This window comes from Capra hircus, chromosome 5 (assembly GCF_001704415.2).
Source record: "Capra hircus breed San Clemente chromosome 5, ASM170441v1, whole genome shotgun sequence".
Classification (NCBI taxonomy): domain Eukaryota; kingdom Metazoa; phylum Chordata; class Mammalia; order Artiodactyla; family Bovidae; genus Capra; species Capra hircus.
The window spans coordinates 74,148,634-74,217,440 of record NC_030812.1 but is presented as its reverse complement, the minus strand read 5'-3'; the positions used below and the strand labels follow the sequence as shown (position 1 = coordinate 74,217,440).

Below are 68,807 nucleotides of genomic sequence, written 5' to 3'. Positions count from 1 at the left end.
GAGGGGAGTCTGTCTAACCTTGAAGCTCTCTTCTGACTCAACCAGTCTGTTCTGAATGGAGTCCCCACTCACTCGGCTAAAAATGACCCAGAAAATTTGCCTTGGCAATTTTCCTCCCCAACCCCCAACTCAATGTTAAGTACCCAGGGAAGATACTAATTAGATAAACCTCACGTGGCATGACTGGTAGCCCAGTCTGCTTCAGGCAACCCATTCCCCATTCATTCTGATGCATTTATTGAGCTTCTACTGTGTGCATGGCACTGTTCAAAGTAGACATTGGATTGCAGGAAACTGGGATTGCTTGGGTCAGGGCTTGGTGTTGGTCAACCCCAGTGTTTGAGAGGGTGTCCCTGGCCAAGGGTCCAGTGACTCTAGTAAAAACGGTGCAGGAGAGCTCCAGCTGCAGTGGTCAAAGCAACCATCCGGGAGCTGAGTAAGTCAGAGAAGTCTGTTGCTTGTGATTTATGCAAATAGGAGACTAACAACGAAACCTTTACTGCTGGGATCCCAACTCAGATGCAGATGCTGCTGGGGAAAGCTGTGGGGGGCAGATCACAGCAACAGTGCTGAAAATGATGACAGCAACATGCAGTGAGTACTTAGTAGGTGCAGGACTGTTCTGAGTTCCACTCATCAGTTCTTTCTTTCAGTTTTCACATCACTTATAGTTATTGTCTCATTTTCTATATGACGGAGCGAAGGCATAACTAGACCAAATAACTTGTAACTCAGGTCTTATGCTAACAAGAGTCAGAGTCAGGACTTGAACCCAGGCTTCAGGCTTCAGTACTTGTGTTTTTAACCCAGACAGTGGAAGACAATTAGGAGTGGTGGGGGTCTGTGTCATATTGAAATTGCTCGGAGGAGCCACCACTGACAGTTGCTGTGTTGGGAGGCAGACCCAGATCTTTGAAACATTTAAGGGAAGCTGGAGAGTATAGTATCCTGAGTTTTAAATATTGGCAACTAACTTAAAAAAAAATTAAAACACAAACAAGCCAAGCAAAATGTGTCTTCTTGGGAGGAATAAAGAAAAGCCATCTTCTGGGATTTACTGTAAAAGGTCACTTCCTCCAGACCTTGGCTGGGCTGGGCGCTCCATCCTCCCCACCCTGTGCTCTGAGTCCCACTGTGAGCCTTTGTGGGCCCTGATCCTGAATGCCCTGTTCATCACTGGATTCCAGCACCTGCCACAGGATGTTCATTGAGTGAATGTGTAGACTGAAGGGGTGAGGGGAGGGAGAGAGGAAGAAGCAAAGGGAGGGAGAGGCAGTTTCATAGCAGTTCCAAGAACGTGGACTTGCATAGAAATCAGAAACCAATGAGGACGGCCGACGGGACAGAGCCCCAGGCATTAGGACCTCATGCAGCCCCACCAGCATGAGCAGCTGCCCTGATGACATGGAGCTTCAGGGAGAAGAGAGGCACCATTCAAGGCCAGAGCCAGTGCTGGGGTTGCCTCTAAGGGCAGCAGGAAAGAGGCTCCTTGGAGAACCTTCTGTTCCTTCAACCTTGAACAGGGCTCCCCTGGAGGAGCAAGAGTCAGACTCTCAAACTCAGCTGCCTGTAGCGAGGAGCTCTGGCTGCAACAATATTTGAGGCTATACACACACGTGTGTGTGTGCCTTGGAAAATTATTTTAACTTTCTACTTAAGAACTTGCATGCTCAGTAATGATATTGCCCTTTGATTTTATTTTTAAACATTTAATTTGGGTCAGAGTGCTGGCAAGAGCACAGGCCTGGGAACCTGGGTAATTTGCTTTTCAGCCCCAACCCTGTTTCAGCCATGCCACGTGACTTTGGGTAGTCTATTCACCCCAACCCCCTGCCTGGAACCCCTCCTGCTGGGACCCCACGGTGGAGAAGGCCAGGTTGAATGACGCATCAAGAGTTTCCATTCTGTGTCCCCAGCGGCCTGGCCTGAGGCAGCGCCTCTCAAACCTCAAACCCCTGATCAGAAGCCACTCCCCTGACCACCCGGCTGGGAAAGAGCAGGCTGGAGACCTGTGAATTCTCACCTGGCAGACAGAGGCCAAAGGCCAGGGTCCAGGAGGGCTGAGGGGGCCAGGAGATGGGTGGCAAGGGGGGAGGGACACACACCCAGAGGGGATGAAGTCAGAGGGCTCTGAAGTCAGAGGTTCCTGGGTCTGAACCCCAGCGCTTCCTGCCATGTGACCAAGAGCAAATGACACCTGCTTTCTCAGCTCTACTTTCTCACCTGCAAAAGGGGGTCAAGCGGCCATTGTTAAATTAGGGGATGAGGCCAGCCTTGTGTTTGGTTAGTAGTAGCATAAAATCACAGAGTCTCAGGGCCTCTATGGGGATCCTGGAGGAACTTAGGAACTTGAACCCCTCTGCAGGTGAGGGAACTCAGGCCACCACAATGACGACTCCTGCGAGGGATCCTGTTTGGCTCCACAGCAACCCCTTCCAATGGATTTCCCTTCCTGGAAGCACTAAGGAGCGCCTCTAAGTCTACCAAGGGCCCTGTCCTCCATTTGCTGTTGTGAGGACAGAGGTCTTCACCTGTTCCGCTGTCTCCCGGGGTGGGCTGCATCTCTCAGGGGCAGACACTGAGCCTTGCTTGTTTCTGTGGCCTGGGGGTCAGCATAAACAAGCACCATGTAGGTGCTTGACACCCGTTTAAAGAAGTGAGCTAGTGACTATAGGTGTGCGGTGCGTTGGACGAAGGTAAGAGAGGGACCCCTGCCTGGGCAGCCCCTGAAGGTTTGGTTGAGGCGATGGGAAAGACGGGTACAGCGCAGGGAGTTTCCTCCCCACTGCTCGCCTCCATGGAGCTCCAGAGCCTGCAGGAAGGAGAAGGGGTCAGGTTGGACCTGTGTCTGTGTGGGAAGAGGGTGAGGAGGTTAGGAGTTCAGAGAGAAAACAGGCTTTGGAAGTGACGTGAGGACCCAGGGAAACATGCATCTTTGGAACAGCAGTCCATGGTGTTGTCAGTAACCAGACTGTTCCCAGCCTCTCACCTTGTCTGTAACAGGCTGAACTGTGTCCCCAGAAGATATGAGGAAATCCCAAACTCTAGTAGCTCTGGATGTGACCTTATTCGGATCTAGGAATTTTTGCAGCTGTGAATAGATGAGGTCGCTACGTGTGCCTGGATCCAACATGATGGGTGTCCTTAAAGGAAGAGAAGAGACACTGAGAAAGACACACAGGGAGAAGGCCAGGCAGCAAGGGAGGCAGAGGTTGAAGTCACGCTGCTGAGACCCAAGCAAGGGTACCAGTAGCCACCGAAGCTGGGAGAGGCAGGAAGGAGCCTCCCTGAGAGCTTGCGAGAGAGTGCGCACCTGTGGGTACCTTGATCTGGACTTGAGACCTCCAGATCTATGAGAGAAAGAGTTTCTATTGTTTTAAGCCACCCCACTGGTAGTTCCATGTTAGGACAGTCCCGGGAAACAATTACACACTGCCTTGGCTAGAAGAGCCTCCTTTTTCCAGACACTGTCTAGACAGCATCTGTCGGGGGCACCTGGAGCCCGCCCTTCACCCCTCACCGCAGCCCTTAACTGTGAGCCCTGTGCTTCCTCAGAGGGTGTCAGAGCTGGCTCAGCCAGTCAGGAACCTTCCCCAGGGATATTCCAGCTCTACCATCACTAGCCTTCTTGAGCTCTGAGGCTTGCTGACCCGCAGGACAGGCTGACCAGGAGGGTTAGCGCTCTCATGTCTCCCAGCCTCATCCCCCTGAGACAGTCATTCCCTGTGCTGGACTGAACAGTGTCCACAGAACCCATGTCCACCAGGAATCTGGGACACACGGTCTTTGCAGACGTAAGCTGGCAACCATGAGGTCATCCTGGGTTAGAGGGGATGGGGGAGCCTGGTGGGCTGCCATCTCTGGGGTTGCACAGAGTCGGACACGACTGAAGCGACTTACCAGCAGTAGCAGCAGCAGATCCTCTCTAACTGGTGTCCTTATACCAAGAGGGAATTTGGATCCATAGACACAGACATACAAGGAAGAGAACACGTGACCATAAAGATAGAGATCAGAGTGATGCTTCTCCAAGCCGAGAAATGACAAGGATTGCTGGTGAAAACAAGAAGTTAGGAAGAAGCAAGGGAGGGTTCTTTCTTCCTTCAGAGAGAGAATGGACTGACGTGGGATTGTGGACTCCCCTCCAGAATTATGAGACAATATATCCCCGTCATTTTAAGTCATCCAGTTTAAGCCAATTTGTTACGGCCACCTAGGAAACTGATATACCTCCCATCAAAGAGATCCGTTCCACCTGCCCTAGGCTGTGCATCCTGGGGCGGGCCACCCTCTTCTCTCAGGACCTCGGTCTCTTCTGCTGAGTGGAGACATACAGTCCCACTCCCAAGCCTGAACCTGAGGCATCACTGGGGCTCCAGCTGGGGCCCCGAAACTCAAAATACGAGGTTACCATCCATGGAGTAGACAGGAACTGTTACTTGTTCACTCAACAAATGTTGGCTTGTCCTGTTTGCCAGGCACTGTTCTAGGCTGGGATCCTAGATGCGACAAGACAGACAAACCCTTTGTTTTCATGGGGTTCACAGCCTAGGGGTGGAGAGAGTAGGGCAGGGATGATTTCAGAGGCGTGTTGTGACTTAATTTGCCTCTGGGCTGTTGGAGTCCTCGCTGTGGGGCTTTCCTAAGTTCAGATAGGTTCAGCTTCCTCAGTCTCCTCCAACGTGACTGAGCTCAAGACATAATTAAAAATGCAGATATTTGGCTCTTCAGCCTCTTTGGTGGCCAGTCGTGAGCACCTGCTGTGTTCACACAGCACAGACATGGTTGCTGTGGCATTTGTCCAGCGCCTTCTGTTAGTTTGCTTGGGCTGTGTAACAAAGGACCCCAAACTGAGCAGTGATTTCTTGGCCGTGCCCCATGGCATGTGGGATCTTAGTTCCCCAACCTAGGATCAAATTCGTGACCCTGCAGTGGAAGCTCAGTGGAACCACTGGACCACCAGGAAGTCCTAAAACTGAGCAACTTAAACAATGGCAATGTAATGTCTCACTGTTCTGGAGGTGAGAGGTCCAAGCCGGCTGTCAGCAGGCTTGGTTCTTTCTGCAGCTGTGAGGGAGAATCCATTCCGTGCCTCTTCCCTGCTCTCCGGTAGTTTCCTAGTGATCTTTCGGCTTACCTCAGCCAGTAGAAACATCACCCGGATCTCCGCCTTCATGTTCTCATGGAATTCTCCCTGTGTATCCGTCTCCAAATTTCCCCCTTTCATAAAGCCGTTAGTCATATTTGATTAGGGACCCACCCTTCTCCAGTGCGATTGTCATCTTAACTAATTACATTTGTGACTACTCTATTTGTAAATAAGGTCACGCCTAGAGCTACTGGGGGTCCCATATATGAACTGGGGGTTCACAGTTCAACACATCACAGGCACCTTCTCTGTGCTTCCAGAAAGTCAAGCACCTGTCCTGCTGACAGCCCTCACCGAGGGCTGAGGTCAGGGTTGTGACTCACTGCCCCCGGCCTCCGCCTCAGAGCGTCAGCTCATCTTCAAAATGTCTTGTGAAAAGGAATGCTAACGTCCACCTCTTTTCCTTTCCACCCAAGGACTTTTGCATAATGTCCTGCTCTGTTGAAAAGATGTCACACGTGTCTCTTTCACCTCCCTTTCCCAGCACCCAGGACAGCCTGACCCTTCGTAGGCTCTTAATGTATGTCTGTGTGATTAAATAAACTATGAGTTGTGAGTTCAGATTTCACCAGGGCCTCAGTTTCTGCAAATTGGGGCTAAAACTGGTATCAACTAACGGGTGGTTGTGAGAAGTAAGTCAAGTAATCTGAGAAGTGCTAGGGGCAGGGTCTGGCCCACAGTGAGTATTCCCCACAGCACTGATCAGGACCTGGAGGGCCCTTATCACAAGGCTGTGATGCAGGGTGAGGGAGCTTGCGGCTGCCTGACCCTGCCCCTGACTCCTCCCTAACCTTGGATTAAGAGAAAGGCAGCCAGGGATGTCCCTGGTGGTCCAGTGATTAAGACTGTGCTCCCAATGCAGAGACCACAGATTCGATCCCTGACTGGGGAACTAAGATTCCGTATGCTACATGGCATGGCCAAAAGAATAATAATAATAAAACAAAAGGCAGCTGTGCACCAGGCACAGAATCTGCCATTCACATCCAGTTTCTTCTTTCTGCCTTCAACAACCCAGCTTTGTTGTCCCCATTCCACAGGTGACAAGGTGGCAGCGCGGGGAGGTGGTATGTCTTGCCAGGTCACAGCAGGTGGAGGCTATGAGATTCAGGCCAGGTCGTCTGTTCTCCAGCTGGATCTTTGTCGCCTGAGTGTGGTGCACATGCTGAAGTCTGTCTCTCCTTGTCCTGCTGGGTCCAGCCTGCTGTGCCCCGTAGCCTCCAAGCCTCACGGGCCAGGCCTCCGGGTAGCTTCTCTGCCCCTGGAGACCAAGGGGACCCAGTGTTAGTGTGAAATGCAGATTCTCAGGGAACAGCAAGGCCTTTGTCCCTTGGTGGGTGTGTCTCGCTGGCTCAGAGACGAGGGGCATACTGTTACCCCATTGACAGAGGTTTAATCAAAGTTTCTCCCTTTCTTTGGACTGCACTATAAGCTTAAAGCTCAACATTCAGAAAACGAAGATCATGGCATCTGGTCCCATCACTTCATGGGAAGTAGATGGGGAAACAGTGTCAAACTTTATTTTGGGGGCTCCAAAATCACTGCAGATGGTGACTGCAGCCATGAAATTAAAAGACGCTTACTCCTTGGAAGAAAAGTTATGACCAACCTAGATAGCATATTCAAAAGCAGAGGCATTACTTTGCCTACTAAGGTCCATCTAGTCAAGGCTATGGTTTTTCCTGTGGTCATGTATGGATGTGACAGTTGGACTGTGAAGAAGGCTGAGCACCGAAGAATTGATGCTTTTGAACTGTGGTGTTGGAGAAGACTCTTGAGAGTCCCTTGGACTGCAAGGAGATCCAACCAGTCCATTCTGAAGGAGATCAACCCTGGGATTTCTTTGGAAGGAATGATGCTAAAGCTGAAACTCCAGTACTTTGGCCACCTCATGTGAAGAGTTGACTCATTGGAAAAGACTCGGATGCTGGGAGGGATTGGGGGCAGGAGGAGAAGGGGCCGACAGAGGATGAGATGGCTGGATGGCATCAGTGACTTGATGGACATGAGTTTGGGTGAATTCTGGGAGTTGGCGATGGACAGGGAGGCCTGGCGTGCTGTGATTCATGGGGTCGCAAAGAGCCAGACACGACTGAGCGACTGAACTGAACTGACGAGGCATGAGGGACCTTCCCTGACAAGGGATCGAACCTGCACCTCCTACACTAAGAGTATGGAGTCGTAACCACTGGACCACCAGGGAGTCCATCAGTTGACAGAGGGAAGCCTGTCTCAGTGGTGGGCAGCCCCGGCTCACAGTTCTCTGAGCTCTTGGGGAGTTGGCACGCAGCCCCTGCTTTCAAATGCCTTCCTTGGCACTCTGCTGTCCCCCCAGTCAGCCCCTCCCCCCAGGCTGTGATCAGTCGATGGCTCAGTGCTGACAGGTACAGAGGACTGATTGCGCAAGATCTGCTTTTCAAAGACTGTCCAGCTCCCAGGGAGAAGGGGGTGGTGGTGGGATGAACGGAGAGATTGGGATTGACATATGCACAGTATTCATACTACGTATAGAAGAGATAGGGATTCCCTGGTAGCTCAGCTGGTAAAGAATCTGCTTGCAATGCAGGAGACCCCAGTTCAATTCCCGGGTTGGGAAGATCTGCTGGTGAAGGGATAGGCAACCGACTCCAGTACTCTTGGGCTTCCCTGGTGGCTCAGCTGGTAAAGAATCTGCCTGCAATGTGGGAAAACTAGGTTCAATCCCCAGGTTGGGAAGATACCTTGGAGAAGGGAACAGCTGCCCACTTCAGTATTCTGGCCTGGAGAATTCCATGCATGGACCGTATAGTCAATGGGGTCGCAAAGAGTTGGACACAACTGAGTGACTTTCACTTTCACTTTTCATAGACGCAATAATGAGAACCGACTATATAGCACGGGAAACTCTCCTCAGTGCTCTGCAGTGACTTAAATGGGAAGGAAATCCAAAAAAGAAAAGATATACGTCTATGTATAGCTGACTCACTTTGCTGAACAGTGGAAACACAACATTGTAAAGCAACTATACTCCAATTAGAAAAAAAGACTCCCATTACCAGCCTGCCTTGTCCAGGGACACGGGCTACTTTGGAGAAGGACAGCAGCAGGGCTTGGGGTGTCTACACCCCAATGCTCCTTGCTCCCATCCTAAGTGCCTCTCTCTTGGAATGTTTTTGGGGAGGGGGGTACCAGGGTCTAGCAGGAGGGGAGACTGGAGGGAGGAAGGAAAATTGCCCTGGGGCTGGGGGCGATGGAGGGGAGTCAAGGCTGAGGTCAGGGTTAGGACTCGGGCAGGGTTAAAGAATAGGAGAAGTGAGGGAATGTATTCCCAACCCAGAATCCCTAACCAGCCCCTCCATGTGCCCTCTGCTGGAGCCCAAGCCAGTCCTTCTCCTGCCTGGAGGTAGCCAGCAGCCTGTACACACCCAGAAAACCCTGGTTCCCAACAAGTGCTTTGGAGCACGGCCACATCCAACCACAATCTCTGCTGCATTCCATTCACTACCACCCTTGTGAGTCCAATGTTCTTATAGTCGTATTAAAAAATGTAAAATTAATCAGGTGAGATGAATTTTAATAACATACTTTATTAACTGCATATTGCTAAGTTATCAACATGTGATGAACCTAAAAAATTCTTCTTCAGCTATTTTACTTTCCTCACACTCAGTCTTCAGTACCTGGTGTGTATCTTACCCATGCGGCACATCTCACTTCAGACTGGCCATGTCCCAGGGGGGACCAAGAGTCACATGTGCCCAGAGGCCACCAAAGTGGATAGCACAGCTCTCCAGAATCAGGCTGCAATTCAAATAATTTCCAGCTAAACAGAAAATAGCATCCTACCCCACCCCGACTCCACCTTCTCCCCTCCCGCCCCGGAGCACATGGGCCCTGCCTCCTTTGCTCTCTTGGAGCCACTGACTCCCCTGGTCTCACCTGTCCAGGTAAGGAGCCCCTCATGAGCCCCTGCCCGCACTGCCCGGGCCCCTGCCCAGCCCCCAGTCCTCAGCCACCCCCACCTCATGCTCCAGGGGACCAGGGGCTGTAGCCAGGCAGGAACATCACCAGGCAACGGGCCTCGAGGGAGAGCTCGGATCTCCTGCACCTGCCTGCCAGCCTTCCCGGGTGCCCACGGGCGGGGTGAGGCGGGGTGGGGCGCTGCCTGCCTCCTGCCTCCTGGGCTGCCTCCGGTCTGTTTACCTGGGCTCAGTCACAGTGCTGTCCCCCACCCAGCAGGAAGCCCATGGAGCCTGGGGCCACGGGCCACAGAGGACAAGGGCCAGACACCCTGGCCATGGCTGAGGGTCATTGATCCCAGGCTGGCTGGGTGGGGGTGGGGAGACGTTGGCCTGGACAAACAGAGGCTCTGAGGCCTGTGTGCAGGCCTAACACCCACCCGCCACTCCCAAAGGTAAGCGGGGACCTCCAAGACAGGAGATCAGGACCTAGGAATGACCCGGTGACAGAGTCCACCTGGAGAGTCGGGCCTGGTTCCCTGGGGCAGCAGCCAACTGCCCTGCTCTGAGACCTGGTCTGCTGGGCCTCATGGGCCAGGGAGTGACCGGGTGAGCTGAAGGTGAGGAGACCGTAGACCTGGGGAGAGGCACAGGGCAGTGGAGGGGCTACAGGTTCTGGGGTCTGGGAGGCCCAAGGCTCAGCTGTGGTTGGTGGACTCTGGGGCAGGCACGGGGCAGGGGAGAGGCCTGGTTTGTCAGGCTGAAGACCCCACTCTCATTCTGGGCTGGACAAACTGCCCCTTCCATATTCAGATACTCCACCTGGGGTTTCTGGTAGGGGAGACAGGCCCAGAGCTCTGCACTGCAAAAACAGGCGGCAGGCTCAGAGCTGAATGTAGCTGTGTGTGTGTGCGGGTGTGTGTACACAAGCATGTACCTAGCCGTTTGTATAGCACAGATAGCTACGCATGTACTTCAGCCTGTTTCTGTTGGTGTACATCTGTGTGTGAGTTTGGGAGTATGTGGAAGGGACTTTCACCCCTTCCCCTACACTTGGGGACTCAGTCAGCCCAGCTTGGGGTGGGGGTGAACCCTAGGCCCGAATGGCCTCCCCAGTAGGTCCTAAATCAGAATCCCTGCCCCGCTCTGCTCTGTCTACCCTGATGGAGTGACCTGAGTAAGTCCTTTTCTCTCTATATGTACTTTGGTTTCCCCAACCATTAAGTAGAGAAAACAAGGCTGCTGGAGGTGGAAACAGAACTTGATTGTGTCAGCATCCAGCTCGGGCTGACACACAGGAGTCGCAATCATCCGTCCCCAGCGAGCTCAGCCTCCCGTGGGCAGACTGAGGAGCTGCAATGACCAGAAGGGACGGAGGGAGTGAGGAGCAGGTTCCGGACTGGTGTCTAGGCTCAGGGGAGAAGCCCCAGACCCCGCGGCAGTTGGAGTGCCTCCAGTCCCTCCCTCCAGGGGCTCACCGTCAAGGGGGACACAGAGAATGCCCCAAGATGAACTGTGCATTGATGGGAGAAGCCCAGGACGCTTCAGAGGAGCAGCCACCCGTCCAGGGCACTCTGGGAGAGCTGCCAGGAGCGTGTAAGAGCTGAGCAGAGGTGTGAAGGGGCCAGGTCAGGAGGTGGGCAGCCCAGACAGAAGGAAGAAAGCCAGGTGGTGAGCAAGAACTTTCAGGGTTTAAGACACAATCCTGTGACACTCTTCACCCAGAGCTAGCTAGGAATCCTAAATCTGGAAAAGCTTTTTACTATCTTCATTTTCAGAATCAATCACAGGGAAGCCCAATGTGACTAGGATGCAACAAGGTAAAGTGGGAGAGGGGCGGAAGGAGGCAGAAAGAGTTGGCCAGGCCACACGTGCACCCAGCACTCTGCTGCACGGGCAGGAACCATGTTCTGCTCTCTGAGCAGGGTATGCAGAGCAAATAGAATAAAGCCCCTGCTCCAGTACTGCCAGGGACAGAGAAGCGTATCAGGCAATTTCAGTCCTGAAAAAAGCTATAAAGGAAGATGCAGCCAAGAGCGGGGAGCAGTCAGGGAAGGTCTCAGTGAAGAGGTAACATTGGAGCAAGGACTTGAGGGAGGTAAAGGGGCAGGTCATGAGGCAAGACTGAAGGAAAAGCATTTCTGGCAGAGCGACAGCAAGTGCAAAGGCCCTGAGGTAGCCTGTACTCCATCTGGTGGAGATCTGGCCAGGCGCTGTGTTTAGCTGCAGCAGAGAGGACACAATGGTACACAAGGGCCATGTCACGGAGGCCCTGGTGGGCTGTGACAAGGGCTTTGGGCTCTGTTCCAGGCGGGGCTTGTGAGCAGGATGCATGGTGAAGACCACTCTGGTGGTTGTGTGGGAATTGGCTGGTGAAGGTGGCCAGATGACTGGCCGGTGTAGGAGTCAAGGTGATAGATGACATTGACCTGGATGGTGGTGGGAGCCACAGAGGTGCCAAGAAGGGGCTGGGTCCTGGGAGCAGTTGGGAGATAGAGTCACAGACTTTTCTGGTGACTGGATCCTAAAAGCAATGGAAGAGTCACCATATAATAGTAGTAAAAGACAGGAGGCTGGGAATGAGGTCTCTTATATTCACCAGTGTGACCCCCGTGCCCGCACAGAGCCTGACACCGAGCAGGTGCTCAATAAGCAGAGAGGGCCTGATAACTGAATCCTGGACCCCAGAAACCGGCACCTCCTCCGTGACCCAGCTCCAAGCCTCACACGTCCTGCTCCCCAGAGGCAGCAAGATGTGAACGAGAGCCCCGCAGTGGGAATCTAGATAACTGGGGCTCTACTCATACAGCCTTTTTTCTTTAAATTTAATTCAGTTTTTGCTCACCCATTCTTTTATGAACTATTCATTCGAGTGGCAGGCCCTGCGCTGGGCTCTATGGGGATCCAGAAGTGGACAAGGCACAGACTTGTCTTTCTTGTAGAGAAGAGGAAACGAAGCTGAAAGCCAGGCAGATTGCTGATCTTGACCAAGGGCTGCCTAGGGGAGAGAGTGGCTCACTCTCCAAGGCCTTGGGCCCCGTCACTGGGCAGGTGACCTTGGCGCTGGCATTTAGGGGCCCATCGTCCTTTAGGCAGAGGGTGTGACAGTACAAAGGCACACCTTGCGGTCCTGCAGGGTGGTGTGTGTGACGAAAGGAGGGCTGTGGGGGCGAAGGCAGCCTGGCCATGGAGGGCCTTGGGGGCCTCAGCTAGGGGTTTGGAGGTGGCTGAGGGCCTTGAGAGGACTCTGAGCAGGTGAATGGTTGGAGGCGGGCAGGGAGAGCTCTCTGCTGACAACACGGAAGATGTGCTAGAGGCCGAGATGGGAGACAGAGAGGCATTAGGAGGCTGCCCTGGGAGTCCGGGTGGGAGGCGATGGGGAACCCAGGTGTATTCCTCACCTCCCCAATTTGGGCTGTGTCAGATCATGGGTCTCACACAGGGTATTTTCTGTGATACTCAGAGTTCCCCCAGATGAATGTGAGCGTCATTTATAAGGGGGGCAAAACCCAGGGAGTGAAGGCAGTGCTTGGGGTGTGGGGGGAGGAAGGGGGTGCCTACTGAGCATCCTGCCTGGGACTACTCCCCTCTGTGCCTCCTCTGTCAGATCAATGACCTTCTCTGAGCCTCAGTTTCCCCTTGTACCCTGATGATGTGCGAGGCAGTAAAGCATGGTGGGGAGGGCATTATCCTGGAGACAAACCGCATGTGTTTGCAGCCTGATTCTGCCATTGACCAACTGCAGGATCTCAGTCAAGTTCCTCAGTCTCTCTGTGCCTCAACTTTCTCATCTGTAAAATGGGGATGGATAATAACAGACCCTGTCTCCGAGAGTCTGCAGAAGGCTTACACGAGACAGTGTTTATAAAACATTGGAAAGTGAAAGCGTTAGTCACTCAGTCATGTCTGACTCTTTGCAACCCCATGGACTGTAGCCCACCAAGCTCTTCTATCCATGGAATTTTCCAGGCAAGAAGTGGGTTGCCATTTCCTTCTCCAGGGCATATTCCCAATCCAGGGATCGAACCTGCCTCTCCTGCACCGGCAGATGGATTCTTTATTGTCTGAGCCACCAGAGAAATCACTAAAACACCGGAAAAAACAATTCAAATAAATGTCAGTTGTTGTCACCTCTGTGCTCTCTGAGTCCCCAGTAGGTCCTTGCTGATCCAGACTCAGTAAAATAGGGATGTGGCTCTCTGGCAGAGAGAGTGGACTCGGGGCCAAGAGAGGGAAGGAACTGGGCCATCACAGGGCTCTCCTGGCTCTAGCCACCCCACTCAGCTCATGGGGGCAGCCACTTCCACCTGGGGTGGCCTTGGACACTCTGAGCAGTGGGCAGGGCTGTCCACTCATTGCAGGATCTTTACCATCCATGGTCCTGGTCCCATGAAGGCCAGCAGGGCCTGCCCCGTGTGTAAGAAGTCCTCTGGTGGAGGGAGGTCCTATTCCCAGTTGAGAATGACCAGCAGTCGCCTCCTTTCCTTGCATCCGTGGAGCCCAGTTAGATCCACGTGCCTGGAGCCAGACATTCTTGGCTGAGAAACTTCAAGCATCACAAACGAGCTCTGTTTTCAGAAACCCTTTGTGTGAAAACCCAAGACACAACCCAAAGGACCCCTCCGCCACACACACACACACACACACACACACACACACACACACACACACACACACGTGGGGATGTATCTTAAAGGTACAATGGCCTTTGGGTTGTGGGAAGAAGAGGCTAATTTCTCAGAGGTGTGGAATCCTTGCTCTGCTGGTGGGCGGGCAAGTGAAGGGCCCTCTCTGGACTGTGGAAAACCTGCCCAAGAAGCCAAATAGCTCTTAGCAGTTTCCCAGAGGGTCTAGAAGGAGAGACAGCTGCAGGCCTGGGGCACAGAGGGGTGACATTCAGGTATTATTTCATCATGATTTGTTATTTAACACCTCATTTCCAGGAAGTGGCCCAGAGTAGCGGAAAGATCAGGGAGTCAGACACCAGGGCTTGGAGTCAGACACCCCACTTATCTGTTACGTAACGTTTTGTGAGTGGCTTAGCCACTCTGGGCTTCAGTTTTTCCATCTGCAAAATGGGGCTGGTTGCCAGCACCAGACATTCATATTGCATTGATAAAAATGAGGCCAGGAAATCCCTGGACTGAGTTGTTGCTAAAACATTCTAGGTCTCAGTCTCCTCCTCTGTTCAATGGGTGCAGAACCTTGAAAGGCATTTGGAGGTTAAGCAAGAAAATACAAGTAGAGTGTCTACACAGAGAGGACCTGAGGAAGCGGAATGCATGGGGACAATGGTCCTCACATTCCAGAGACCAGAGGATTAAAGGGAGTGATATCTATGAACTGTCTCATGCAAACACTACATGAATATTAGTTTTTATCTCCTTCCTCTGCCCCTAAGATACTTTGGATAGTGAGGACACAAGAAGGGTGGTGCTCCTTGGAGGGCAGAACCTGGCTCAACACAGAGCTGACTCAGGGCTTCTAGGCAGGGAGGGCCAAGCAAATGAATTGCATTAATGTTGTGGAAAGCTTTGCTGTTGAGAACGAGGAGCAAGGAAAAAGCATCCCCTGAATGGAAGAGAAGCCAAGTCTAGGAAATCCTGAGGGCAGGAGGAATCGTTTTATAGAAACATTTATGCCGTGTATGTACCCCAGTTTCATCTGAGGTTACAGCCTTGGGGGTGGGGTTTAGGGAGTGAAACTTCCTTCTCTCCTCTGATGCCAGATGCAAAGGTAGCGGTTCCAGTTGGCCACCCGGGGTGTGCCATTCTGAGGCATGCTTCCCGCCTTTGGGAGCTGGCTCAGGGCCCACTTTCAGTTACTGGTACCTGGCATTATGATCCTGCTCTTCCAAAAGGCAGAGGTGCTGTCTTACTTCTATGCAAGGCTGGCATTCAGCAAAAGCTCCCTTGCAAAAGCCAGGCTGTGTCCAACCCTGATCTGTTTCCTTGCCAGGATGCCCATGGCCAAGGCCCCCCAAGCGGCTGGCGGGCAGGGTGATGGAGGTGATGGCGAAGAGGCAGAGCCGGAAGGGATGTTCACGGCGCCCAAGGACACGAAGAGAAAAGCCCGAGACTGCCTCCGCCTGGCTCCCCTGTGGCTGGCTCTGGTCATGTTGGCTTCAGTGGGGCTCCTGCTCTGGTATTTCCTAGGTAACCGCATGGGCCCCTGGGAGAGGCACCTGGGGAGGACTTAGGGTGGTCGAAGGGGCACAGCAGGACAGACCAGGATTCCAGGCTCAGCAACACCTGGAAACTCACTGTGTGACCTTGGATATGCACTTCTCTTGGAGTCTCCCTTCCTGTCTTGTAAGATGGTAGTGCAAAATCCTTTCTGGGGCCAAGTGCCCCTAACTCCCAGCAGCTGAGGAAGAAGCGCTTTTCCAGTTCTTGTAAGCTGACAAGCTGAAGGAGTGTAACCACTGCCTCCCTTGCCCGCAGCCCTCCTGGGTTGCCCCTGGGCTTGGAGCCAGCTGGCTCAGTTGGAGGAGGCCCAGTGGTGCTGGTGGTGCCTGACACCAATTAGTGTTTCTGCTCACTTGAGTCCAACCTGGGAGCTCTTCTGGGCAGGGGGGACCTTGGCTCTATCATCTCTGAGTCTCCAGGACCCAACATGAGTTGGGATGAAGGGGAGGGGCACCCAGGAGTCAGGTGTCCAGGGCGGTGTCCATGCATGCCAATGGCTTTATACCCCAGCCTGAGCGCACCTGGAATTCAACCCAGAGGGAAATGGGGGCAAGAATGTCCGGAGCAGGTGTGTCTCCCCATGTCCTGAATTTAGGCCCTCCATCTCTGGTATTACAGCTCTCAGTCAGTCTGTTGGGGCCCCAGGAGCAACTAGCCTATATTCTGGGTCCATTCGTCCATCCATCATTCATTTATTCATTCAGTACTGACCACCTCCTATACACCAGCCTTGTGCAGGTTCTGGAGACAACCCTGCCCTCACCATAAAGTCTGCCAAGTGTTAGGACAGAGCAAGCTGAGGGGACCCAACAGAACCCTAGCAGGGATAACCCACCTTGCACAAGAGATCAGAGATCTCCCATTATGCACTCTGCAAAAGTTAGACCATCTTCTTACTGACTGCATCTCCTGGTGGAATTTCAGGTCCATTGAAAGGAATGGGGACCCACTTTGGAGCAGCCACTGGGGAGAGCAGCCTACGCCCGACTCCAAAGGGAGTTGAGGTAGGGGGTGTTCTAGAACCAGCCCCTGGGTTGAAGCTGTTAGGAAGCCTGGGTCTGACACTCACCCACTTGCCATGATTCTAGGTGGATTGTGATTCTGCTCAAAACCGAGCAACGCGGGCTAAGAGTGGAAGCTGTGTGCATTTTACAACCGGCAGGAAGCCAGGGTCCCAAATAGCACAGGGCTGCTGAGGCCTCCTTGAGCTGCAGGATAGTTAGTCTTCAGGGAAAACTGCAGAGCACCAAGCTGCGGCAGTGGGGCTGGTTGCGGGGGTGGGGGGGCGGGCAGTGGGGCGGGAACTCACCTGCTGATTGTCTTCACAGCGTCTGATTTCTCCTGGTTAGAATTCTGGAGTGAATCACCCCACTGGGGGCACAGGATGCTCCATGGGGGCTGAGGACCCAGAGAGTGAGAGCTCCTTCCAGCTGGGGGAAGGCAACCCTCTCCCCAGAGGGATGCAGGTAGAAGAGCACTTTAAGAGATGTTTGAATAGTTTCTCCCATCCTGGGCCAGGCAGTGCTCCGGATATTGGGCACTGGGGAGAGGATGGACCACAGACACGCCCTGTCTGGTCTGGAAGGGGAGATGGACAAGAGGCCTATTACACTGGAGCAGGATAAGCCTGAAGTGAGGACCAAATGTCTGGATAAGTGGCAGCCTGACCCAGTGGTCCAGGAGAGCATAGGGTGAGGGCCGGCTTCCCAAGCCCAGTGGGTCCTGGGCTGGTCCACTCAGATCTGGGTAGTGGGGCCCTTCATGCTGCCCAGCTGTATTGCCCTGGTCCTTTCTGTCTCCTGCTCTCCTGGGCCACGGTTTTATGCTTTCTTCTCAAACTCTCCCATATCCCCCACCCACTCTGCCTCCCACTTCAACAAGAAAATGGAACCACTCAGAAGAGAAGCCCCATAGATGTCCTCCCAGCTCTACCCATGTACTCTGCCCTCCACCATCCGCATGGGTGAACCAGCCCTGCCTTATCTAAAGCCAGTTGTGGGATGTCCCTGATAGTTCTGTGGTTAAACTCTGGGCTCCCAATGCAGAGGGCGCAGGTTCGATTCCTGGTCAGAGAACCAGATCCCACATGCTGCGTGGTGTGTCAGGGGGTGGGGAGCAAACCAACCAACCAACCAACCAAACAAACAAAAAGCCTTGTAAAGCCTGCTGTCCTCCCAGCCTGGATCCCACCCCTCTGCCATGCAGTGGCCCGGCTCCAGCCATGCCCTCTCCCCTCTGGGGCACCATCCACCAGGGTACAGTGCTTCTCTTTGGCCCTGTACTCAGTCCCTCTGGTCTCCCCACCCCCTGCCAGCCACTTCTCAGATTCCTTTTGTAGCAAACTCCTGGTGTTTCAAAATGCTGTGCCCTCCAGTTCCACACCTCTGTCTGGTACCCTTTCCAATCTGACTCCCTGTCTCCCACCCCCATAACCCCGAGAGTACTTGTCACGGTCACTGCTGAATCCAGTGGCCAGTCCTCATGGCATTTGACCTGCAGGCAGCACTTGACTCGTACCTCATCCCCTCCTCCTCGAAACACTTTCCTCACTTGGCTTCCGGGGCACCCACACTTTCTTTGTCCTCAGTGATGGCTTCTTCTCTGTGTCTTTGCTGTTGGAGGGACTCTCCTCCCCTCTGCCTCCATTTATGCCCTTATCCCCTGATGATTCCCAAATTTGCATTTCCAGCATTCCAGCATTTCCAGCTCTTGAGCTCCACTGTGCACTGGGAGGGTGGGTGGGGGTGGGGTGGTGGTGGTGAGGGGATGGGGGCTGGAGGCGCTGCTCCTCCTCCAGGATGTCTAAGGGTATTTCAGACCTCACTGAGAGTTAACTCTTTTAAAAATTGTCAGTCTACCTTTGGAGTATATTTTGAAGGGGGCTTTAACTTTTTAATCGATTTGTACCAGTTGTTAACATAAAATGATATTGAACTGTTGATTTTCCATCTCTGAGGCAATGTGTCTTTATAGACAAGTTTTTCAGAAGTTTGAGATTTTGAGAAATGATTGTAACTTTATCGTATCATCATTAGCGACCTGGACTTCGCTGGTGGTCCTGTGGTTAAGACTATTTCCACTGCAGGAGGTTTTGGTTCAATGCCTGGTCAGGGAAGTTCTGGATATCTTGAAGTGTGCCAAAAAATAAAATAAGATAGAAAATCATGACCTAAGAAAATCCTTTAAAATTGAAAAAAATGGAGAGAACATCCCAGGTGGTGGTCATTTTATCCTTCCTACGTTCCCCCTTACTCCTTTCTTTTACTGCCCAGCCCCCATTTGCCAGCCAGCAAACCCAAAATATACCCCGACCCCAATCACTTCTCTCTTCCCTTCGCAGCCTGCTCAGGCTCCCCTGGACCACTCACACTGGGACGGCTGCAGGAGCCTCCTGTAGGTCCCCATGCTTCTGCCCTGGCCTGCTCACAGCCTGTTCTCAGCACAAAGGCAGAGGGATTGTTTTATAAAGTGAATCAAATCATCAGACTTCTTTGCTTAAAGCCTGCCATGGCTCCCATCTCACTCAGAGCAAAAATCAAAGTGCTCCCCGGGTTGCAAGGCCCTATGTGACCCTTCCTCCACCATCCTATCTCCTCCTGCTTTCCCCTTGTTCAAATCTTTGCTGTTGCTCAAGCATGGCAGACAAGCTCCTGCCTCAGGGCCTTGGCACTTGGCAGTCTGCTGCCTAGAATGCTCTCCCCGTAGGTTAACATGCATTTGGCTGACACCACTTCCCTCCTCTCTGGCCTCCACGTTGCAGCCACAGCAACCCTTGATTTCCACACCACTTAACACCTCTAATATGTTATGTCCTGTGTTCACTGTCTATTGTCTGTCTTTCTTATTAGACTAGAAGCTGTTAAGGACAGCTCTGGTTTTTTTGTTTTTATTATCTGTTCACTGTCCTACTGGTATATTCCCATGTACTCTAGGCCAGTCCCTAAACATAGCAGGTTCTCAATAAATATGCATTGAATGAATGAATAAATGACTGAATAAGGCTAGAAAGTCCGGTCTGTGAATCTGTTGTCTTCACATCAGTCAAAACGATCTTTGCAAAACGGAAATCTGATGACATCACCCTGATTTTAAACCTTTCATGGTTTCCCTTGTTCATCAGGGAAAGACCAAAATCCCGCCCTGTTGATGTCTCAGCCTCTTATTACCCCTGTCTGATTGCCTCAGCCAAACAGGCTCTTGGCCCTGGTCCTTACCGTGACCCCCATTGTGGAGATTTTGCATATGCTATTCCTTCTGCCCTGAAGATACTCCGCTGCTTCTCCTCTTCTTAATTTATTCTCCATTCCTCCTGTCTCAGACGGAGCGCCACCCTGGCCTAGGGTTTGTCATGAACCCTCAAGAGCACCTCGTGCTTCTCCTTTAAGACATCCTGGCAGATGAATCCCACAGGCTGCATGGCTGCAAGGGGAAAGCCTGTCTTACCCGTCTCTGTCAGGTCCACGTGGGGAGGCCTGCCTGTCTTGGTTTACTAGTGCACCTCTCATAGAAGGCGCAGCCTGGACAACTCAGTGGACAACACAGAGGTGCTAAATCAAGAACTTGACCTTCTGGGTCCAAGATGGGTTTCTTGGTATCCATGTCCTAGACTGATCACTGGGTCAACTTCTGCCTGGGAGCCCCGGAACACCACCCACCCGTAGGCCTCTGTCCTCCCTGGCTCTGTGCGGCCAATTTGTCACTACACAAACTCTGAATGACAACGACAAAAATGATGGCAGTGATGATGGTGCCTTGGAGGCCCAAGATGCTGGAGGCTGTGTTGAGGGTTCAGGGTGGCAGGAGAAGGAGTAGGGGACGCAGGAACCATCCCCATCTACTCCCTTGGTTAACCTTTGCTGGTTTCTTCCTGGGCAGGGTACAAGGCAGAGGTGACAGTCAGCCAGGTGTACTCAGGCAGCCTCCGCGTGCTCAATCGCCACTTCTCCCAGGACCTTGCCCGCCGGGAGTCCAGTGCCTTCCGCAGTGAAACTGCCAAAGCTCAGAAGATGGTAGGAAGGATGGTGGGGATGAAAAGGGAGAGGGGAGGGGCCTGATCATGTCCAGGCAGTGGGTGAATCCATCCAGAACACTCATTAGGATCAGAGCCCTGTTCTAGGCACCATGGAAGGGAGACGGTGTAGACTGGTGGGAAAGCTAGTGGACTCTGGAGTCAACTTGCACTTGGATTAAATCCTGATTTTGCCACTTAGTAGAAGCATGACCTTTGAAAATTAGGGCAGCGTTAAGGATGCTGCCAGGACACACCCACGCCCCTAACAATGGCTTATGCACTGGGGATGGTCTCCCTCACAGCCAGCACCTGTCCAGCAGGGTGGGCTGGAAGTGCTGAGGAGTAATTCCCAGCAGCAACCCTCAGGCACAAGAGACAGAGAAGGCGGACCCCTCAGCTCTTGGGGAGAGCAGTTCTGAAGATGCCCCCACAGTCTCTCAGGCTTCCTTCATAGCTCAGTTGGTAAAGAATCTGCCTGCAATGCAGGAGACCCGCGTTCAATCCCTGGGTCGGGAAGAGCCCCTGAAGAAGGAAATGGCAACCCACTCCAGTATTCCTGCCTGGAGAATCCCATGGACAGGGGAGCCTGGTAGGTTCCTAGTCCATGGGGTCGTAAGAGTCAGACATGACCTAATGACCAACCCACCACCTCCACCACAGTCTCTCAGAGATCCCTGCTGGATCTGCTCCTCAGCCACCCACAGCTCTGCCCGGAACCTTCGCAGCCATGTTGGCTGCCTTCCTGCCTATCTCCTTCCCCACTGATGTGCCTTGGAATCACCTGCAAATAAACCACTTGCCTCAGGACCTGCTTCGGGGAGACCCACCCAAGACTCTCTTTCCTTTTCTGCAGAGTGGAGTGATAACAACAGTGCCTGTCTGCAGGGTTGTCGTGGGGTTAAAATGAGAGCGTATGGATGTTAGCTCTGTGCCACTCAGAGCTCTTTAAGAACCCACGATCCTGCATTCCATCCCACAGCAGCACTGCCATTGAACATGTGCAAAGACCAACTGTCTGAGCCCCCGTGGCTGGTGGGGGCTCCTTAGGCCTAAGGAGGGGACTCAGAAGCCCAGGGGGAGCTTCTCAGAGTCAAGGAGTGATCTGATGGAGGGGGAGAAGCCACTGGTAATCTGGTCAAGTTCAGAGCTAGTGGAAGGGGCAGGCAGATTCTTCACCACTGAGCCACCAGGGAAGCCCGCCTGTGTGCAAGGGGAGGGAAATATAGACTGAATGAGGTTTGTTCCCTGTTGTTGTCATCACCCACCGTGTGACCATGGGCAAGCCTCTCTATCCTATAGATTCCTCAGTCAAGGAGGGCTGTGGGAGGGTCAAAGGGTGTCCCAGGGTAGGAGAGGGTTTCTGCAGAGGGGACTCTGATTGTTTTCCCTCCTTTTAGCTCAAGGAGCTCATTGCCAGCACCCCCCTAGGTACTTACTACAACTCCAGTGCCGTCTACTCCTTTGGGTGAGTCTTCTTGAGCACCTCCCACCCTCATCAGCCTTTGCTAAAGCCTGTGACTTGGAGAATGGGAGGGGATGCTGTAGGCTTCTGATGCAACGCCTTCATGTATTAAAATGGGGAAACTGAGACACAGAAGAAACTTGGATTCCTGCATGTGACCTCCCTTCACTGAACTCGGGTTTCTCATCTGTAGAATGAAAACAATGGTGTGGCAGGGATTATACTAGACAGTGACTGCGGTGTCTTTATCAAGGGCCTGACAGGTATCAGATGAGACCACGGAGAAGTAGTAGGGGTGGGGAGTGCAGTGGTCCCATTCACTTAGAGTCTGTGATATGTAACCTAACCTCTCACGCCTCAATTTTCTTATCTGTGAAATGGGTGGGCCTCTCCAGAGCTCCTCCCTCAGAGGGTGTTAGGTTTCCACGTGAAGATGAAAAGGGATGCCTGGCTCCATGCCCATCACATGAGCCACAGTTGCGGGCCCCCTCTAACTCTCATCAGGAGCCGGGGGCTGGGTGGGGCCCACACTCCAGGCTCCTCCCCCAGCCCCTCACACTTCCGCCTGCCCCAGGGAGGGACCATTCACCTGCTTCTTCTGGTTCATCCTCCAAATCCCGGAGCACCGCCGGCCAATGCTGAGTCCCGACGTGGTGCGGGCCCTGCTGGCGGAGGAGCTGCTGTCTGCTGCCAACAGCTCGGTCCCCGCTCCCTATCGGACCGAGTACGAGGTGGACCCCGAGGGCCTGGTGATCCTGGGTCAGTACTGGAGACGAGGAACATGGGACGGTCTGGCGAGGCCCGGCAAGCCTGCCTCCAGGAATGGGATGCTCTCGGGATGGCCCCTCCCACCCCCAACCCCAGTGGCCAGGAGCCAGGACGCAGGGGTGGGTCATGGGGGACGGTGGGCAGTCAGGGTCAGTCTCAGACAGGCTCTGATAGTCTCTTCTATTTTTATTTTCATTTCATTATTTATTCTCTCTGTTCATTTGTTTGTTCGTTTCCTTTTAACAGAAGCCAGCGTGAAAGACATAGTTGCACTGAATTCCACGCTGGGTACGCCACTTGGTTTTCCCTCTCCACTTGCCTTTTGAGTTGGTATTTTTCTCGGTTTGGCTGAGTGTCAGGGGTCCACACGGCTTCTTTGGGTGCAAGGGGCACTGGTCTGGGGTCACCCAAGGGGCATGATAATATAGACTCAGAGACAGGTCCTGAGCAGGACTGGGGGCCTCTGGGGGGAGGAGGTATTGTGCACGTGTGAACAAAGTGTGTGTTTGCGCAAAAGTGTGTGTGTTTCATGTGTGGGATGTGAGTGAGTAGCAGATTTAGTTGCACATCAGTGTGACCCTGCTTTTCTCTCATGGAATTCCATTTCTTCTGTTTTGAAATCTTATGTTTCCACTGATGGTAGAAAATAATCTTGTCGATTTGAGGTATGTCAGTCACTTTGGCTTTGAAACTTGGTCTTGGGAGCTATTTCTGTTACAGGTAAGGATACTCCCTCCATCTTTTCCTTCCCTTTCTTAGCCAGTTGGGCTAATCTGTCTTCTCCTCCCACCCTATCCCCATGCCCTATTGCTAGAGTCACCTTGTGCTTCTCCAAGAGGCTCCAGTCTTCCTACTGAGCCCTGGGAAGCAGAGCACCAGCAGGGCCACCAAGGAGTGCTGTCCACATCATAGGCTGTGTGACTGCTGACGTCCAGAATTGGGCAGTGCACTGCCTGGGCTACTACTGTACCCTGTGGCTCTGAGCAAGATCTCCTAAATTCCCAGATTCTTCCTCTTCTACCTAGGGAGGCAGAGTTGAAATCCTGGTTGTACCGTCTCTGACCTTCCTGTCCTCCCATGTGGCTAGTCAAAGGCTTACTTCCTTGGTGGATGGGGTCAAAGGACAGTTTTCAAATACTTAAAATCATGATTCTCGTACAAAGATATGAGCACATGTCAAAGATTTGTTTAACTCACCAATGAGGGAAGCAGTAGGATTTTCCCTCATGTCTAAAGGAGAGCGCAAGAAATTAATCTGTCTATATTTATTAATATGCATCATCTGACACCGCATTGGTGCACACATTGCCCTGATCCTTGGTCTCAAACAGGCCTTTCCATTGCGCTTGCCTGTGCTGAGTGTTCACATGTCCCCAGGTTTCTGGCAGTTGCTTTATAATTATCCTTATTTGGTTCAGTACATGTCTACAGCCCCTGCCCTCCCAGAGCACAGTGTCTCATGGGGCAAGGATGACAATTCAAGTCCTCTAAGTAGGCTTTGGGGGCACTTTCTCCCTGCCAGGCCCCATGCTGGCTCACGAGACACCAGCTGACCGTGTCCTCACCCCTGCTCTCAGAGGAGCTCTGAGCCCCAAGAGGGAGACAAACACATAAACAGAATCTCACAGCACCAAGTGCCAGGGCAAGAATAGAGGTCCCGGGGGCAGTGCAGAAAGGGAACCATTCTGCCCTGGGACAGAGGTGGACCCCCGGGGCTGTGATCCAAAGCAGAGGAAGGGATGTGTCTCTAGAGGGAAGAAGGGGTGCTCCTGACTAGAGAGGTCCTAGAAGGCTTCCTGGAGGAGGGAGGCTCAGGATTGGGGGATGGGGAGGAATCTGTCAGATCCAGTGGGGAAAGGACACTCTGGGTAGAGGGAGGAGCATGAGCAAAGGGCAGCGAGGAGAATACGCAGGAGCTTCATTTACTTTCTCCCAGCCTCCCTAAAGGTGTTTCTGATGATCAACAGAGACCAGCACTCCCCTGATTAGCTTCATACAAAAAAGTAATTATGAAAGCGGCAAAAGCAAGCATTAGCTTGGAGCAAGATTCAAAGAATACAAATGCCAGGCACCTTTCCCCAGGTTCCCTCTCCCTTCCCCTTGGCGATGTCAGGGACTCTCTCCCTGGAGAGATCAGCTCCACAGCTGGGGTCAGGATGGCCAGGGGTCATCAGGAGGAGGGAGCTGAGCAAGTGGTAGCAGTCAGAGCAAAGCCTGGTCCTTCACCTCCGCACCCTTCCTGGTTCTCAGAACCACGCAGAGAAAGAGGTGGGACAGGGATTAGCATTATGTCCATTTGACAGAACTCAGAGTGACTGAACAACTGATACGAAGTCACACAGCAGTAAGAGGTGGTGCCAGAACAATCATACAGAGTGTGAACTCCCGGCACAGCAGGCTGCCTCTCACATCCGGGGCTGGTTCCCACATCCCTTCTGGTTCCTGGCAGAGCACGCATCCTCCCTTCTTTATAGCTCAAGGTGAGGTTTAAATGACATACTTACGGCCCAGGTTCACTGCTGGTCCTTGGAGCCTAAGTCCAGCACAGTACAGGTGCCCATCAGCTGCTGTGCAGCGTCTAGCGCTGCATTCAAAGCTCGTGGAGAACTGCAAGAGAGGCAGCACAGTGGGGGTGTGGACGCAGACAGGTGTGATGGAGCAGGTGTGGAGTGAGGGCAGCCAGCGGGACAGGTTACCTCTGAGCCTCAAGTGTGACCAGCTGAAGGGTGAGAAGTCATAGGAGTTTCTTCCCAGCTCCACCTTCTCCCTTTCCCCCACACCTACCTAAAGAAGAATGGTCACTACCTGTATTGAGCACCTGCTATGTGCAAGGCTTCCCAGGTGGCTCAGTGGTAGAGAATCTGCCTGCAATGCAGAAGACCCGGGTTCAGTCCCTGGGTCAGGAAGATTCTCTGGAGAAGGAAAAGGTAACCCACTCCAGTATTCTTGCCTAGAGAATTCCTTGGACAGAGGAGCCTGGTGGGCCACAGTCCATGGGGTCGCAAAGAGCTGGACATGACTGAAGCGACTGAGCATGCATGCATGTGCAAGGCACTATGCTGAGTGTTCAAGCATGCACCCTCCTTAAGCTTTGTGACAACCTAGCAAGGATCACCACTGCCTCCATTCTATAGAGGAAAAAACTGAGGCCCAAGGAAGATCAGGTGGAGATTCTGTGAACCTAGATCTGCCTGGCCCAGGTCTGTAAAATGGGGACAATAATAGAAACTATTTCATGGAGGCGTTGAATGAGATTGTGAGTGTATGGCACTTGGTTCACTTCTGGGCATGTATCAAAATGCCTGCTAAGTGCAGTCTGTTTCATTCGTGCTGTTTGAGGATCACTAGCTTGAGCTGACTTCCTCCACCTGGCTGCCTCCCAGCTCCACTGGAACACACTCCCTTCTCTCCATGCAAAATGCAGCCCTGAGCCGGCTCCCCTTATTGCCTGGCCATCCTGCTGGTCTCCTGGTTTCCTCGGCATTGCTCTCAGCAGCCAGAGGAGTCTGTGGCCCGAGCCCAGTCGTGTCCCATCCTCACGTAACCTTCCACGGCTGTCATCTGCAGGACCAAAAGGCTTCTCTCCTGGGCGTGAGGGGGCCCTGCCTCCCTCCTCTAGCGTGCCTTCCTGCCTCCAAGGCCCCTGCCCACCCTAGCCTGCAGCCCTGTGCTCACTCTGTGGCGCCCCCCCCCCCACCGGACTTCCCTGAGATCCCTCACTTCTGAGATATCCGCCCCCCCCCCCAGGTGGCTCAGGGGGTAAAGAATCTGACTGCACTGAAGGCAACTTAGGTTCAATCCCTGGGTCTGGAAGATCCCCTGGAGAAGGGAATAGCTACCCACTCTAGTATTCTTGCCTGGAGAATCCCATGGATGGAGCACCCTGACGGGCTGCAGTCCATGGGGTTGCAAAGAGACAGACATGACTGAGCGACTAACACACACACATGAAAACACATCAATAAATGGAGCAAAATACAGAAACCAGAAATAGACCCACGTAAACATTCCCAAGTAAGTTTTGGACTTCCCTGGTGGCTCAGGTGGTAAAGCACCTGTCTACAATGCAGGAGACCCAGGTTCGAGCCCTGGGTTGGGAAGATCCCCTGGAGAAGGAAATGGCAATCCACTCCAGTACTATTGCCTAGAAAATCCCATGGACAGAGGAGCCTGGCAGGCTGCAGTTTATGGGGTTGCAAAGAGTCGGACACGACTGAGTGACTTCACTTCATTTCAGCGTCTGTATATTTCCCTGCTGTTCTTGTTACGCCCGGGCAGTTGACCGACCCTTTCTCTAGCATTCGCCTGGTCTGGTGAGCGTGAAGGGGATGAATGAATGTATGTGTGGATGAGGAGGCTGGAGATGAAAGCAGTGGGGAAACAGGGAGCTGGGGCAGAGGGCCTCTGGGCTGACCCCCGTCCAGCCCCTCTCCCCACCCCACCCCTGCCCAGGTGAGGACCTGGTGGGCTGCCCCCCAACCGAGTCCCTCCTCCCAGCTAACAGGGGTCAGGGGGGCCTGTCCCTTTCCCCACTCCAGGCTGCTACCGCTACAGCTACGTGGGCCAGGGCCAGGTCCTCCGGCTGAAGGGGCCCGACACCCTGGCCTCCAGCTGCCTGTGGCACCTTCAGGGCCCCCAGGATCTCATGCTCAAACTCCGGCTCGAGTGGAAGCTGGCTGACTGCCGGGACCGGCTGGCCATGTATGATGCGGCGGGGCCTCTCGAGAGGAGGCTCATCACCTCGTGAGTCCCTGGGGAGGTGGTGGGGGGAAGGTTGGGAAGGGGGTGATGGTGTGAGGTCAAAGCCACACCCAGTGCTCTGAGACAAGGGGCTGGGTGACCCTGGGCCCTGTAGTTGGCATCTGGGAGACAGTGAGGCCAGAGGGAGATGGCGAGAGAAGAGTGGAAGTGCTCGTGTACTTTGGGCAATCCCCTTCTCCTCCCCCAGCCCGTGTTCCCATCTGTAACAAAGCAGTTGTACTAGACAATCTCTAAGCTCAGCTCTGGGAGGTGACATGATCTTGTAAGAATGCTCTGAAGTCTGGCAGTCCCTGACTTCCAACCCTACGCTACTGCTTCCTAGCTATGTGCCCTAAGGCAAGTTACTTTGCCTTTCTGAACCTCAGTTTGCTCACCTGTAAAATCGGTGCACAGCCATTCCTACCTTGCAGGGTTATTGAGAGGATTTCAATCAGATCTGGGCCAAGATCTTTACATACAGTAATGCTGTCCACTATTACCAAATGTTCGATGTATCCATTAAACCTCCAGCAGCTGCTAGCCATTATTACTTATCATTATGTACAGTCTAGCTGGGGCGAGGTCACAAAGGGCCTGGAATGCAAGGGATAATCTGATCTTTAATACTTGGTAAGTGGGGAACTAATGGAAAGTTCTTGAGCAGAAGAGAAGAACTTCAGGATAAGATGTGGAATGCTGAAGACGGGCAAGTAGTGGGCCTTGGGGAGCCCATGAAGGGGCTGGAAATGGCCTTGGCCTCCAGGAGCCTGGTCGCCTTCCCACAGGGTGGGGATGGGGCAGGGGGCTACAGGAGCTTGGGGGAGACCCTGGGGCACCAGGCTGCTGCCTTCTCTGTCCTGCTTGGGCACCAGCTTCCAAGCCCGATGGGGGTGTGACCTGCATGTTTGGGTCCAGGGCAGTCCTGCAGGGTGAGCTGAGTGAGGTTCTCCTCGGCTGCCTCCCCCAGGGCTTCTCTGATTCTCCAGGCTCTGAGGCTGCCTGTCATCTGCGGCCCCACCCACTGCCATGAGCTGACCGCAGTCTAGGCTGTGTGTAGGCTGGGTTCCTGGAGGGCTCTGGGAAGCAGAGAAGCCAGACACCAGCTGATTTCCAGGCCTGATGAGGGTGGGGATACTTCAGGGCTTTCCCTGGGGCTTCTCCAAGTGCCCCCTTCAGCCTGCTACTGGAGAGGGGATCTGACTGCTGTCTCAGGCCCTCAGAGAAGGTGTAAAACGGTGGATCAGACAGGACTTGGGGGGAGTCCTCAGACTTGCATCCCGTACCATGAGAGGGGTACCTTAGGGGTGATGGGAACACAGAGCGAGGGGCGTAGGGTGGTAGGGGGAACTGGTGGGGTCTCCATCAACCTTCAGCTCATTTTAGTTACAACAAGGGCTCAGCTGCTTAAGTAAATGAAAAGAAATCCCCAATATTACAAGTGAGGATTAAAGGTGACCTCATATCTTATCTCCCACCTCCTGAAGGAGAGGAGTAGTGGAGGCGTGGTGTAGGAGGGTGGGGGTCCCCCAGCAGTGAGAACAAGCTGGTGATGGTCAAAGCAGTAGGACCAGGGAGGGGTGAGCGCCTCCTGGGTGAGCTGAGGCCAGGGGAAAGGACCCTTCCAGGACCCTGGGGCACCAAGACTCTCCTGAGGAAATTTCTGGGATTGCTCACTTTTCCCTCGCCAGCTGCAGGGTTCCCAGGGCTGGTGTGGATGGTGCTTCTGAGACTGTGCTTGAGGTTTCTCGCATTTGCCTGGGTGCCTGCAGTTCCCCCCATTGCCGTCCCCTTACATCGGTCGAGTTCAGAGCTGGCACAGGTCAGGCAGGCAGTACCTCCCTGCTGGATGCCGGCGCACTCCCTCCAGGGGAGGCAGGGTTACTAGCTTCCTAGGAATTGGTCTACTGCTCCAGAGAATTCTGAGTCAAGAGAAAGTTTGGCAGAGGTTGGCCAACAGTGAGGGAGGGGGAAGCCTGGAGCATCGTACCCTGAAATGGGTTGAATGGGGGCACAGACATTGTGGGAGTGCCAGCCGCTATCACAGGCAGTGCCCAGCATTGGTCTGTCTGTGCTGTGGACCCAGAGTGGGGCCTTGGCAGCTTCATGAGCCTCAGTTTCCCCACCTGGTAACCAAGCAGTTAACCTTGACAATCCCTGAAGAACTTTATCATGGTTGACATTCCTGAGTCTAGAATTCTAAGATATGGTTATTTCTCCTGTGCCTCCCCCAAGCCAAGCTCTGGGTAGAGTCCTGGGGTACCCAGGGGATCACGAGACTGTACACCTGTCTTCTCTCTGTTCCAGCCAGGAGAGCCAGGAGTTAGGTATGGTCAGCCAGAGGGCATGGCCCGCATAGGTGCCAGTCTGGTCTCCTTACAGGGCATAGGCTGGGCACTCAGGGGTCACGGGGATTCTGAGGGGCTGGAGGGGTGCTGTGGGACAGGAGTCAGCAGTCACAGTGGAACTGTAAGCTCCAGAAGTCTGGGAAACCCCTTGTCTTCTCTCCTCTGAGGAGCTGGACTGACCCTTATAGGAGCCCTCTGAGAGGGTTAGACACCTGCCTGAGGACACACAGCAGCCTGGCCATAGACTCAGATGTACAGGCTCCCAGTCCCTCCTCATCTGTTCTTCTGGGCAGCCCACAGCCCTCCCAGATGTCCTTCCCAGGCCCCGCCCCTCCTCGTCACCTTTCTCTGTCCCACCAGGGTCTATGGCTGCAGTCGCCAGGAGCCCGTGGTGGAGGTCCTAGCCTCAGGTGCCATCATGGCAGTGGTCTGGAAGAAGGGCCTTCACAGCTACTACGACCCCTTCGTGCTCTCCGTGCAGCCTGTGACCTTCCAGGGTGAGGGGTCAGGAGTCCTTCGGGGAGGAGAGGGGCTCAGCGGCAGAAGCCACGGGTGTTCCTTGGGCTTGCCTTCCCCTTCTTTGCTCTGGTTGGAGATGGGATGGGGGAGGGAAGGTTCTGGAAGCCTCTCTGCTCTCCAAACTCACACCCACCCCTCTGAGCCCCTTTATCTCTCTCTGTTCTGGCTCCACCACCCCTGCCCCTGCCCCACCGATGCTTCCTCCCTCCTCCTCACCTCATCCTCTCTCCTGCCCTCTTGCAGACAACTTGCCTCTTTGCCTCCTCTCTCTTCTCTCCCTCCTTGGCTGTCTCCTCTCCCGGTCCCCTCCCCTGCCCCTCCTCCCTCTGTGCGCACCCTGGCTGAGCGTGGAGAGTGGGGTCCCCCAGACGACCCTCTCACACTAAAGGTCAGCACATTTGTCCCTAGAGATGGCAGGGGAAGGGTGTTCAGAGGCGGGCGATTCATGGGAAAGGGTGCCCGGGCTGCCCCTCTGAGCCTTCCCCAGTCTCTCCTGCTTCCGAATCCCCCTCCACCACCCGCCTTCTCAGGAAGAGCAGGCCCCACCCTTCATGCCTCCTGACTGTCATCATCACCATCAATTATCATCGATCAGCTGCCTCTGGGCAGACAAAGCAAAACTTGAAGTTTCCCGGGCTCCGTGGAGGGAGGGTTACGCCGAGGACACAGGGCCTGCCCCCTTTCCCTTCCTCTGCCACTTGCCCTCCCTCCCCTGGTTCCACCCTCTTGGTCTCCTGTTGGTCACCCAGATCCACAGGTGACCCTCTGGGAGTCTCTGGGGTTGAAGAAGTGCCACAGTCGGCCCGTTCTCATGGGCGTCTCTGATACAGCTCGATGGGGAGGGGAAGGAGGGCTTTAGGGACCCTGGCTCCATGGGAGGTGTCAGGGCAGCTGAGGACACAGCTGCTCCCCATCCCTCGCCCTCTCACTGTGTGACCTCATCCAAGTTGCTCCTTTTCTCTGAACCTCATCATCTTTGAAAAGGGGCATGGTTCTTTCTCCCCAGTCCCTGTAACCGTGAGGCTGGCGCAGCAGTGAACACGTTCAGTAAACGATCAAGGGCTGCACAGCTGATGTCAGTAGCGAACGTTTATTGAGCATTTACTACATGCCATGTCTGTGTAATCTGCTCAACTACCCTATGAAGTATGTAGTTTTATTGTCCCCATTTCACAGAGGGAGAAACTGAGGCCCAAGTTCATGCATTCACAGTCTTTAGGCGGTACTGTTTAGTGGCAGTCAGGGTGGTGGGGTTTCAGCTGCCCCCCACCTGCTGGCAGGTGCAGTGGGGCGGGGCTGAGGAATCCTCTGTAACTTCTGTTCTCTGGGCCCAGCCTGCGAGGTGAACCTGACCCTGGAGGGCCGGCTGGAGCCGCAGGGTGTCCTCAGCACACCGTACTTCCCCAGCTACTACTCACCCAGCACCCACTGCTCCTGGCACCTGACGGTGAGCCCACCTACCCTCTGCCCACAGCACCCTATAGACCTCCAGGGACCCCAGCTGGGAGGGGAGCAGTGTTCTGCCTCTGACCCAGGCTGCCCCCTGGGTACTAGTCCCTCTGGGGTGGGTGGGATGGGTCCCTTGGCCATGGCGACACTTGATGGTTGAGTGACTGACAGACCTCAGCCCCAGCCAGCGCTCTATGTTGGCAGGCCTCCTTCCTGCTTTGTGCTCCTGGGAGATGGGGCCATCAGTGCCGCCACAGCCCGTGGGCCCCCTAGTGACCGGCTCCTCTGTCCTAGGTGCCCTCTCTGGACTACGGCTTGGCCCTCTGGTTTGACGCCTACGCCCTGCGGAGGCAGAAATACGACACGCCATGCACCCAGGGCCAGTGGACCATCCAAAACAGAAGGTACCCACCCCCTGGACCCCCTCCCTTTCTCTGCAGGTGACCTCCCTTGGGAGCTCAAGTGTGGAATCTCAGAGGGGCATCATGGGAAGAGAGCATAGGTGGGGCTGGTCAGCCTGTTGCCTTACTCTTGACCCCTGTCCAGCTCCAGCCCCAGCCTCGCCTCCTGCCACTCAGAGGTCTCAGACACACATTTGTCATCAGTCACCTTGGATGCTGATCCTCGTTAGAGTGAAATGGTTTCATTGTTGTAGGTACTGTCACCCCACTGCCTGGCACCCCGAATCCTTAAATGAGATGATGCAGAGTCATAGGACTCAGCAGTGCTGGGGCACCTTTCCTAAATCCACCCCAGTGCATTCCCTTATCCTGCCCCGCATTGTTGGTCAAAATAAAGCAGTTTCTGGGCCTCAACACTGCTTAGCCTGAGTCCACGCGACTTCTGCTAACCTGACCACTCTCCGAAGCCACCTGAGTCACCCACATCCCTCGTGGGATGCCGGTCCTGCTCTCTGTCCTACCCGTGGCCCCCTGGTGACAGAGTTCCTGAGGAAGAATTGAGTCCTTTGGAGAGGTGGGCAGGACGTGGCAGAGCCAGGCCATCCTCTGGTCAGCATGAATGCAGTTTGATCAGTAGGATGAGGGGGGCTGGCCCCCTGAGGGCCACAGGTGGTCCTGGCAGTCTCAGAGGAGTGGGGTGGGTGGGGAAGTGGGAAATGCAGACATTGCAGGTGAGTTTCCCCTGGTTTGGAGAGAGACAGTGGACTGGGGCCTTCAGGGAGGGGATGTGTACAATGGGAGGGGCTCTGTGTCTAAATACTGTGCGGGAGCGCCCCGTAGCGGGAGAGGATGGCTCAGGCACGGGTCATCACCGGGAGGGGGTGAGGCGGGAGGGGAGTAGGAGGCACAAAGGGCAGCAACAGAGCACCTTGGCATGGCACCATTGTTGCAAGGGTGGGGCAGAGGCTTGGGGAGAGAGAAGGGGTCTCCAAGTAGCCTCGCAGAACTAGGGAACCCCCTCCCCACCTGGGGGCCAAGAATGCCCAAGAGAAGATTCTACATCTCATCTCAGGTTGGCCTTCTGCTCTTCCTTCCAACCCTGAGGTCCTAGCGGTCTATGAGAGGCTGGGATTCTAATGTGCAAGGTTCCTGATTTCTTTGTTTCATGGATTTTCAGTATCAAAGATTCCAATACATTAAAATTGGAAAGTTCTGGGACTCTGGAATTCTTGGATTCTGGGGGTAGTGTTCATGTTCACCCACGCTTGGGTTTTGCTTATTGGTTGATCCTATTGAAAAGCATCGGCCAGGCAAAGGGGGACAGGGATTTGACTACACTCGTTGACTCGTCACCATCCTTTCCAGGGATTTGGGAAGCTGTCAGGGACTGTGATTAAAAGGGAAAAGAAGACATGCCAACAATGTGAGTTTGGGCCTGTGCTATTTGGGGGTGATGTCAGGTGGTGTGACTCTGGCCCTGTGCTTTTTGGAGAGCAGAAGGCATCTTGTCCCACAGGCCCCAGCATGTGGGTGGCCTTTCTGGGCATGACTGCCTTGATCTTGCATGGAGCTCCATGAGGGCCCTCCGCATCAGCTTGGGGCCATGCAGACTGAGGATGACTGGGCTGACCCCCAGCTCAGCATCGGGAGCCCACAGGGTGACCTTGAGAGTGGCCCTTGATTCATCGCCTCCGAATGAGGTTAATACCTTTTCCTGTTGCCTTCTCAGCCCTAGAGGTGAATCTGACATCTCAAAGAGGAGCTAGGAAGACAGAAGGGCCCTGGGTCTGATGCTTCTTCACGTACCTCCCACCCCCAAGGCTATTCCATGGGCTGGGAGGTGGGCCCTGGCATCAGGTGCCCCATTCTGCCTGCTTGGTGTTCAGCACAGGGCCTCAGTTCACTGGCCTGACAGCCTATGATGTCAGCAGTATCATCATTCCATTTCCCAGAGAAGGAAACCAAGGCTCAGTGGGATTAAGTGGTACCCAGATGGGTCCAGAGTCAGGGCCCCTCTCCCATGCACACAATGGGAACAGCGGGACACACAGTGGTCCACGCCGTGCTCCCCCGGAGGGCCTCCTGTCTGCCTCCCTGACGCAGCCAGGAGGGTTGGGCAGAGGTGGGGGCCCTAGGTGGTAGGACTTCATGAGTTGCCCTTGAGTTTCCAGGGGGGACCACAGATGGGGAGAGTCTTCATCAAAAGGAATGATGCTGCAATGGCGAAATTTCAGGCACTGTGGCAGAATCTACCAAAATTGGAGGAGTCTCACCCACCCTAGTGTCTCAAAGCACCGTTGAGCTACAGAAAAGTGGGCTGGGCTAGCCATTGAACCCTATCTTTACCCATTGTACAGGTGGGAAAACTGAGGCCAAGGGAGGACTAAGGACTTGTCCTTTTATTATTAATTTTATTTATTTATTTTTGGCTGTGCTGGGTCTTCCTGTGACTTTCTCTAGTTGTGGCACACTGACTTCTCTTGTGGCCCGTGGGATCTTAGTTCCTTGATCAGAGATCAAACCCACATCCTCTCCATTGGAAGGCAGGTTCTTAGCCACTGGACCACCAGGGAAGTCCCTGGCCTCTTGTCCTTGTCTCTTTGTCTTGAAGTGGCAGGTGGGGTGGGGAGGTGAAGCCCGACAGGGCCTGGCGCTCCCACCCCCCTCTCTCTTCTGAAGCCTCGTCCACCTTGGCCGTTGACAGAGGGGAGACTGGGGTGATTAAAGATGTGCTCAGGGAAGCCTGTCCACCTGGTTTTGCATGTAACTCTGGGTACATCCCGTTCCTTATCTATAAAACAAGAGTTAGGCCAGCCCAAGGCCGTAACTTTTTATTATTTACCCATCAGAAAGATGTCTCCCAGTAAGTTGTGTTTATTAGTTCCTAATGAAATGTCATTCCAAGTTGGGCTGGAGAGGTAGAAAGAGTTTAGCTATTGAAACAAGAAAGCAGGATTCAAGTCCTGGCTCCCCTCCTTCTATTTGGCAAGGACTCACCTTTCTCAGCCTCAAGTAGCCCATTTGAAAAATGGGCATGAAGCAGACCTCCCATCCAGGGAAGAGTAACTGAAATGATGGCTAGAGGATGCTGGCTCCTGTAGGCTGGGATAAAGCCCAGTTCAAGAAGGCACCAACCATACATTCAGGACTGGCTCCTGACTCTGCACCAGGCAGGCCCTGAGCTCGGGTGCCGTTTCCTTCATCCTCAGCAACCTGGAGAGGGAGCTGGCCCCACGCTGCCTTCATAGACCTATGAGGGGCCGAGGCACAGAGAAGCAAAGGCATTCCCACAAAATCACCCGGCTTATAACTAGAGAAAACAGAGTTGAGCAGTAAGATCCAGAGCATGCATGAGGGCGTGTGGGCCTGTGAGCGTGTGTCTGTGAGAGTATGCGCACACACACTTGTGCAGTCTTCCCTCAGAGCCTTGGGGCAGCCGTGTCAGCTGTTCCCTCCCATGGTCAGGCGCCCTTCTAAGGGGACTGACCGCTGCTCTGTCTCTCACCACCTCTGAGAGCCACCTGGGAAGTCCCAGCTCTGTCTTCGCAGACCTTTGTAAGGATCAGGGTCCCTAGGAGAGACTCGCGGCCCCCTGCCCCTAGGCTCCTGCCCGCGTCTGAGTGCAAAAGGGGAGGCAGAAGTGTACCTCCAGATTGCAAGCACTGGGCAAACCGTTTCCTCTAGTTCTGATCTTTTTTGATAACCATCAGCCCATGTAGTTGCTGGGAAATTCTTTGAATAAGCATTTGTTGGAAAATCTGCTTGTGTGGGTGGCAGAGACATGAGAGGTCTGGGGAAGGGTGTAGATTTCCAGGCACAGGATCTGTAGGGAGGGGGATGCACAGAATGGCCACTGACGAGGAGTGACAGAGGGTAGGTTGGGGGAGAGGGGGTCTCAACCCCTCAGTGCCAGCATGGTGATGAGGAGAGGCTGGCTGGGCTCCCTCCATTGGCGAGGCATCCTTGGGCATGTCACCTTCCTCCTCTGAGCCCTTACTGCCTTCCTCCCACCTCCCTCTTTCCTCCCCAGTTTCTCCCTGGCCTAGGCCTCATGCCCTTTGAGTGGCCTGGATGCAGGGGAGGGAGCTGACCTCGTGAGATCCGGCCAGCTGTGGCTGGGTTTCACAGAACCAGCTCTGACGGGGCGTCAATACAGCACAGGCTTCCCCCTTTCCGGGAACCTGCCTCCTGCCAGCTTCCTCCCCTGTGATGTCACTTTTCTTGTGATCTGCCCAACCATTTCCACCTCGCTGATGGTGACAGGCAGAGTCACTGGCTCCTTAAGCCTGCTGGAGCCCCTCAGGCTGGGCCTAGATATGGGGTAGCCCTTCTGGTCTCCAGAGCCCCTGGGTGGCCACAGAGGCTCCCCGGGCACTGCTGGGGGCCCGGCAATGTGGAAGGAGGAGCTACTGTCCTCAGTGAGCTCACAGCCCAACGACGTCAGCAGCTAGTTTTCAAAGAAATCCCTTCTCATTCACGTCATAAAACATCCTACGGGGAGCTAGCACCCCGTCTTACTACAGACATGGAAACAGAAGCTTGCTGAGGTTGGGCGAGATGCCCAAGGTCACACAGCCTCAGCCTCAGCTCTGCAGCTTCAGGTCCAGTGCTCTGGCCACGTGAGACACTGCTGACCTCCCTTTTTCCGTGCTCGCCTTCTCTGACTCTCTTTCCCATTTAGCCTGTGTTGAGGGAAGGGAACATCTGTGTGTGTGTATTCATCCATCTATCCACTCACCCACCTTCAGTCCTTCATCTCCCGTCAGCCCTTCCTTCCTTCCATCCATCCATCCATCAGCACACCAACCCACCCTTCCTTCTTTCCATCTACCCACCCTTCTGTCCGTCCACCATCCAATCTTTCTTGAACTCCTTGAGTTCAGCTAGAGATGCTGATATGCAAGGTTGACCAGATCCCTGCTTACTGTCTGTGTGAGGCAAGAAGCAAAATTCCCCACATTCAGAGAAAGCAAGGCAGGCATGAGTGCAAAAAATGGTGCCTTCAGACCCCGAGCAATTTGTAGCTGAGATGAGAGGTGGGCTCCACAGTCTTAAGACTTTTGGCACGCCTTGGAGAGGGTGTATGGGGGTGGGGGCAGCATTTGATAGATGAAGAGGGATTGGAGAGTCAGGGGATTTAAACCCTCTCCCAGAAGGCACTGCAGTAAGAACCAGAAACGAAAATGTGCAAAGAGGCCAAGCCAGTGTGTAGTTCCATAAGCTGGGCTGCTGTGGGGGAGAGGGAGCAAGGGAGGGAGGAACCGCCTTAGCTGGACTATACATGCCCTGGCTAATTCAGGCAGCCTCTGATTACTTCCAGCCAATGTTTCTGGGGTGTATTTTTCAGAAGCAAGAATCTAGGCCGTTATGTGAAATTAGCTGGCACGTGCATTTTTTAAAAGGTTTTTAACACTGCATAGGCTAAATAGATCCTCTTTCGATTGAGTAATTTAGCCTGCGTCGCCAGATTTCAGCCTCTGCCTTGAATTATTTTGTTCGTGTTGCTAACGAAGAGCCTTGCCCCAAATGTCCTTAGAGCCTCTGGCCACGGCGACCACGCAGCCCTCAAATTCTTATAAATATAACGTTTCCCTTCCCTCTAACCCAGCTCTGATTCTGTGTCTGTCCACGGTGAGCATGTGGGGACAATGCCCCAGGCCCCTGAACCTGAAGTATGTTCAGGATGCCCCTGATTTCTCATTTCCTCTTGCTCAGTATCTCCCAACCCCCAGATTCCCTATCCACTCCCCAGGACCAGTCTCTGGGGAGAGTAATCCTTGATAACTTTAACTAAAATACTTTAAAAACAAATGGACAATCCCCACGCCATCCCCGCCTTGTTTCCTTAGCTTTGAAAGGATAAGAACCAGGTTTGCTCGGGACGCCCCCTGGTGGCACCTCATCCCTCTCGGGTCCCCCTGGGCTGTACTGCCCTGGTTCTCAAAAATTTCCATTTCAGAATCCTCTACACTCTTAAAAATTATTGAGCAACCCAGAGAGTTATATGCCTCGTATAAAAACTATATTTGTAATCTATATGTACAGTAGTAGAAATGAAAACTTAAAACATTTAAACATATGTATCAATTCATTTAAAAGAAAAAACCATTACATTTTAACATAAAGAAAATGAATTATATTTTCCAAAACTAAAAACATTTGGTGAAGAAAAAATCCTCATTTTATGTTTTTGCAACTTTATTTAGTAATTGGATTAATAGACCAGGACTGAATCCCCACACCTGCTTCTTCATTCAGTGGGTTACAGTATCATATATCCCGTAGTCTCTGGAAAATTTTGCTGTATTCTTACATGGGGGCTTCCCTGGTGTCTCAGACAGTAAGGAATCCGCCTGCAATGCAGGAGACCCAGGTTTGATCTCTGGGTCAGGAAGATCCCTTGGAGAAGGGAATGGCTAACCACGCCAGTATTCTTGTCTGGAGAATCCCATGAGTGGAGGAGCCTGGTGGGCTTCAGTCCACAGGGTCACAGAGAGTCGGGCACAACTGAGTGACGGAACACACACGAACATCCTTACATAGTCTCTGGAAAATTCTACTTTATCCTTGTGGAGAATGAGAGTGAAAAAAGCAAATGATACCTGAGAATTATTATAAAAATAATTTTCTCTTTGAACCTCCAAGGGTCCCCAGGCCACATTTTGAGAACTGTTCATTGGCATAGGGGCAAGAATATGGTTCCCGTAGCCAGACAGTATGGCCAGGTCTGAGGGGGGCCATAGGGGACATGAGGGCTCAGCCTCTGGAGCTCATGTGGCCTGAGGGTCAGGGTGCCCACCTCCCCGTAGAGCAGGCCAGGTGGGGCCTTCTGGGCCCTGAGGAGGCTGGATTCTTGCCTACCTTCGCATTTCCCTTGCTGAGCCTCTTCTGAAAAACGGGATGAGAACAATTCCTGCTTATAGGGTGGAGCTGCTGTGACCTCAAAATCGCCATGCAATGAGGCCTCCAACTATTACTGAACCAGTAAGTGCTTGCCATGTTCTAGGAGTTATGAGGAAGCCTCTGACCCCTGGGAGTCAGGGGGCCTGCAGTGTGGGCTGCTGCACCTGCTGTGAGATGTTCTCACCGTGCTTTGGGGCACTCTCACTTGCTCTCCTGACTTCCTCTTACCTTCTCTGCTAGTGTCATTTTCACTTCTCCCTGCAGACTTTTCCACCCATATTCTGGGTGCTTCTCTCATCTGTACAGGCATTCCCTATAGGGGCGGGCATTCCTAGGATCTGATGGGGCTGACCCATCTGTTCCGTGAGGGTGTCCTGCCTGGGAAGGCAGAGTACCCTGGGTTGCTCTCTGTGGTGGGTCCTGCCACTCTGGGGGTGTGGCTGCACCTTCCATGAAAGCATGTCCACTTGCTCTGTGAGGCGAGCTGGGACCAATGCTGTGTGGGAAAAGCCCCCTTTTCCCCCTGCCCTGGAGTTGGGAGGATTCCTACCTGCTCCCCAGGGGGTGGGATTCCACCTTTCCGTGGAGGTCTCCCACCTGTTCTGTGGTAACAAAATCATCATCCGTGAGGGTTGGGGGGCCAGCAGGGATATGAGTGTGTTCCCATGGTTGGGGGATGGTCCCACCTGGGTGTGGCCATGCTTGAGAAGGTGCTGCCCATCACCTGTTGGTCCTGGAGCTGCACTGGTGTCCTCTTGTGTCCAGAGAGCCACAGGGAAGCCCCCAGGGCTATGGAGACTTCTCGGTGGGAGGCACGGGCTTGAATGGAGAGCATGGCTGTCTTCTTGCCCCACTCTGAGTACAGTAGCAACGTCCCTTCTCGCCTATGGAGAGTAGACCAGTAAAGGAATTTTCCTTCCACTGACACATTGGAGTCTTTTGTCAGGTCAACAGAGATGAGAATTTCCCTTGTTTTACAAGTGAGGAAAGTGAGATTCAGAGAAGGGCTCTGACCTGCTAGAATCTCACCGCTCCTAGGTGACTGGGACTAGAATCCAGATGATAAATTTTATCCTGCCGGCAATGGGGAGGCATCGAAGGCTTCTGAGCGGGGCAGTGACCCTGCCAGGCTGCTTTCTGGATGACTGTGGGGGTGAGTGGTCACCCAGGGGAGAAACCAAGACAGAAGGGGTGGGGGGGCCCGGGGTGCAGCTACCCTTTCTTCCCCAGCTGCCCTGTCCTTGCTCTGTCTGTGCACCGGGACCCAGGCTGTCCCGTGCCTTGGACCAGCCCGTGTAGCCCGCAGTCTGTCTCTGGTCCCCCCTAGGCTGTGTGGCCTGCGCACCCTGCAGCCCTACGCTGAGAGGATCCCCGTGGTGGCCAGCGCTGGCATCACCATCAACTTCACATCCCAGATCTCCCTCACCGGGCCCGGCGTGCAGGTGCACTATAGCCTGTACAACCAGTCAGATCGTGAGTGTGAGCAGATCGGGGAGTGGGGGGACCCCAAAGCCCCTTCAGCTTCTCCCTGCTTCTTAGCCCTCCCTGGAAGCACCTAGAGGCTAGTCTAAAGGAGTGTTGTGTGTGTGTGTGTGTTCACTCGTGTGCCCACATGTGTGCATGAGCATAGGCAGCTTTGTGTGTGCCCACATGTGCAAGGCACTCACAGGTGTTTATGAGGTATGTACACTCATACATACCCGAGTGTGTGCTGTGTGCATGTCCCCAGACGTGTGTGTCCTCATGGACCATGTACACAGCCACATGGGCACACATGTGAGCACACAGGTGTGGTGTGTCTGCACGTGTTTTCATAATGATGTGTGTCCTGATGGTGCCCTCCCCATCCAGCCTGCCCTGGAGAGTTCCTCTGCTCCGTGAACGGACTCTGTGTGCCCACCTGTGATGGGGTCAAGGATTGCCCCAACGGCCTGGATGAGAGAAACTGTGGTGAGCAGCTCACCCACTCGGTCCCTCCTCTCTCCCCACCTCTGTGCTGCTGGGCTGCGCCTATCGTTTCGAGATCTCCCAGTGGGCAGCTCCCATTATCAGCATTCAGGAAACTCCCTCGCTGTGTTGAGATGCAGGGTGGACGCACAGGATGGGCAAGTGTCCTCTCCAGGGTTTCCCCGTGGGGCAGTGGCAGAGACAAACGGGGACCCAGGTATGCTGCTTCCCAGCTCATGGCTTCTTGCCACCAGGCTATGACCCTAAGCCTTCTGCCCAGGCAGCCATCCGAGAAGGAACAGAGCAGACGAGGGAGGGCAGGCCCAGGAGGAAGAAGGCTTTTAAGCAGGGTTGGGCAGGCTCAGGGTGGCCAAAGAGAGGACACTGCATCTGCCTCTTTTGAGCAGGACCCTCCACTGCAGGGGTTCAGACTGGAGCTGCTGACTCTTCCTGGGGCTATGCTCACTGCCACTCAACCCTGGCAGAAGGGGATCAGAAGGGGCTTCTGATGGTCCCCAAGTCAGGATTCTCTTGGAATAATAACTCTGCCTCTGAATCCTGGCTTCTGGCCCCCAGAGTCACCATCACAGCAGCCTGCATCCCATCAAAGCCTATATATGTGGGAGGGAAGTAGGAGGGAGTGGGGATGTGCCTGCCTCTGGACTGATCCTGCCTTCATGCTGAGGAAGGCACCTCATATTTGGAACCAGAACATCTGGCTTCAAGTTCTCGCTCAGCCAGGTGACCTCAGACAAGTCACTTTGTTTCCGTTTTTCCACCAGTGAAATGGAGTATCTCACCGGGTTGCTGTGAGACTCAGGTGCAAAGTAGCTGAGAAAGAGATTTGTGATCATAACTTGCGACACCACGCATGGTCTCCAGGCAACACAAAGTCCCAGCCTGGTGCCTCTGGCTTCCTCCCACTTGCCCCTCCTCTGTGTCCTCACAGTCTGCAGAGCCACATTCCAGTGCCAGGAGGACAGCACGTGCATCCCCCTGTCCAGGGTCTGTGACCGGCAGCCCGACTGTCTCAACGGGAGTGACGAAGAGCAATGCCAGGAAGGTAGGGCAGGGTATGACTAGGTATCTAGAGGGAAACCAAAGAATGGGCTCAGCCAGACAGCCTGGCCCTTCTCCATGCTTCTTCCACAAAGGTTTCTGCCCTCTTGTCCAAATACTTACCAGCCCATCTATAAGTGTGCCTATATGTCCATCTGTCTACCCATCATCTGTCCATCCATCCATCCGTCTATTCATCCATCCAAATACCCATCCACCCATTCTTCCATCCATCCATCTGTCCGTCCATCCATCTTCTGGTCTCTCCAACCATTTGTCTGTTCGTTGATTCATACATCCACCCACTGATTCATCCATCAGCCTGTCCAACCACCATCTCCCTGTCCACTAAGCCATCAATCTACTCATGTATTGGGTTTATTTGTTTACCCAGTTACCTGTCTGTATGTCCGTTGTTCCATCCTCTGTCCGTGCATCCATGAATGCACAGGTGCGGGCATCCATCCAGGGACCTGACTAGTTGTCTGTCCACTGGCAGTTACATCCACTCATTTATCCATCGAAATAGCTGTGTGTCAGTCTTCTTATCAGACCACGACACTGCACATTTATTGGTCTGCCCAATCTCTTGTCTGAGTCTCCATTGTTTTATCCATCCATCCATCCACCCACCCATCCATCTCTCAGACCATCCAACCTTCACTTGCAGATTGCCCAGTGATATGCAAGGCAGAGTAAGGAAAATGAAATAAAAGGCACCGGAGAAGTGGTCCCCGTCCTCTGGGGATTATCTGATTTAAAAAAAAAAAAAAAGATGGGTCACTCCGGGCCAAAGCCTCTGAGCATCGTGCCCAGTAGCATAGGAAGACTGGAGGGCAAGGAGGGGATGCGGCTGGAACTAGAGAAGGTGGGCTTTGAACTGGGCCTTGAAGAGAAATAAGACTTAAATAGAGGAGGAAAGGAGACCAGGTGAAGACTGGCTGGTGGGGCAGAAAGCTCTTCACAGTGAAGGCAGTGAGGAGCAGGTGGGTGTCTAGGTGGGTGGGGGCCTGGAGAGCTGCCAGTCCAAGGTAGCGTGATGGGAGGGGCATAGCCTTGCTCTTGGGAGCCTTGCTCATCTCAAGGTGGAGGCACAGTTCTGGCTTCAGGTACCATACCTGGGGAAGGCATGACCCTACTGTCAGGAGCCCAGGTCTGAGAGGGGAGACATCACCTTCTCTCAAAACACCAGTCTGAGGGAGCGAGGGGTCAGGAGGGGATTCTCCTCTAGGGAATCCTAAAGGAGCCTCAGGGGACCCTTTAGAATGATCAAGGGACCCCTCTCCAGTCGTCTCCTGGCCTCTTTCAGGCTCCATCTTCCCTGGGCCTTGTTTTGGAGACTCCTTCGGGCTCAGGGACCCACCCTCTGCACCCTGCCCTCCGCCCAATCCTAGGGGTGCCTTGTGGGACCTTCACCTTTCAGTGTGAGGACCGCAGCTGTGTGAAGAAGCCCAACCCGCAGTGTGACGGGCACCCCGACTGCATGGACGGCTCGGACGAGCAGCACTGCGGTGAGCCCTGGGCGCTCCGACAGGCTGGGGTGGGCAGGACACCCTCCACCTGCTGGGCCCACGAGCATGGGGGGCAGGGAGGTGCCCACCCTGGGGGGCTGGAGGGAGAGCTCACTGTCTGTCCATCTGTCTCTTTTTACCCCACTCTGGCCCCTCATGGGGGTCCTGCCCACCTCCCTCTCTCTCGCTCCCTCATTCTCTTTCCCTGGCCCCCTCTGTGTCTTTCCTCTCTCCTCTTCCATGCCTCTCCTGTCCCTGTGTCTCACTGGTTCTCTCCTGCCCCTGCCCCTGCCCCTCCGTCCACCCCTGCCCCTGCCCCTAGACTGTGGCCTTCAGGGCCCCTCGGGCCGCATCGTGGGCGGGGCCGTGTCCTCGGAGGGTGAGTGGCCGTGGCAGGCCAGCCTCCAGGTTCGTGGCCGACACATCTGTGGGGGGGCCCTCATCGCTGACCGCTGGGTGATCACTGCTGCCCACTGCTTCCAGGAGGAAAGGTGAGCCTGGGGACACAGGCCATGAGAGGTGGGTAGGAAGGTGGTGGTGAGGGGGCGGGGGCAGTGTGTCTGAGATCTCAGCAGACAGAGGGGAGGGCTGTGGGAAGCCCCTCAGACTTGCTGTCCCGACACTTGGGTTCAGCCCTGACTTCCAGAACACACTCTGCGCCCTGGGAAAGGCTGCTAACCCCTGCTGAGCTCTGCTTCTGGTGTCTTGCTCTCAGCTGGGCCAGTGAGCCATTCACTTACTCATCCCTCCGTTCAGCGATATCTGTTGTGCTTCCACCATGTGCCAGGGGCTGTGCGAGACACTGGGGTAGAGCTGAGAACAGAATTCCTGCCCTGGTCAGAGGTCGTGACACCCTTCTCCAGGTGTGCCTGTCCCCCACCCCGGGGACGGAGAGATGCAGAGAAGCCCACAAGAAGGGCCATCTCACCCCGCCCACAGATATCCCCCCATCTCCATGGTGGGCTGACAGCTCCCCTCTCCACCTCCAGCCTGATGCCCTGTGCTCCAGACCCAGCCCCCAGCACGGCAGCCCTGGACTCTCTCCCCACACCTCCTCCTCTTTCCTGGGTCTGCACAGTCCAAACCAAAGGCCTGGAGCCCCCCTGGCACCCTTCCTTCTCCCCGACACTCAGCCAGGCCGCAAGCCCTCTCGGTGGTTCGAACGCATCTTCAGCCACTGCCTGTCCATGCTGCCACCATCACCCCTGCGTCACTACAGCAGCCCAGAGTCCAGCTCCCTTCTGCATCCTACGCCTGGGTGCCCAGGTGCCCTTCTGGGTGTGGTCTGACTACCCAGGTTCTTTCACTCCATCCCTGGCTCCCCACTGTCCACAGGGTAGAGAAAGACCTGGATGCTGACCTGGCCTCCAGGGGTCTGCACAGCCCAGTCTCTGCTGATTCTTTCACACTCAACTCCCACCCACTCCTCCTGAGGACCCGCAAATTCCAGGGGTTTCCGAGTTTCTCCATCTATAAAGTGCGCAGAAAACATCTGCCGATGCCTGGCACTGTGCTGGATTTTTTTTTTTTTTTTTTATCCACCGTCTTATTGAATTCCCCCAGGAACATATGAGCCGAAGATGCTATTCCCACTTCACAGATAGGGTGACTGAGGCCTAGAGAGGTACACTCACCTCTAGGAAGGGCTGAAGCTGGGGCTGAAATCCAGGTAGTCAGACTCCAGGGCCAGCACTGAGCACCACACTGCCAGCTGCACGGTCTGCCAGAACAGGGTGGGGATGGGTGTGGGGGACCGGGTCCCAGGTGGGAATGCTGGCTATCACAGGGATCCGGGATGGGATGGGGGAGGCGGCCGCTGAGTGAGTCCCCATCCCGCCCCCAGCATGGCATCCCCGGCGCTGTGGACCGTGTTCCTGGGCAAAGTGTGGCAGAGCTCACGCTGGCCAGGTGAGGTGTCCTTCAAGGTGAGCCGCCTGCTCCTGCACCCGTACCACGAGGAGGACAGCCACGACTACGACGTGGCCCTGCTGCAGCTCGACCACCCCGTGGTGCGCTCGGCCGCCGTGCAGCCCGTCTGCCTGCCTGCCCGCTCCCACTTCTTCGAGCCGGGCCTGCACTGCTGGATCACAGGCTGGGGTGCCCTGCGAGAAGGCGGTGAGCTGGACTGCAGGCAGGGGAGATGGGGTGGCTCTGGCTCGCCTAACTTCTGAGCCTGGAAGGGAGTTGGCGAGGGACCCTGGGGCTCCACTCTTGCTAGTCCTGGATTAAATGGGGTTGTATTTCATAGAAAAAAAAAAAAAAAAGCTTTTACTACAGCCATGGGTTGTCTCCCTGGCCCTTCCCTTCCTTCCAGAAGGGCGCTTCAGTTCAGTTCAGTTCAGTTCAGTTGCTCAGTCGTGTCCGACTCTTTGCGACCCCATAAATTGCAGCATTCCAGGCCTCCCTGTCCATCACCAACGCCCGGAGTTCACTCAAACTCATGCCCATTGAGTCGGTGATGCCACCCAGCCATCTCATCCTCTGTCGTCCCCTTCTCCTGCCCCCAATCCCTCCCAGCACCAGAGTCTTTTCCAATGAGTCAACTCTTCGCATCAGGTGGCCAAAGTATTGGAGTTTCAATACCTTTCAAGTGAAGGGCACTTAAGGAGAACCAAGGTCATGGAGGCGATCCTGGGGGATATCTGTGGGGTGACAGGGCAGGCCAGGGGCCCCATGGCCCTTGGGCAAGCTCCAACCCTGTGCTCCTTGGACAATGGAGGGTATATGTCTGTGTTGAGGGGAGACTTTTAATTGTTAACACTACATGGAGGTTAGATTTTAGGGGAACATGATTTCATTTAATCCATCCAACAACTCTAGTTATTGGTAATCATGGACCCTATCTTAAGGATGGGAAAACAGAGACATTTAGTGTTGACTCAAAGTCACACAGCCAGGGAGAGTTGGAATAGAGACTAGAACCCAGGACTGTCTGACCCCAGAGACTCTGCTGTTCCTGCTACTGCCTCTCAGAAACATGAGTTTCTGTCCTTCCCTCCTGCACTGACCAGAGGCTGCTGTCCCTAGAGGCCAGCTCTCAGTTCTGTACACAACTACAGCCATGCCCTGCACCCTTCGCGGTGGTGGCATTCAGGAGTATATACTGTGCTTTACAATCTGGAGGTGGGTGAGGTTGAGGGATAATGTAAAGATGGAGAAGCTGAGGCTCATGTGTAAAGTGACTTGTCCAAGACGATGATAGAGAACAGCGGTCAAGCAAGGATCTGTCCACTTGCTCATTCATTCATTCAGTGACACATTTGTGAACATCTGCTATATGGTGGGCATTGAGTTGGACAAAGCAGTATAAAAATGAATAGGAGACAGTGCCAAGAGCTGACACGGATGGGGGTGTGGGGGCAACGGCAGCCCAGAGGAGGGGTGGGCTGAGCTGAGGCTTGCAGGTGGGTCAGCAGTGTCCCAGCAAAGCGGAAAGGCGTTTCTGGTAGGAGCATAGGTGGCAACCCACCTGAGAACACACAGCACCAGAGGGGAGCTGGGAGCAGGTGGATCTGGGTGAGGACAGGAGGGAAGGGCAGGCAGGGAATCTCAGTCAGGATCTTGAGCTAGGATTCCTACTCCTGACCTGAATGAAGGTCTCAGGGCTTCAGGAAAGAAAACCAGCGTCTGGGTCCTACCCCAGCTGAACAGACCGGATCCTCCAGTGGAGCTAGGCACAGGGTGTATATTGAAACTCCATGGTTGGGTGGCGGGGTCCTAACACGCATCCTCGTGGAGAAGCGCTGGCTGGACAATGAGCAGATGCTGACTGAGTTTTAGGTGGGAGCAGAGGCGTGAGGTGTGTACTCTGGAAAAATTTCCCAGGGCTGTCACAGAGAAGAGGGGAGGCGGCCAAGAGGCCTCAGGCACGAGGAAGGGGTGGAGGAGAACCTGAGGACACTGGCCCTGGTGGGTGGGGGGCTCTGTCCCCACGAGCCACTTGGAGAAGGAGCCAGAACAGAGTGTCAGTGAGGGGGATGGTGGAGATGGGAGGGAGGGCAGAGCAGGACGAGGAAGGAGCTCTTGAGATACGAAAGGAACAGCCAAGAGAAGAGACGGGGCCCTGGGCACCTCAGATCCTCTTACCTTTGTCCTCAACCCTGCCGGGCAGGCCCCACCAGCAACGGGCTGCAGAAGGTGGACGTGCAGCTGATCCCGCAGGACCTGTGCAGCGAGGCCTACCGCTACCAGGTGACACCCCGCATGCTGTGCGCCGGCTACCGCAACGGCAAGAAGGATGCCTGCCAGGTGACTCCCGCGGAGTGTGCCAGGGGGCGGGGAGAGGGCACGGCTCTCATCACCCAGGGCCCAGCCCTCGGCTCACAGCAGCCTGCAGCAGCCTCATGGTAAGGTGGGCTTGGCTGTCCCCACTTTGTGGATGAGGAAACTGAGGGTTGGGAGGTTGAGAGACTGCCTCCAGGTTGCAGACCCCAGATCAGAAGAGACCCAGGTGCCAGGTCTGAGACCCAACCCCAGCGCTGCTTCTTATCCTCTGAGAGGCACTTTGCCCAAGTGACCCAGCAGAGAGGACTAGATGGAGCCCACAGAATGGAGGCAGAGCTGGGCAGGGCATTGGGACACACATTCACGCTTCCGTGACAGCCAGGCCCCGCTGGAGGCCAGGCTGGGTTGGTTCGGCCTCCCTCCATGTATCGGAGGCTTCCAAAGGGGTTTTCATTTTCCTGCTGCCACTCTCAGAATATCCCCGGTAGTCCAGCCCTTTACCTGGAAGTGGATTCCTTTACCCTGACGTAGTCCTGTCTCTCCACGCCTTACAGGGTGACTCAGGTGGCCCGCTGGTGTGCAAGGAGCCCAGTGGCCGTTGGTTCCTGGCAGGGCTGGTCAGCTGGGGTCTGGGCTGCGGCCGGCCCAACTATTTTGGCGTCTACACCCGCATCACTGGTGTGATCGGCTGGATCCAGCAGGTGCTGACTTGAGGAGCTGCCCCCCTGCAGAGCAGGGGCCTACCTCTTGGACTCAGAGAGCCCAGGGCACCCACTGGGGGGTTGGGGGCAAGTATTCTGCAGGCAGCAGGGCCTGGAGGGGACAGGAGGTGGTGTCTTTCCTGTCCCCCAACCTAATGCCTGATATCAGCCTCAGTGAGGGTACAAGGAGGGAGGTGGGCCATTCGCTGGTGGTCCAGACCACCCCTGAGGGCCTGGGATGGTCACCAGTCCTGGATGGGGGGTTCTCATCCAGGCTGTCACCTCCTGATTCTCTCTTCTCCTCCCTGCTCCTCCACTGCTGACTTTTGTGGGGAAGAGTTGAGCAGTGATCCTGTGGCTGCAAGGTCCTCCCGCCACCACCCCTGCCCCAGTGCAAATGCTGTTGGGGTGGCATCTTCTCCAGACAGCAGATTCCGGCCTTTGAAGCCCTCGGCCTAACTTGAGTGGTGGAGGAGGAAGGTGCTCCCACAGGAAGGGCCCTCAGAGTCCTGGAGACAGCCAAGTGGGCCAGCCGCCACTGCAAGCCAAAGGGTGGGGAGCCCTGGGTCCAGGGTCCTCCCAACCTCACCTGCCCCTTGGGACTTCACTGTCCATTCTCACCAGGAGGTGAGCTCAGCTGCCCTGTGGAATAAAGCCGTCTGACCCAAGGTCCTACTCTGGGGGTTCAATGGAGCCCCAGCACCAATCTCATGCCCTTGACTGAACAGACCCTTGCTCTCTGCTCAGCCGGTTGGCTAAGTGTCCAGAAGGCCAAGGCAGGGTCAGTGGGGGCAGGGCTGACCTCCAGGGCATCTGCCTAAATCCCAGGAGCCACCCTGGAAAGGCAGTGGTTGGGTGCCCTCAGGTCAGAGTTGGGCTTCCCAGGTGGCGCTAGTGGTAAAGAATCCACCTGCCAAGCAGGAGATGCAAGAGACACAGGTTCAACCTCTGGGTTGGGAAGATCCCCTGGAGTAGGAAATGGCACCCCACTTCAGTATTCTTGCTTGGGAACTTCCTTCGACAGTCCATTGGGCCACAAAGAGTCAGACGCACACAGGTCAGAGTCAGGGCTGAGACAAGCGCTGGGCTGCTTCTGGAAGCCTAGGAGGAAACTGAGGGACAAGGAGCCTCCTGATGGCACCAGGGAGGGGTCAGGAGTAGAGCCTGGGGCGGAAGCCCTGTCTCCTGATTCCCAGGCGACGACTTCTCTGTCTCAGCACTGCCTCTGCATTCTGCATCTCTTATTCAGCACCTCGCAGGCTCTGACCACGTGCCAAGTGCTGTAGTGGGGTCATGGAGCTCACAGAACTCGGCTCCTGATCTCGAGAGGGGTGGGATGGTGATCCAGTGTGAAGGGTTCTGGGGGAGGGAGCCAGTAACTCGGAAAGTCAGGGAGAGCTGCCTGGAGGAAACTTGAGTTGGGATTCAAAGGCAGCCAAAGGAGAGAAGAGCATTCCAGGCAGGGGAAGAGGATGTGCAAAGGCACAGAGTCCTCAAAGTCAGTGGCCTCTTAAGGAAAGTCAGTTGTTTTTAGTTTGGACAGAGGTTGGGGTTAGGGGCAAAGCAAAGGAATTCTTTGCAGAATTCCTTTGGGGAGGGGCAAACTGAGATGAGATGGCAAAGAACTTGGAGTGGAGCTAAAGATCTGATGCTGGGCACTCTGGCGAGCCAGGAAAGGTTCTAGAGCTGGAAGGTGACACACAAGTGGCTTCACATTTAGAACCAACATGGACATCAGCGTGGAGAAAATGGGAGGCAGGGAAGCTGGTGAGGAGGCTGCTGCAGAACTCAAGAAGGAGGAGGCCTGGACCAAGCAGGGCAGTGGGGATGGACATAGCATTGAAGGACCTTCATTATCCTCCAGGTGCATTGGTGGTGGGGGTAATCTGAGGACCTCTCCCGGCTGGGCTGGTGGAGGACCCATTGCCTGACCTGGGGCACCTGGGGAAGGAAAGGCTCTGGGAAGGTATCATGAACTTAGGGTGCCTCTAGGAGGGAGATGTCCAGGAGATAGGCAGAGCTTGAGAGAGGTTTGGAGGGGGGATTTTCCAGCCACCCTGCATGGAAGGTGGTCCAGGGAAGACCAAAGAGGTAGGGGAGACACACGCACTGTAGAAGTGGGGGCCTAGAGTAGGAGGCTGAGGGGTGGTGTGTCCAGTGGCTGGAGGGGAGCTGAGGGGTGGGGTCTTGGCAGCCAAGGCTGTGGCCTGAGTGGGAGTGATCAGGGAGGGCTGTGGGGTGGGCCCTGGCGGAGGGAAGGAGGGTGTCAAGTGCAGACACGTCGTCTTTGGAGCCTGAGTGGGAGGAAGAAGCAGCGGGGGCCTCAGCAGGGACCTAGTCTCCAGAGGGTTTTCAAAGGGAGACGAGGAGTGGCCGCCGAAGCCACGCGTGGGGAGCCCTCCACCTGCTGGGCGGCCCCTGTGGAGACGGAGCAGGTGGAGCAGCTGCTACGGCAGGGTCAGCTTTGGGGAGGGGACAGGACCACCCCGGGGGGCCTCTCAAAGGGGGAGCAGAACACTGCCAGAGGGTGCTTTGCTGAAATGCAAACTCCTGGCCTTATCCTAGTCTTAGTGGAAATTGGGGTGGGGGTTGTAATCTGTTCTTTTAACAAGCCTCCTGGTGACCCTTTTGCGATACAGAAAGTGAAGTCAACTCCAGAGAGCCAGGTGGCCCCAAGGGAAGTGGTGAGGGCCCCCAGACCGTTGAGTGGGCTTGGGAGGGCCTCTGCTTAGGGGATCACGGCTTTGCAGAGATGTCCCCCCCAAACACCTGCAAAATAAACTGCTGGGGGGAGGGGAGGAGGGAGGCAAGGTAGACACTCAGTAGGACCAGCACATGGTGAAGGAATTGGCCAAGTTGGGTGGGGGCGGGCGGGGCTTTGTTGGACTCAGAAGATGGAGGGGAGCCTGGGGTTTGTATTTCTCAGGACTTGGGACAGGGGGTGGAGGTGACCAGAAGGTATCATAGCGGGAGGCAGAGAGGACGTCCTGGGAGGTTAAGATGGAGCGGAGGTGGCAGGGCAAAGCCGGGGAGCAGAGGGCCAGCTGAACGGTGTGGTGAGGTAGGGAAACTCCAGATGCCTGGAAGCCCAGCTCCCCAGCCCTCAGCATCCCAGCTAATCCACGTCTGCCTGGAGGCTGTGGGAGACTGAGTAACTCTGGGGGCAGGGCCTTGGAAGTCACCTCGTCCAACCCCTTGCTTTACCCGTGAAGAAACAGACCCAGAGAGGGGCAGATACTTTCCAAAGTTTACCCAGCAAGGCAGCGTTGGTACCCTGGACGCCCACCCACGAGACAGAGGATCCAGCCGTGATACTCCCCCTCAACACACACGGGAGAGGGACAACAGGCAGACCCCAGGACTTGGGGAAAAAGCCCCATTACCTTTGGACTGTCTATCCCACCTTAAGTTTAGCCCCTGATCCAAGGGACTTCCCTGATGACTCAGCAGGTAAAGAATCCACCTGCAATGCAGGAGACATGGGTTCAATCCCGCAGACTCATTTGAAAAGACCCTGATGCTGGGCAAGATTGAAGGCAGGAGAAAGGAATGACAGAGGATGAGATGGTTGGAAGGCATCACTGACTCAATGGACCTGAGTTTGAGCAAGCTGTGAGAGATGGTGAAGGACAGGGAAGGGGTCAGGAAGACCCCCTGGAAGAAGAAATGGCAACCCACTCCAGTATTCTTACCTGGAAAATCCCATGGACAGAGGCGCCTGGTGGACTCATCCACAGGGTCACGAGAATCAGACACAATTAAGTCCACAGAGCGCTGTCCCCAAATGTGGCCCAGAGAAAGGGAGGCAGCCAGGCTGGCTGTTTATTCAGGTTTTATTACACGATGGGGTTGGACACAACTGAGAAGCAAGTACCTGGCCCAGGAGCCCGTAAACGCGAGAGGCCCCTCGCTCAGCCCCTGCCAGCCCCAGCCTCTCCCCTGGGTGGAGGGAGGATGGTCCCCTTTCCCTTGCCATCAGTTCCTGAGGGGCCCCACTGCCCCTGCTGAATCAGTGCCCGCCGCCCTCCTGGCCAGGCCACTCTGCGCCCAGCAGTACGGATGGCGGGGATGGGGTGGGCGTGGGGAGCAGCCAAGCTGAAGGCCAAGTCACCCACCCCCTCCTTCCGATATGGCCGACCCCCAGACCTTTCACCCCCACCAATCCCTGCATCTCTGTGCTGGGCCAGCCTGCGTTTTACACCCTCCCTGAGGGCCTTCAGGGCTCTCGCCCCTCTTGGTAACCTCACAACAACCTTGTGAGGCAGCTAGGGCAGGACGTGACCTGGGTGACACACAGCGAGGCTAAGGCTCAAGGAGGTGATGTCACTGGGCTGGGGGGGAGCGTAGTATTTGCCATGCAGCTGGGGGCCCTGGGGGCAGGGACGTGGGGGCCTGGGAGACACAGTTGGACAACACCACACTTCGGCCACAGGCAGGCAGCTCTGCCCAGGGGTCCCAGGGCCCACCTCAGGGCTTGAGAGGTCCCCGTGGGCCCCCTCCCGGACCCCGGAGGCAGGGGTGAATGACATCCCCTGGGGTGTAGACAGAGGTGACAGCGGGGAGATCTCTTCCTCTGCCTCAGGCCGGGGGCCCACCCCGTGGTACAAAAATAAAGGATTTCAGAACGGAACCCCAAGTCCCTGGAGGCGATCTGGGGCCTTACATCCGGGTGCCTCTGGCTTGTAACAGCTAGAAAATAAGAGGGGCAGAGGGACGGGGTGGGGGTGGTCAGAACACCGGGAGGGGAGGGGGGGTGGGGCCAGTGAGGAGAAGGGAGTGCAGGGCCAGGAGAAGGGCAGAGGGGAGATCGAAATGGAGGGGGTGGGCGGGTGGGGGAGACAGGGAGAGAGAGAGAGTTAGGTGAGTCACGAGGTCCTTTCTGCGAGGAAGGAGGGCTGAGGCCCAGAAAAGGTGGATTCAGAGCTGAGGAGGAGGGGATACAGGAAGGCGACCCGGCTTGCCGGTCTGCTGGGAACCCCACGCCCCATCTTGGGCTGGGTGGTGGCCTCCTAGGAGTCCATATTCTGCCAAGACTCTGGCTGGGGGAGGGAAAGTCAAGAGAGGCTGGTCACCAGTGTCTCAGGCAAGAGGTCACAGAGGTCAGTTCCCATTTTAGAGAGCTGTGGCCCGGAGAGGGACAGTGACTTGCCCGAGGTCACAGCAGGTAGATAAGATGGAGTGGGGGCTTGTGGGCTCCTGGCCAGGGCTGCTTCTGCCACAGCCCAATCCTTAGCCAGCTCCTGCTGACTCTCCCAAGGCCACGGGCATCCAAGTGTGGCCTGTCCTTCCCAGCCCCGCAGAAACCGGGGACCCAGTGCCCCGAGGCTGTGATTAGGAGTCCTGGGCGTCAGGGATGAGGTCTGGGCACCTGGCTTCCGTCTCCCTTCCCGCCTTCCCAGCGTGGCTCTGGTGCTGATGGGCAGGTGGGAGAGAATTTCCTCCCCCTCTTGTCTGCTCTCAGAGCCTCACACCCAAGGCCAAGATAGGCTGAGAAACTTGGGTAAGGGGAGAAAATCAGCAGGAAGTGCGGCTCAAGTTCAAGAAATAAGAGATGAGCACCCTTCTGGCTTCTGCCCCTCCCTCCAGCTCCGCCAGGCTACGAACCAGGCATGGCAGCTCTGGGGGCAGGCGAGGGGCCCAGGGGAGGCCCTCCCTGCAAGCACCACCTCAGGTCTGAGGGGGTGCCGCCAGAAACCTGCAAGGAGGAAACGTGAGGAGAATGTGAAGCGCTGGAGCAGTGCCTCAGACGTGGCCGGCAGGGGGCGCCGAGGAGGTGCAGCTGCTCCCCTCCCCACCCGCCCGGGAGGCAGGAGGAGCCAGAAGGGGTGCAGGAGGCGGCAGGCAGGGTGCTCTGGGATGCGGGGCCGGGGCGCCTGGGTGGAGGGCGCAGGAGGCTGGGACCAGGACAGCCCTGGGATGGAGGTGTGAGCAGGCAGAGAGAAAACCCGGACAGGGGCAGAGAGGGAAGAGGCAGGGTGTAGGTGAGATCCAGGAGGAAGAGGTGGATGAAGATGAGGCAGGACCTCCGGCGGGGAGCGGAGGAGGAGGAGGCGGTGGTGGGAGGGAGAAAAGGTTAGCGGGATCCTGAGATGACTGGGCTGCAAAGAGAAAGTGAGAGAAGGGATGGTTATGCAGGTGAGGCGCCAGGCATGCGGCTGAGCTAACCCTGGTGGGCCCGCCCGACCCCCGGCCGCCCCCGGGACCCCAGGTTCTGCAGCTGGCTCCAGCAGGGAGCGGGCGGGAGGCGCCGGCTTCTACTAGCAATCATTCTCCTCGGGGGTTGGCTGCACCTTTCTCCTGCGTATCTGCCTCCACCTGCACCTCCTGCTCCTGCTGCTGCTCCAGCTGCTCCTCCGCGCTCTGTGAACCAGCCGGCGGACCCAGGGAAGAAAGAGCGCAGAACTGACCGGGGGACCGGGGCCTGCTGGCGGCTGGCCCCGAGGGCCCCCGTCTCAGGGTGAAGGGGAGGGGCAAGAGAAGGAGGACCTTCAGGGGAGGGGAGCGCTACAGCCACAGAAGCCGGGGCATCGTGTCCGGTCCCGGGAAGCCTGGGGAGGGGCCTGGGGGAACCAGCGGGAGGGTGGGGACCTGCTGAGGATGCTGGTGGCTGCCGCTGTGACAGTGGTGGGAGACGAAGAGGGTGGGTGTGTGGCTGGGGTATCCTTGAGGGGTGCCTGGGAAGGCCTCATTTTAGAAGGACCAACCCAGAGTACATATGAGGCCAGGGAAGGCCCACGGCAGACACCAGCCAGATCTGAGATGCCAGCACCGGCTCTGACATCCCAGATCCTGAGGTCTCTCCCAGAGAGGCAGGAGCAGCCAGCTCACCCTGCACCCCTGCAAGGCCACGTCAGCCACTGGCCCCGCTGGGGGTGGGGTGGGCACGGGAAGTCACAGCACAGGAAGGCAGACAAACAGACGGGAAGCAGAGTTCCTAAGTCTTCAACACACAGGGACAGGCTTCTAGAAGGAACGCTCTCCTTTCTTCCCAGCCTGGCTGCTGCCTGCCCTGCTGGTTCCACCCTGGACTCCTGAGGCTTCTGACCAACTCAGGGTCTGGGGTGATAGGACCTTCGATCAACCCCCTCCCTGCAGCCAGCTGAGGCTGCCTCACAGGCCAGGATGGAAACACAGGGTTGGACCCTGAGGGCTCCAGACCCCTCTGCTGCTGAGTCCTATGTGGGGAGCCTGCAGAAGGGGCAGAATGAACAGATTCGGCTTCCCTGCCCCAGCCCTGGTCCCCAGGAACTAAACTGGCCTCTTGGATCGCAGAAGTTCCAAGCTGGTGGTCCACCCCCTCACTTCTCTGAGAATACAACCAAGGTGCACAGAGAGGATGCAACCTGTCCAAGGTCACACAGGGCACTCACACCACGCCCAGACCCTTAGTCCAGTGCATTCTCCCGGTGCCATGCTGCCCCGTGGCTGCCATGTGCCCACCATCCAAGTAACATCTAAGTCCACTCTGGTCACACCCTGGGGCTAATCTCCTCTCACTGTCCCTGGAGCCTGGGCCTGGGCAACTGGCGTGGGCAGACAGGACCATGGGTGCATGGGATGGATGGCATCAGCTGTGATCAGGGCGTCAGGCGTGTGCAGCAGGAGGGAGAAAGAAGAAGCACAGATGGCCAGGCGGAGGGCAGCAAGGGGAGGGAGGGAAGGCAGGGAGGCTGAGGTCGGGTGGGGGGCTCACCTTGGTTTTGCGGCTGGACTCGGAGTTCAGCCCATGTGGAGAGCTGTAGAGCTCCTTGGACACCACACACAGGAACTCTGCCTGGTCCTCACTGCCATAGTTGTAGGAGGAGCCGATGTTCACCAGCTGGAGGGACGGCGCGTGGGGAGAAAATGACTGATCAGGTGGCGGGGGAGGCAGGGGTGGGCAAACACTGGCACTTGTCAAGATACTGACTGTGCCCTGATCTTGCTGCTCCATTCAGGCCCATCCCCCTGGCTTTCCAGAGGACACCTCTGGCCCAAAGTCAGAGTCCTCTCCACCTCCCCAACCTATGCCTCTGGTCAATTTCCAGGGCCAGCCTCCCCACATGGCTTGGCCGGGCCTGATCCTTAGGGGAAGGCAGTTATCATTGCTGTTTCTCCCCCACTCGGCCTGGTCCTAGATCTAGCAGGCCACTTCCAGAAGCAGGCAGAGATCTGTAACAGGCAGACTGTGCTCCCTGTGTCCTGGGTGTGGCTGAAGCAGCCCCAGAACCAAGTCGCAGGATGGGGTCCACATGACCTGGTGGAGCACCATAGAATATTCTGTTTGCTCTTGGAAATAGAGGTAGACCAGATCACCTGTTCCTTAGGCCAGTGGTGCCTGGCATGTTTGCTTAGCCTCTAGGAACCCATGCAATTGCCAGACTCTCACCTAGAGAGCAGAGGAAATCAGCCCCACTTTTGGTCTGGGATCCCTAAAATAACTACATCTGCAGACCCCTCCTGGCTGATAAAAGCTTTGCACATGGTGGGTCTCATTCAGCCCCCAGGGACCCTCATCCTGCAGACAGAGGAAAAACCAGCCAGCCCCTTTAGCAGATGAGGCCTTGAGGGATGGTTTGTCCCACAGCCAGAATGAGTGGAACAGGATTTGAATCCAGGACCCTGAGTCCTCTCTGGAATCCTACAGAGTCAAATGCTTCTAATAATTCATAGGATGCTAGCTAGCTTCACTGTTTTGAGGCCTACCCTGGGCTAGAGACTTGATCCATGGTCTTTCTAATCTACACAATGTTCTGGCAAAAGAAGCACTACTGGCCCATGTCACAGATTGGGAAACCGAGGCCAAGAGAGAGATGACCTGCTCAAGGTCACAGAGCACGTCAGTGGTGAAGCCTAGATGTGAATCCAGGCTTCCAGTTCCTGGACTGGCCTTGTTCTTCCCCCCAGGCCTGGCCATCCTGGGGAGCCTGGCCTTCCTCTCCTTTCTTCAACCTCCAGGTGTGAGGGAGCTTGTATGGATAAAAGGCAGCCCAACCCTTCTCTTCTTAAGAGCCAATCTGACCTTGGGTTGGCTTGCTGGCTCTGATCCTCTGGAAACCTGAGAGAGGTGTGACGTCAACTGGATTACTAGGGCAACCTGTTTATGATAAAAATCTCTCCTGGCTGGTAAACTGCATCAGCACTGGAAGGAAATGCAGGTCATCATGAATACCTCAGGGGAGGCTGCCGCTCTGTGCTTCTGAAGGCGGCCATGCTTGGAACTGGGCATGTCCCTTGTGGGGACCTGGAATCTACGCCTGTGGAGTTGCTACAAGAGGTGTGGCCCCCAGGGGACCTCCGTTCTCCTCTATGGATCTTGTCTCCTCTCATCAGAACTGTCGCTTGGGGGGCAGAGACTCACACACTTCAGTGTAAACGCTACCCAGCTCCTGGGAGGCTTTGCCAGAGCTGCCTTGTGGCCCGTGGGGCTTCCTTTGTCTCTCCTTCCCAATCAATCTGCTGCCAAGTGTGGCCTTTCTTAATCTTGTTTGTTTGCCTTAAGAAGACTCCTGGGTAGGGGCTGCAGTGGGGAACCCCAAGGCTGGGGCTGCAGGAAGACAGGAGCTTGCTTTGCCTGGACATGTGGCTCCTGCGTGCTCCACCCACCTGCTCAAAGCGCCAGCCATCAGACATGGTGGAGACCATCTGCGTCAGCTCCTCCTCCTGGCATTGCAGCACGCGGTACACGTGCTTGGGTGGGACCTGTGGGCAGAGGGCAATGTGGAGGGCACCTTGTGGGAGTGCCCAGCATCCCGGGATGGGAGAGCCCCTGCTCTTCGCTTACCCTCTACCCCTAAGAAGGACAGAAGGAGGGGATGGAGTTGGGGTGGTAAGCCAGAAGTCACATTCTGAGTAATTGCGATGTGCCAGGCACTCAACATGCGTGATTTCACTTAATCCCACCTAAAACCCTAGGAAGGTTCATGGAAGCTCTGAGAGGGTTGGTTACTGGCCCAAGGTCACCCAGCTAAAGAGTTGCAGGACCAGAACTGGGACACAGGTGATACAAGGGGTAAGGAAGATGGGCTTAGGAGGCATCCTGGGCCACTAACTGAGGCAGGTCCTCCAGGAGACAGAGCACCCCCTCTTCAAGCTCCTGGGGAGAGAAGGACAGTGGAAGACAGTGCCTCCCTACCCATCTCTCATCTTCTACCTCTCCCCCAGGGTGGGCAGAGAATTCCACCAGCTCCTCCTGCAGACTGGCCACTTAGGCCCAGGGTCCAAGCTCAGACATGCCAGCTCCAGGGGGCCACTTGAGCCCATGAAATGGATGGTGTGCTAATCCCCATTGCCCCGACAAGGCCCCCTGTACCCTCATACTGACTCCATATTGCCTGTGAGGAAGGGAAGGGTGGGCAGTTCTCAGTACCTCTATATGCCCCAAAAGGAAATCAGGATCTAGAGAGTGGAGTGACTGGCCCAAGGTCACACAGCAAACAGAGCCAAGGCAAGGACAGAACCTGATACATGTCTCCCAGTCTGGGGCTTTGCGGGGTGATCTGGGAGCTGGACAACCCCTTACAAGGCAGCTCGGCCTTCCCAAGAAAAGCTAGTTCTGTCTCTCCTGACCTCCCTTCTCCCCGCTCCCCACCACCCGCTGCTCTGGCCACGGATGCTGCCCCGCTGCCCCCTGACCTGTGTGACGGTGTAATCCTTTTCCTCCATCCGGTCTTTGATGATGCGGATCAGCGGGCCAATGTTGTAGAATTCCGCTTCCTCCAGGACCCCTGACACAGAGCAGCACCCGCATCACTCCCACCACCCCCATGCCCCATTCTCGCCTTGTCCCCTCCATCCCCACCCCCTGCTCATCACACTAGGGTGATGAGCCTCTCTGAGTTCAGGGGTCAGGCAAGAGGGAACACTCCCTTCTTGGGGACTCACACGCTCTATAGCAGGGCTAAGAGGCACCATCTCCCTGGTGTGCTGAGCACAGCGACCTGGGACACCTACCAGTACCCCGTCTGGGGCTAACCAGAGGCAGCAGGCCCATGGGACTGGACCCTAGAAGGCCACAGTGAGAGGGGCCTTGGCTGACCCCTGATTACATGCTCCCACTGACGAGGCACATGCTAAGTGGCAGGCACCATGCCAGGCAGGTTGCACTCTTTACTGTAGTTCATTCTCAGCACGAGAAGTAGATACTTTCATCACCCCCACCGAGCAAACAGGGAAGCCAAGGGCCAGGCAAGGCAGTAGCTGTGCAACACCTCACACCCAGCACGGGGCAGAGCTGGGGTTCACACTCAAGTTCCTCTGCCCTCCATTCCCACTAAGTGCACGATCTTTGTGCACTGACCAACCACACTTCACAGTCTGCAGAGCCTGTCCCGTGCTCATCACAAGCCCCAGGGCATGCTTGTCCCCACGCAGGTAAGGGAGCCATCTTAGAGACTGAGCGAGTGCCTCTCTGGTGAAGGGGACAGCCCTCAGCCTTTGGACCCCCCTCAGCTCCTCAGGGCAGGTCCTTTGCACAACGGGCCTCTGGGCTCCTGCGGGACAGGACCCACATCTGATGTCCCTGGCTGTCCCCAGTGCTCACATCCACCTAACACAGAGGAGGTGGTCAGTGCGTGCTACTGCCAGGAATGCCCCCTGTGGGGCCCTACAGATGACAGACAGCAAACTCTGTATCACGGGTCCTTGGTGCCAGGCGTGGCACTAAGTGACACACTTGTATCCGCCCCTTTTATCTTCATAGCAGCTCAGCAAGGTGGGTGCTATTGTTACCCCATTCCACAGATGCAGGCATGGAGGCACAAGGGGATAAGTGACTTTCTAGGGTTCACACACTAGTCAGTTTCCTGCCAAAGCCCCTGGCCCCTTGGAGCAGGGCCCTAGTCCTGTCTGAAGGTGCTGGGAATGCCAGGGCTTTGACAAATCCATAACCTGTAAACAGGTGTTAGCTGTGACGCTGGAGTGTTTAGCTCCCTTCCCCGTGGGAGCGGCTTTGGGGCCCAGGCCACGCCCATGTTGTCTGCTCTCCCAGGGGCCACCAGGAAAGCTGTGGGGCTCCCAGAGCCGATGCTTAGAGTGGGCTCTGATTCTGAAGCCCTGGTCCTCTGGAGAGCCACCTGGCCTCTAGACTACCGTGTCCCACGGGTCAGGAGAGAAGACTGTGGCCCGAGTGAGGAGGGAGGGGCTGTGTTAGACCCCTTCAGGGTACAAGCCCCGGGACTTGCGATGTCTGTTTTCCCAGAACACATCCCTAATGGAGATCACCGCCCCACTTCATACACACAGTAGAGACTCAGAAAGGAATGGTGACAAGTCCAAGCTAGCCTGGCTGGGTCAGCTGACCCAAAGCCACACCCTGTGCTCTAAGGAAAAGTGGGCTTGGCACCCACCTATAGTCCCTGCTCCAGGCTGCAGTTCTGCCAAGAAGCCATTCTCCCAGGCATGGCTTCCCTGCCATCTGCTGGGCCAGGAAGTGGACATTTACAGGGCCTCAGCTACCCGGCCTGGGAGGGACCAAACGCCCGCTGGGGAGCAGCCTCCCCACTCCCCTTCCTCCACCCACAACCAGCACTGTGCAGCAGAGGCTGTCAGAGCTCGGGAAGAGTCACCCGTTCCACCTCCCTGCTGACTGTGAGCCCTCACCAGGCATCTGAGATACCCGATCACTCAAAGAAAGAAGCATACCTCTTCCCATGGCCATTTCCACCCCCACTGGGCTCACCACTGGCTTCCCAGGAAGCCAGGGAAAAGGACATCCCTTGCCCCCGGCGGAGGCTACAGGCTTCACGGGCTTCCTCTCTCTTCTGCCTATGTTTCTGCCACTTCCCCAGAAGCACCACCCAGTGGAAGCACCCAGTGGAAGCGTGGGCCAGTCACCTTGGCCCTAGGCTCAGCCTGGGCAGAGGCTTTGGCATCCAGTCCTGTCTGGAACGAGAAGAAGCAGGAAACATGGAAGAAAACAGAGCTCTCCTCTGGATGGGAGAAATGGCTTTGGACCACCATGGAAGGCCCTGGCAGGCTAGAGAAGACAGGCGTAGGACGCAGGCCCTGGCCAGCCCCCTGGACCAACTTACCCTCCTCAGCCATGTCCTTGTCTAGCACCAGCTTGCCATGCCGGAGGAAGTTGAGGATGGGCCCAAAGTAGGTGGGGTCGCGGTCGATGAGGTAGGCCCCCGTCTCATCCTACAAAGGCAAGGGGCACAGGCAGTGAGAAAAGAGTGAGCCCCTCTTCCCTGCTGACCCTGCAACATACCCCCACCCTTCAGTCCCAGTAAAGGACAGAGGGAGGGTGGGGGCAGGGGATGCAGTGTTTGCTCCAAAACGGAGTGGTGTGATGGAATAAAAGGACCTTGGGGTCAGATACAGCTAGGTTCAGATCCTGCCTCTGCCTTTTCCTGACTCTGTGACCTCGGGTCAGTGACTTGACCTCTCTGAGCCTTGCTCCTCTCCCCCACAACCGGGGAGAATTGTGAGCAGCCAGTGAAGTTTCAGAAATGGCACCCAGGCCAGTGTAGGGCTCAGGGATCATCCCTCTTAGAGGTTATTTCCTGAAGCCAGCCCTACACGGTTTCCAGCAGACCCCAGTTATTCTGGGGATGTTTACAAGTTTCCAAAGGAGCTGCTATCTCATTGGATACCGGGCAAGGAGGCTTGAGAGAGTTTTAGTGCAACTCTACAGAGAGAAGACAGGGACATCACCAGGTAAAGAGACTCACCCAAGGTCACAGCATCAGGTCAGGAAATGGGAGAGAAGGGGCCTTAGAGGTCATCGCAGGCTGGCCCCCTGGGGCTACAGACAGGAGGCTGAGCTGGAGCAGGGAAGGATCTGACCCAAGGTCATGCAGGCAGTTTGCAGGAGAACTGAGATGGGAACCCAGAAATGGTGCCCCAGGCCAGCGTTCCTCCCCATGAAGCCCAGCTCAGAAGGAACCTGGGATTTCTCCACCCAGCTCCCTGTACCCCTAGGCCACCCACACCCCAAAGGGCAGGGAGAAGCAGACTCTATCTCCTGTGATGCAGGAGTCCAGTTTGGGCAGGAGGGAAGGCCCTTCGTGTCTGTCCTCCCCACAGCGCCAAAGAAATGGGAGAGACCTTATCCAATAGTCTCCTGGGTGGGGAGCCCAGGGTAGAGCTCAAAAGCTCCAAATGGCCCCAGCCTGGCGTTGTCCTGTTGCCAAGGCAATGGGCACATCCTCACTCTCTGATCCACTTCCTTCTCCCCTCCTTCGACCAGTTCTTCTTGCCTCCAGCTCTTCGGAAAGAAACCCAGCCGGGTTTCCAGCCCCGCGAGCAGGCCTGGCTGAATAGCCAGATTCTAGCGAGCGAGGGATCCCCAACGGCCGCCCACCCCGTGGGCCTCACCCGGTCGGACTGCAGCTCTTCCCCCTGGCACAGGCGGCTGAGGAAGGACTTCTGCTCGCGGCACAGCGTCTGCCTGGTGGTCAGGAACACCGTGCCCCCAACGTTGAGCCGCACCCACTTGCCCCAGCCGCCCGCCCCCGCCGGCGGCGCTGCCTCACCGGCCTCCATCCTCATCGCTCTTCCCAGCGTCTGCATCCTCCGGGCAAGGAGGCTGGAGGTGGGCAGGTACCGAGCGCCGGGCATGCCGGGAGCTGTAGTCCCAGCCGCCACGGACGGATGCGGCGGGAGTGAGGATCTTGCCTTTCCCTAGCCCCGCCCTACTTTGTCCTTTCTGGGAGGTCTACAAACGAGGGTCTCTTAAAGATGCTCTTGGCCAAAGTGCTCTGTGTTTGGGGAAGGTCAAATTCGAGGTCACTGGGAAAATGATGAGTGATACCCGGAATCAGCAATCCTCCCATTCTGCCTCCACATTGCTTTCCCTTTGTCCAGTCTGGGTTATCAAACAATTGACAAGAGAAGGAACTTTTCCCTCCCCCAATTTTATAGCAGCATTTACTTGTATCTGTTTTCTAATATTCTTTCATTCTGCTTTTGGCTGACGGGGGCTGGGGAAGAAGGGAGCTGTGCTCTTTCCCCTCGAAAACTCTCTTTGAGGACAACAGAGCTGGGCTTACAGTTGGCTCAGCACCTTCTATATTCCAGATGCTTTATGCATCTGTATTATTCATTGATGCTCTCAGTAGCCCTGTGAAGTTGGCATTACTGTACCCATTTTACAGAAGAGGACACAGAAGCAAAGTGACTTTCTGCATTCACACAGCTAGTGAGGGTCAGGCTGGCAGGAGCTCAGGTGGGTTTCAAGTGCATTTCCACCACCAAGGCCCGTTTCCTGCTCCGTGGGAAACATTTCTAGGGAGGAAGAGTGGAGAGGGTACCGGATGAATGTCTGGAGAGCTAGGTTTTCATTCTGGCTTTTGTAGGATGAAGTGCTGGGAGACTCTCAGTTTACTCATCTGTAATTCGGGAAGGGGAGGAGGGATTCGTTCTGTGGATGTACTTCTGAGCCAGATAACTTGGCAGGGGTGGGGGTGGGTTGCTGCTATTGTGGGTTCTGCAGGGTGTGGGAAGGGGACAGCTCCTCATGTGGTTTGGGTCCTGGGAGAGAAAGGAGCAGAAGGGAAGTCACCCTCCTTTATTTATTTCATGTAGCTTGTGGGATCTTAGTTCCCTGACCAGGAATTGAATCCAAGCCCTTGGCAGTGAAAGCACCAAGTCCTAACCACTGGACCACCAGAGAATTCCCGAAAGCTGTCTTCATTAACTTCCTTTCCTTCTCACTATTTCTGTCAGTGATCTCTGTGTCCCATACTCAGGCCACACCCACTGGGCAGCCTGGCCCTGTGGTGGGGTGAGGAGGGGAAGGTTCTGTTATCCCTCAGGTTCTGTCTCCGTAAACCTTTCCCCTTGGCAGGGAGTGGATCACAGCTGCTAGACTCCTGCTCCTGGGAATGTGTGTTCTCTTAAACACAAATTCGAGTGTGATCTTGAGCCACCTCCTTTCTGAATCTCAATTTTTCCTTTTGCGAAGTGGGAAGTGTCACTGAAGAACACTGTCATGAAGATTATGTTGGTAAAACAGCTGGCATAATCCATGGCTTGTACTATACTGAATACATGAATGAATGAAATAGGATAAAAGTTATGAACTGGCCTTGGAAGAACAGCGCACTCCAGGCAGCACTCCAAGCGCTTGGTGAGTCCTCCACCATCGTCAGCTGAAACAAAACCAAAGCAGGGAATATGTCTTCTTCCACTTAAGGGTCATAGGCAGGGAGTAATGTGGTCAATGTGTAACTTGGGCCACTCTGGAGACTGCAGAGGAGACACCTCAAAGCCCTGAGAGACCAGCCAGGAGGGCTCCTAGATGAGGGGTAGGGAAGCCCCAACCAAGGCAGCGTCAACCGGGAGTAGGCAGCTTCAGTGGATACTTGGGAAGCTGAAATGAAGCTTGAAGGGGCTGTGGGAAGAAAGGAGAAGGAAGGAGAAAGAGGAAGGAGGAGGGGCCATGCTGACAACCCTGGCTTCTGGCTTGAACCAGCAGTGTTTCCCTGAAGCAGGAGAAGCTGGTCTGGGGAGGCATCAGGGGTGATGAGGTCAGTTTGGAGCCTGTATCTCCAGTGCCTGTGGGGCAAGAGACCATTGTCCTGCAGGTGTGATACTGAGCAGAGCAGCTTAGGCTGGAGAGGCCTGGTGGGCTGGCCTGAGCCTAGAGCAGGGAGGAGACCCCTTCAAAGAAAACCTGAAAAGTCCCAGAGCGAGAGACCCAGGAAGGCCCTCTCAGGTGGTGGCCCCAGTGAATGAAGAGGACGGGACAAAGTCTGGAGAGCGAGGAGCAAGAGCCATACTCCAGAGACCAAGAAGGGGCCAGTTTGCATGAACAAGTTCACAGGAGGAATGAAAGCTGAGAAAGTGGAGCTGTAGTGTCCTGGAGCTGTGGCAACCCACGGCTTGCCTGAACCAACCTGCTCCTGCAGGTGTGACAGAGCCGAGGCCTGGAGGCAGAGAATAACTTGCACAGGGTCACTCAGCAAATGTGGAGCAGACCCCAGATTTCTTGGGCCGCCAGCCCTGACCCATCAGGGGTTGCCTCTCCCCTGCGAGGAGCGCAGACCACGCTGCACACGCGGACAGTGTAGAGCTTTTAAACAAAAGAGGCATGTCATGGGACAAAATTCAGATCTCTCTTTAGGTGAGGTGAAATTCCTTACTACATTGAATTATTTCACAGTAAAACTGATATTAAAAAGAAAGAAGAAAGGAAAGAAGGGCTTTCCTGGTGGCTCAGTGGTACAGAATTCCCCTGCCAATGCAGAAGGCATGGGTTTGACCCCTGGTCTGGGAGGATCCCACATGCCGCAGAGCAGCTAAGCCTGTGCCCTGCAACTGCTGAGCCTGTGCTCTAGAGCCCTGGAGCCGCAACTGCTGAAGCCCATGCACCGTAGAACCTGTGCTCCGCAACAAGAGAAGCCATCAGAATGAGACGCCCATGCACCGCAACTGGAGAGTAGCCCCTGCTCACCACAGCTGGAGAAAAGGCCTCACAGCAACAAAGTCCCAGCTCTGGTCCTGGCCTAGAGGGGCAAATGGATCAACCCCTCCCCAGTACTAGGAGTCTTCAGGACAGGGATCATTCTTCTTCCTTTACACTGGCTTCTGATGTGTTTTATTTCACTGCTTCAGTGCTTCCTATGTGCCAGGTGCTATTCTAAGCCCACCTCTCCCATGTAACAGGTGTGCTCAGGGAGCCGGGTGAGAGCAGGAGCTACCATTTATGCATCTAACGTGCTGGAGACTGTGTCCCAGGCATTCTGTACTGGCGGCAGCTGCTGTCACTGATAAGGGGCTTATTCTGGACCAGGTCAAGTCTGTGCAGAATTCTTAAAACAGCCCCATGTGTTTGATCCTGTTCCCATCACCATCTTATGGAAGATGAGATAGAGGCTCTGAGACCATGGGCCTTTCCAGGTGATGCTGGGAATGGCAACCAAGGGCAGATCTGGCCTTCAAGCTTGTCTCACTGACTCTGAAACTCAAGCTGACATGGAGTCCCAGTACACCCTTGCACAGGCCTTCTTAACTCTGAGAATGCTGGGAGGAAACTATACCCACCTGGGTGGTCCAGTGCAAGTTTGCTTGGCTCATTGCCATCGTGGACCGTCATGGGGTCCTGAAGTTTTCGCAGAGGCTCGGTTGGCATCTTTGGTCCCAGAGTGGAGGGGGAGGCTTACACCCCTCTTTCCTCAGAAGCCCCCACTTATGCCTAAACACCAGCATCCCTTCAGTAAGCACTTAAAATGTTCCCACCTGAAGCAATACCACCTCCCTCCCACCAACCATCATTCAGTGACATTACTGCTTACTGAGCACCAACTGTGTGCCAGACATTGAAACACAGAGATGAAGGCACTAGGGGGTGGTCCTTTCCGTAGAGGGGGCTTAGGATTAGGGGAGGTGGGCTTGAGAGTCTTTGAAAAAACATGGAATCCCAGACTATTCTGCTTGTAATCATGGACTGGCACTCTTCATAGTTTTATGCATGTCTTCTGAATTTAGAGGATAAAATTAAACATCCCTTGGACACTTTCTCAAGATGATGGTTACCCTGGAGAACGGTCAGACTTCAAATGCCTGCTGGTTATACTGCCCCCTGCTGTCCCCTTCTGGGAAGAGCAGGGCTCAGGTGCTTTTTAACATGGCTCAGAATAGGGCTTGAAAGTGAGACAGGAGAGAGAGATGGATTAAGGGGCACAGAGCTCCCAGACAAGGATGCCAGCCCAGGCTTTGTGGCTTGCTAGTTGGGTGATCTTGGAAAAATCACTTAACTTCTCTGAACCTTAGTTCCCCCATATCTAAATTGAGAATAATTGTGCCTAGCTCATGCTGTTATTGTGAGGATTCAATAAGCTAACAACACATGAAACCACATGAAGAGCACTCAGCATGCTGCCTGGACAAAGCCTCAGGTCCTGTGAATATTGGCTTTCATGAAACCAATCCTGCCACTCTGCCTATTGTCCTTTGGGTCCAAGATCAGGGGCTAAGCCAAAGACTGCCCCCTAGGATGCATTTCCCAGCAGCCTGGAATGAATCAGCCCAACCAACACTTCTCTGCTGGGGTCAGAGGGAGAGGCAGAGAGAAAAGCCACCCCAAATGACCCAGCCTCCAGGGCAGAGTGGCTGCCATTTCCTCATGCTAAACCCCCAGGATCTAAAGGGGCCTGGGAAACTTTCTACTGCCAGACAGAGCTGAAGGAACAGAAAATACATCCTGAAGTTCTCACCTGAACACATCACCATGTCCTATTTTGAATCGTCTCATTTTCTAAACAGCATCCCCTGCATCTGAGGGTTTTGTTCACATCTGCTTGTCACTTTCATGACTAAGATGTCATTCATCTCTGCTGGGTTTTTTGGTCAGTCCTTCTCTGCCCCACGTTCAGAATGTCAGAACATTCTGATTCATCTCAACTCTTCTTCTTTTTTTTTTTTTTTAACGTCAAATCCAATCCCATCCCTGCCTTGGCTGGCAGATCTGCCTCTTACTTTGGGATGGAGATTGTTGGTTCTGAGTTGGCACGTCTCCAGGTCACCCGAGGAGAAGAACCAGCTTATGCAGTAAAAGAGAGGGAGTCTTTGCCAGCCAGAAATGTTCAAACAGGCTTTCAGAGGCCCATGGTCCAGAGTTTGCATCTCTGCTCCATGGTTTCCTGTGAGACCTCACTAATTAGTTATGTAACCTCTTCAACTCTCACGTTACACCATTTGCAATATTTATATCATAATGTTATTCTTACTTCTTAGTGTTATTACATGCAGTTAATGTTAGTTAGTATGACTGAGCACCTACTATGTGCCACACCTGTGCTAGAAGTATTATTATCCCATTTCACAGATTGGGCTCAGAGAGGCTAAATGCCTGGTCCACAGACTTGAATGTCTATAAGATAACAAGTTGGAGAAGATCATAGCAACCCACTCCAGAACTCTTGCCTGAAGATTCGCATGGAGGGAGGAACCTGGTGGGCTACAGTTATAGGGTCACAAAGAGTCAGAAACGGTGGAAGTGACTGATCACCCATGCAAGATAACAAGTAAACCACAATGCATTCCCCTAGAACTTCCTCTAATCGTCAACAGATATTCACAGAGCCTGACCCAAGTGCTGGATTTTAGAATTCTGAAGTGGAGGTGCAGACCCTACTACCCTTGAAGAGCTCACCCAGAGGGCTCGTTAATGTCTGCAGACTCCAGGGGTCACCTTTCGCATGGCACAAGGGCAATCAAGGGTCTGGAGGAAAGGATGCCTGCCTTTCTCCAATTTGCACCGAAGTGTAGCTGAGTTTGACCCTGACCCTTTCGCATCGCTGGGGCCCCTGCTGAATGTCCTCAGCCTGCACGCTGCTCTCTTCAACCAGCGGGGCCAGGTCGGGGGTGGGGAACGGGTGGTTAGCGGGGCTCTTGGCCTGTCTGGGCCCTGTGGGAGTGTGGCCGGCGATTAGACTTCACGAACGGGGAGCGCACCAGTCTGCCTGGGTCCTTGGTGGCCCTCGCAATGCTTTCCTGCCCACCCTATCCACGCAGTTCATCTGCTGAAGCTCTGCTCTGCAATACTGAGGTCATGACAGTCAACTAAT

At 55.0% G+C, this 68,807-nt stretch overlaps 2 protein-coding genes and 1 non-coding gene across 11 annotated transcripts; 2 read left to right on the top strand and 1 right to left on the bottom strand.

Moving 5' to 3' along the window:
* On the top strand, window positions 9,316-48,983 carry TMPRSS6 (transmembrane protease, serine 6). 6 transcript variants are annotated; one of them, XM_018048303.1, is made up of 18 exons: window positions 9,316-9,542; window positions 15,046-15,242; window positions 20,151-20,284; window positions 21,684-21,751; window positions 22,323-22,507; window positions 22,763-22,804; window positions 27,055-27,259; window positions 29,962-30,098; window positions 31,455-31,567; window positions 31,864-31,973; window positions 40,201-40,346; window positions 40,725-40,823; window positions 41,770-41,883; window positions 43,274-43,390; window positions 43,713-43,881; window positions 45,234-45,505; window positions 47,502-47,638; window positions 48,169-48,983. In XM_018048303.1, the coding sequence occupies exons 2-18, from the start codon at window positions 15,047-15,049 to the stop codon at window positions 48,325-48,327; spliced, it is 2,403 nt and encodes an 800-aa protein (XP_017903792.1). In that variant the 5' UTR covers window positions 9,316-9,542; window position 15,046; the 3' UTR covers window positions 48,328-48,983. The 6 variants fall into 6 exon arrangements, with proteins under 6 accessions (XP_017903792.1, XP_017903790.1, XP_017903791.1 ...); XM_018048301.1 differs by having other exon boundaries at window positions 40,201-40,352; XM_018048302.1 differs by lacking the exon at window positions 9,316-9,542 and adding an exon at window positions 9,576-9,707 and having other exon boundaries at window positions 40,201-40,352.
* TRNAC-ACA lies at window positions 26,545-26,616 on the top strand. Its single transcript has one exon. It is a non-coding gene; the product is annotated as a tRNA-Cys (tRNA).
* KCTD17 (potassium channel tetramerization domain containing 17) lies at window positions 52,129-62,907 on the bottom strand. Of its 4 annotated transcripts, XM_018048299.1 has the most exons (9): window positions 62,614-62,907; window positions 61,326-61,434; window positions 58,930-59,021; window positions 57,901-57,996; window positions 56,009-56,134; window positions 54,606-54,675; window positions 54,339-54,413; window positions 53,920-54,010; window positions 52,129-53,004 (listed from the first exon to the last, which is right to left on the bottom strand). In XM_018048299.1, exons 1-9 carry the CDS (start codon window positions 62,854-62,856, stop codon window positions 52,935-52,937), a joined length of 972 nt encoding a protein of 323 aa, XP_017903788.1. In that variant the 5' UTR covers window positions 62,857-62,907; the 3' UTR covers window positions 52,129-52,934. The 4 variants fall into 4 exon arrangements, with proteins under 4 accessions (XP_017903788.1, XP_017903789.1, XP_017903787.1 ...); XM_018048300.1 differs by lacking the exons at window positions 53,920-54,010; window positions 54,339-54,413 and having other exon boundaries at window positions 62,614-62,904; XM_018048297.1 differs by lacking the exon at window positions 52,129-53,004 and having other exon boundaries at window positions 53,119-54,413; window positions 62,614-62,904.

Excerpts from the sequence above, each read along its gene's own strand:
- TMPRSS6 (XM_018048301.1), top strand. The coding sequence starts at position 15,047 with ATGCCCATGGCCAAGGCCCCCCAAGCGGCTGGCGGGCAGGGTGATGGA. Across the intron at positions 22,805-27,054 it reads TGCACTGAATTCCACGCTGG|GCTGCTACCGCTACAGCTAC; the intron begins GTACGCCACTTG and ends TCCCCACTCCAG. Across the intron at positions 30,099-31,454 it reads GCAGCCTGTGACCTTCCAGG|CCTGCGAGGTGAACCTGACC; the intron begins GTGAGGGGTCAG and ends CTCTGGGCCCAG.
- KCTD17 (XM_018048300.1), bottom strand. The coding sequence starts at position 62,856 with ATGCCCGGCGCTCGGTACCTGCCCACCTCCAGCCTCCTTGCCCGGAGG. Across the intron at positions 56,135-57,900 it reads ATGGCTGGCGCTTTGAGCAG|CTGGTGAACATCGGCTCCTC; the intron begins GTGGGTGGAGCA and ends CCGTCCCTCCAG. Across the intron at positions 53,005-54,605 it reads GGCAGATACGCAGGAGAAAG|CTGTTACAAGCCAGAGGCAC; the intron begins GTGCAGCCAACC and ends CTTATTTTCTAG.